General features: G+C 44.0%; 6 protein-coding genes and 1 long non-coding RNA gene across 14 annotated transcripts in view; 2 read left to right on the top strand and 5 right to left on the bottom strand.

Annotated features, from left to right (window-relative positions):
* Positions 1 to 6,702, top strand: part of LOC129604312 (uncharacterized) — a 52,745-nt gene extending 46,043 nt beyond the window's left edge. For all 6 annotated transcript variants that reach the window (XM_055510145.1, XM_055510146.1, XM_055510144.1 and 3 more), the window contains one exon: positions 1 to 6,702. This exon is cut by the window's left edge. In XM_055510145.1, the coding sequence (XP_055366120.1) occupies positions 3,179 to 5,038 (1,860 nt within the window). In that variant the 5' untranslated portion in view covers positions 1 to 3,178 and the 3' untranslated portion in view covers positions 5,039 to 6,702.
* A 27,625-nt stretch (positions 6,703 to 34,327) lies between these two features.
* Positions 34,328 to 35,519, bottom strand: LOC114858713 (trace amine-associated receptor 8a-like). The gene is made up of 2 exons (XM_029156220.2): positions 35,350 to 35,519; positions 34,328 to 35,141 (listed from the first exon to the last, which is right to left on the bottom strand). Exons 1-2 carry the CDS (start codon positions 35,517 to 35,519, stop codon positions 34,328 to 34,330), a joined length of 984 nt encoding a protein of 327 aa, XP_029012053.1.
* Positions 35,520 to 35,980: 461 nt separating this feature from the next.
* Positions 35,981 to 37,262, bottom strand: LOC114858712 (trace amine-associated receptor 7f-like). The gene is made up of 2 exons (XM_029156219.3): positions 37,093 to 37,262; positions 35,981 to 36,886 (listed from the first exon to the last, which is right to left on the bottom strand). Exons 1-2 carry the CDS (start codon positions 37,260 to 37,262, stop codon positions 36,076 to 36,078), a joined length of 981 nt encoding a protein of 326 aa, XP_029012052.1. The 3' UTR covers positions 35,981 to 36,075.
* Positions 37,263 to 37,754: 492 nt separating this feature from the next.
* LOC114858711 (trace amine-associated receptor 7f-like) lies at positions 37,755 to 39,024 on the bottom strand. The gene is made up of 2 exons (XM_029156218.3): positions 38,844 to 39,024; positions 37,755 to 38,593 (listed from the first exon to the last, which is right to left on the bottom strand). Exons 1-2 carry the CDS (start codon positions 39,011 to 39,013, stop codon positions 37,783 to 37,785), a joined length of 981 nt encoding a protein of 326 aa, XP_029012051.1. The 5' UTR covers positions 39,014 to 39,024; the 3' UTR covers positions 37,755 to 37,782.
* A 4,603-nt stretch (positions 39,025 to 43,627) lies between these two features.
* LOC114859172 (trace amine-associated receptor 1-like) lies at positions 43,628 to 51,139 on the top strand. 3 transcript variants are annotated; one of them, XR_005897913.2, is made up of 4 exons: positions 43,628 to 45,383; positions 45,686 to 46,860; positions 50,073 to 50,121; positions 50,239 to 51,139. XR_005897913.2 is itself a non-coding variant. In XM_055510403.1 (3 exons), the coding sequence occupies exon 2, from the start codon at positions 48,623 to 48,625 to the stop codon at positions 49,460 to 49,462; it is 840 nt and encodes a 279-aa protein (XP_055366378.1). In that variant the 5' UTR covers positions 46,885 to 47,676; positions 48,086 to 48,622; the 3' UTR covers positions 49,463 to 50,121; positions 50,239 to 51,139. The 3 variants fall into 3 exon arrangements, 1 of the variants encoding a protein (XP_055366378.1); XR_008695175.1 differs by lacking the exon at positions 50,239 to 51,139 and having other exon boundaries at positions 45,686 to 46,435; positions 46,615 to 46,860; positions 50,073 to 50,220; XM_055510403.1 differs by lacking the exons at positions 43,628 to 45,383; positions 45,686 to 46,860 and adding an exon at positions 46,885 to 47,676 and having other exon boundaries at positions 48,086 to 50,121.
* A 1,791-nt stretch (positions 51,140 to 52,930) lies between these two features.
* Positions 52,931 to 56,457, bottom strand: LOC114859470 (trace amine-associated receptor 9-like). Its single transcript, XM_029157633.3, has 2 exons — positions 54,185 to 56,457; positions 52,931 to 54,000 (listed from the first exon to the last, which is right to left on the bottom strand). The coding sequence occupies exons 1-2, from the start codon at positions 54,400 to 54,402 to the stop codon at positions 53,190 to 53,192; spliced, it is 1,029 nt and encodes a 342-aa protein (XP_029013466.1). The 5' UTR covers positions 54,403 to 56,457; the 3' UTR covers positions 52,931 to 53,189.
* A 7,200-nt stretch (positions 56,458 to 63,657) lies between these two features.
* Positions 63,658 to 67,595, bottom strand: LOC129604380 (uncharacterized). Its single transcript, XR_008695195.1, has 2 exons — positions 65,467 to 67,595; positions 63,658 to 64,539 (listed from the first exon to the last, which is right to left on the bottom strand). It is a non-coding gene; the product is annotated as an uncharacterized LOC129604380 (long non-coding RNA).
* Positions 67,596 to 70,488: the final 2,893 nt, after the last annotated feature.

Below are 70,488 nucleotides of genomic sequence, written 5' to 3'. Positions count from 1 at the left end.
AACCCTATCTCACATCATGATTAGGTTCTGCTTTGCTGGACGCTGTCCTGCTGCCTACAGCTAATGCTGTTTGTAACTGTCCGACTTACATCATCAGTGACAACTTTGTTTCTGCCGACATGCAGCTGCAGACGCTGCTGCGAAGGTTGCTGCCCAACAACCCCTCCCTCTCCTGATCCTCGTTTCCTCTCCTGATCCTTGTTCCCTCTCTCCAACTCTCTCTATCCTTTCCTTCCTCATCTCCCTGTGCTTTAAACATTTTGTACCTCACAGGAACGCAGACTCTGGCTGACGAATGGTTTCACCTGTAGCCATGGAGTCTGGTTTGGGCCTGATGACAAGCTGTGCCGCCCAAACACTTTTTTTCCCCACAATTCAGATTTCCCAACAGTTGAAAACAGGCGACAGGACCATTACACCATCCAACCAGGGGACTGGTGATCGTTAAGGAGTTCAGGAGGAAGCACTGGGACTCCAAACGGTAGCGAGGCCCCTTCCAGGTCCTTCTGACGACCAACACGGCTGTAAAGATCGCAGAGAGAGCGATTTGGATCCACTCCATCCAGGAAGGTCCCGGATCCAACAGACGACCTTCCATCTACATCCCACGGAGAAAACCACCACTGACATAAAGAATTGAGAAGGACGACCCTCGCTGTGCTCACACACGCACTGAGGCGAGGCTGCGTTGACCGTTCAGCTAAAGGTGTGAGCCAAGCGCCGCCTGAAGCTGCGCCGATGAATCACACTATCAGACCATACATCTACACACACGCTCCTGAGAAAACACACACACGAGCAGCCTTGAGTTGCCGACGCTGGACGACGTGTAGACTCTTCACATCACGGGAGTGACAGTGACTCAGACGACATTGGGAGGAAACCTGGCGGTGATAACAAATCCCAAGTGTCTCTGTGATCAGCTGATCACAACCTGAAGAACTCCAACGAACTGGCAATACATCAACACACAGGTTGGAAACAATCTAACGCTACTGTTCAACAGGACGAAGCAGATTGTTACGAGACATCAATTGTGACCTTGTTGTGTTAGACATTTTATGTTACTCTGATTATTGCCTTTATCATATGATGTTTCCTTGTAACTTTACACACTATTTTTGAATGAGAACATTTCACATAATTCACAACACTGAGTTTAAATATCCTAAAGTTGATTTGGTGTTTAATTTGCTCACAATCACTTTATTCACAAGAGTTTTTATCCTTCATCTACAGATGACAGAGGTTATGAGACAAAACGCATCATCATTCTGGTTAAATCCCTGAATCTCCTTTTCGCTCTAGACGCAAATGTACAATTAAAGATCCGAAAGTATGAAATCTATCTTAAGATTATATGATACAGAACCCCACCGGAAACCTATGGCTATCATACATTAATTGTATTTATTACATTACAATTGAATGGCCATAGACACGTTGTTAGCAGAGAAAAGAGACGTTTGTGTTATGTTTGGAAACGCATGTTGTACTTACATCCTGAATAACACTGATTCTAATGGTATTGTGGCGAAGGCGCTCCACGGCCTTCAGAATCTCAGCTAACTCTGGTATAGATTCTTCCTCTTGGAATTGGCTAGACGAAATGTCTGGAAAATGGAAATCTGTTCTCATGTCCGCAGCTGTTTCCTTTATCATTGAGATGGCTGTGATTCTCTTGTTTGGTTTTTGCGTTATCCCACTGGTTAGAGGTCTCATCATGCGTGCGACCCCAGCAACACTCTCGTATCAAATGACACAATGCACTATGTTCAAAAACCCCAACTCTAACTCACTTAATGACTTTGACGATGGTATGGGCTCAATTTCTTCACATGCCGATAGAGAGGTTATTCTTGTATAACTACCCACAAAATCAGCTCCCAACCTTTTGTCCCTAAGTTACTTGCATTTTATATGGAGGTGTATTTTGAATCTTGATGAGTTAATACCCTTATTGTTTCATTTGCATGGATCTTTTATTATTACAGAATGTGATGTTGACAATTTTTATTCTTTTAGTGGTTGATTAATGTGTAATCAAAAGGGGGGAGTGTTATGGGAAAAATTGTCTCTTCCTTATTTCTATGTCTCTTCCTTACCTCTATGTGTGACATTCAGCCTCCACGCCGCTAGAGGCGCTCTTGGGGTTTTGATGTGGGTCTATGGTTGAATTTAATTTCCTGTGTAATTAGTTGACCCACCTGTTTGGTTTGTGTATATAAGGGATGTCTTTTGTTTCACACATTGCTGGTGTGTACCCTCGGTGTAGCTGGATGCTACCCCATTGTTACGTTGAGGAGAGTTTGTGATGCAAAGGAGTTTTGGTTTTGTTTATGTCCTGTCTCACCACGTAAGTTTTGTGAGTGTCTTATGTTTCATGTTTAGGTTTTGCCCGTGTTACGGAGCGTGTTTTGTTTGTGCCTGTTAGACAGTGCTGTACGTAGTTCTTAGTTGTCCTCAGTTTATGTCTTGTGTTCATGTGTAGGTTTCTGCCCGTAGTGTACGGAGCGTTTAGTTTAGTGGGTTTAGGTTGTTTATCGTTTTCCTGCAATGCAGTGATTTTTAGTTCTTCCTTTGTGTTGAACTGAGTCCTGCTGTGCAGTGAGTTTTTGTTGTATTTAAATAAACTGTTAATGTTAATTGTACCTTCTGTGTTTGGGTCGTGCATTTGGGGTCTTCCCTCTCTCGAGTTTCCCTGCGACCTGGTCTGCCAGTTGCGGCCAGGTGTCTGTGTGAGGGATTACACAGAGAGCTGTGTGCTGGAAGCACATCGGCCGTGGTGCCTGAAGCCTCTGCTCAGTGTGAGCGTGATCTCCTCCCGGCTCCGTGAGAGCCGTAGTTCTCCCCGCTTGGAGCGGGTGCTGTCACCGCCTCTCCCCACCGCATTCCCTCTCCTGTCCCAGGGTTCCGTCAAAGCCCCGTCGGTTCGGAACCGACGGGAGGAGTTAGTGGGTTCCCTGTCAAACCCCGCCGGTTCGGAACCGACGGGGCGAGTTCGTAACAGAACACACCAGCCAAACCAGATCCCAGCCGACCCATAGCTTGTTTAGTTCGTGTTTGTTTTAGGTTAGCTAGCCAGCTAAGTGTTTAGTCTGTGTTAGCTTGTCTGTGTTTTGTGTGCGTGCTTTTGTTTCCTGCTCTGTTTTGTTTTGTTTTGCACCGGAGTGTCCCTATGGCTCCGGCTGCTTCAGAGCAGATCAGCCCTCGCTTCTGGGGGCTGTTTTTTGATCATATCGGGGCTGCGTGCACCTCGCCGGCTCCATGGGACCGGCTGTACGGTGTTAACCGATTGGACGATCTAATTGGTGTCGTGCCGCAGTTCCACGCAATTCTGGGAGTTCCGGAATTGGTCACGTGGTTCCCCGCGCTACAGGAGGAGTTGGCTGCCCAGCTGGCCGGACGCTCGCCATCACAGCGGGATCCTGAACTGCGGTCTGGATTTTTGGCAGCGGCCAGAACAGCGGTGGACTATTTTAATTTAGGGGCGCCAACAGACTCTCAGCCGGCAGCGGTTTCTGCCGTAGCTCCGCCCACGGCTCCCGTCACTCAAATGGAGACCGTGCCCGGAGCTGTTTGTCTCTCTCCCTCCGAGGCTCGGAGTATATGGAGGGAGCTGAAGGGACAGTGTGGAACGGTGGATTTTAAACGGACTAAGGAACGTATCTCATCGGAGGTGGATTTTGTTGTGGCTGCTGACAGGACAGAGAACTTTGCAGCAACTTCCTGTTGGCCTGCTGCATCACGAGTCGGCTCACCTGTCCCAGCACCTCGTCTGGCCTACAAGGGTAGAGTGAGGGTGGGTTTGCTTCGTGGGGTTCCAATGGCATCACCGCGTCATGTTCCTGTCGCCAAGCCATGTTCGACCTTGTCCGTTCCTGGTGGTCTGGTGGAGACCACGTCCGTTCCTGGTGGTCCGGTGGAGACCACGTCCGTTCCTGGTGGTCCGGTGGAGACCACGTCCGTTCCTGGTGGTCCGGAGGAGGCCACGGCCGTTCCTGGTGGTCCGGAGGAGTCCACGGCCGTTCCTGGTGGTCCGGTGTCGGCCACGTCTGTTCCCGATGGTGGTCCGGAGGAGGCCACGTCCGTTCCTGGTGGAACGTTGCGTCGCGGTGGTCCAGGGAGGACGCCGCTGGTTCCTGTCTCTAGTCGCGGTGGTCCAGGGAGGACGCCGCTGGTTCCTGTCTCTAGTCGCGGTGGTCCAGGGAGGACGCCGCTGGTTCCTGTCTCTAGTCGCGGTGGTCCAGGGAGGACGCCGCTGGTTCCTGTCTCTCGTCGCGGTGGTCCAAGGAGGACGCCGCTGGTTCCTGTCTCTAGTAGCGGTGGTCCAGGGAGGACGCCGCTGGTTCCTGTTTCTAGTCGCGGTGGTCCAGGGAGGACGCCGCTGGTTCCTGTCTTTCGTCGCGGTGGTCCAGGGAGGACGCCGCTGGTTCCTGTCTCTCGTCGCGGTGGTCCAAGGAGGACGCCGCTGGTTCCTGTCTCTCGTCGTGGTGGTCCAGGGAGGACGCCGCTGGTTCCTGTCTCTCGTCGCGGTGGTCCAGGGAGGACGCCGCTGGTTCCTGTCTCTAGTCGCGGTGGTCCAGGGAGGACGCCGCTGGTTCCTGTCTCTAGTCGTGGTGGTCCAGGGAGGACGCCGCTGGTTCCTGTCTCTAGTCGCGGTGGTCCAGGGAGGACGCCGCTGGTTCCTGTCTCTCGTCGCGGTGGTCCAGGGAGGACGCCGCTGGTCCCTGTTCGTCAACGCGGTGGTCCAAGATGGAAGCCGCTGGTTTCCCTGCACTCTGGCGGTGGTCTGGAGCTGCGTAGTTGTCTCGTGGACTGGTGGCCTCGCCTTCGGCGTCGACAGCTGCTACGGTGGCGCCGTCGGCCGCCACGGGGATCTCAACGTCTGATGGACAGACGGTTTCGGCCCCGTCAAGCCCCTGGAGGGCTCATGTTTCGTCGGCGGCCGCCCAGAGGTCGCACTGTCAGTCTGGGGACAGTCAAACTGCCTACTCCTCTGCAGCAGTGGCTGGAGGAGGTTCGTCGCCCGCCTTGAAAGGCAGTGAACTGTTATAGACATTTGAAGGACTTTCAGAGCACGGAGGTGCCGACTGGCCCCAGCAGGACGCTGGGGAGGAACTGTTTTCTGCCGCTGGGAGTTACCCTACGATAGACTTTGAAATGGGCTCCTGTTTTTTTGGGGAGGGGTTGTGTTGTGCCCGCCTCCTGTGTTTTTCCCCCTCCGCCCACCCGGGTCTGGTGTTTTGTTTTTTTTTGTTGGCGGCTGTCTGGAAGCCAGCCGTTGAGGGGGGGGGTTCTGTGACATTCAGCCTCCACGCCGCTAGAGGCGCTCTTGGGGTTTTGATGTGGGTCTATGGTTGAATTTAATTTCCTGTGTAATTAGTTGACCCACCTGTTTGGTTTGTGTATATAAGGGATGTCTTTTGTTTCACACATTGCTGGTGTGTACCCTCGGTGTAGCTGGATGCTACCCCATTGTTACGTTGAGGAGAGTTTGTGATGCAAAGGAGTTTTGGTTTTTTTTATGTCCTGTCTCACCACGTAAGTTTTGTGAGTGTCTTATGTTTCATGTTTAGGTTTTGCCCGTGTTACGGAGCGTGTTTTGTTTGTGCCTGTTAGACAGTGCTGTACGTAGTTCTTAGTTGTCCTCAGTTTATGTCTTGTGTTCATGTGTAGGTTTCTGCCCGTAGTGTACGGAGCGTTTAGTTTAGTGGGTTTAGGTTGTTTATCGTTTTCCTGCAATGCAGTGATTTTTAGTTCTTCCTTTGTGTTGAACTGAGTCCTGCTGTGCAGTGAGTTTTTGTTGTATTTAAATAAACTGTTAATGTTAATTGTACCTTCTGTGTTTGGGTCGTGCATTTGGGGTCTTCCCTCTCTCGAGTTTCCCTGCGACCTGGTCTGCCAGTTGCGGCCAGGTGTCTGTGTGAGGGATTACACAGAGCTGTGTGCTGGAAGCACGTCGGCCGTGGTGCCTGAAGCCTCCGCTCAGTGTGAGCGCGTTCTCCTCCCGGCTCCGTGAGAGCCGTAGTTCTCCCCGCTTGGAGCGGGTGCTGTCACCCGCCTCTCCCCACCGCATTCCCTCTCCTGTCCCAGGGTTCCGTCAAAGCCCCGTCGGTTCGGAACCGACGGGAGGAGTTAGTGGGTTCCCTGTCAAACCCCGCCGGTTCGGAACCGACGGGGCGAGTTCGTAACACTATGCAGTTATTATATGATTTATGACTTATGTTCTGCAATTAATATCTTATGTTTTGTCTTACTGTATGCATTTGACATTTCACCTACATTGTTCAATGGTTGTCTCTGCCTGATAGACTCTCAACTCTAGCTCCCAAACCCAAGGTCGGCGAGTTGTGTCTCTGTCTGTTGAGACTTGGTGCTCCTTTCTCACAGATAGTTGGACGTCAGCGATGCAGGTGTGAGAATGTAAATATCTTCACACACACTGCAACAGGGAGGAGATGGTGCATGTAATTTGATTGGGTTAGAAAGACATTCCACCCTAGTCGGACAGAGAAGCTAAAAGGCAGAAGCAACTTGAGGATCGGGGGCTCTTTGCATCACACCTTCGTGGTGTGTGCACTGATCTCCCCAGCTGGTTTTTGGTTTGTTGATGTGCACGATCAACATCCATGCTTTTTATTTGCTTTCCCCATTATTTTTATTTTCTTTATTATTTCAATAAATCGCACAAAAGGACAACTCTCTCTCATCTACTTCTTTATGGAAAATTTCCACCACACAGAGAGGTGTGTTTTGGCAAAGAGTAAGCGAAGACCCATTAATTTTAAGAAACCCCCACCAGGCTTGCAGAGATGCTTTTATGCTAATGTTCTGGTAACAACTATGATGTTTGATTTTGGTGCTGATAAAGGGCAGATCTGCAACTTTAATATTTCCACAAAAGGTTTGTTCAATGTCTATCCAGGAGGAGTCTGCTGGCATGGGTTTTATCCATTTGTGGACATGGTTCAGTCTATTAGCAAGAAAATAGTTGTGGAAGTTAGGTAGTTCTAGGCCGCCGCAGCGTCTGGATTTTTGAAGAGTTTTTAAACTAATTCGTGGTGGCTTGGTTTTCCACAAAAACTGTGAGATGTAGGAGTCTAATGTCTTAAACCACGCCTGGGCTGGCTGAGTTGGAATCATTGAAAATATGTAATTAATTTTTGGCAGGATCATCATTTTTATGGTGGCAATTCTTCCCATAAGTGAAATGGGTAGGGACTGCCATCTTTTGAGGTTGGCTTCTATTTGTTTTAATAATAGATTGTAGTTTAGATCAATAAGCTCTGATAGCCTAGACGACAATTCAATGCCCAAGTATTTAATGTTCCCTGAATGGAGTGTGGTAGAGGAGATGTTAGTCACCTTAAGGTTAAGTGGTAGCACTATAGATTTGGTCCAGTTAATAGAGTACTCTGAAAGTCCTGAGAATTCATCTATGAGGCTGATAGTTGTAGGAAGAGACGTCTGTGGCTCCAGGAGAAACAGTAACACATCGTCAGCATATAAACTTATTTTATGATTCACTGATTTGGTCGATATTCCAGTAATTCCTTCATGCTGTCTTATTGCTGCGGCTAGAGGTTCAATAAATATTGCAAATAGTGATGGGGACAGTGGGCAGCCTTGTCCCTCTATGCAGATTAAACCTTGGTGAGATCTGGTTGTTTGTTCTGACTGCAGCGTTTGCTGAGTTGTATAATATTTGGATCCAGTCTATGAATGTTTCCCCAATGCCGAATTTGTGCAGAGTGGCTAAAAGAAACTTCCAGTTTACTCTATCGAAAGCTTTTTCTGCTTCTAAGGAGACGATGGCTGACTCTAGTTTATGGATGGTGACATAATCAATTAAATTAATTAGTCTGTTCATATTGTTTGTTGACTGTCTACCTTTAATGAAGCCTGTTTGATCAGATTGAATTATATATGGAGTGATTTTTTCTAATCTTCTAGCAAGTGCTTTACACACTATTTTTAGATCTACATTTATTAGTGAAATTGGTCTATAACTCGATGGGAGTGTAGGGTCTTTTCCTGGTTTTTGGAGCAGGCTTATGAAGGCAGAATTCATATTTGTGGGTAATGAATGTTGTTGTTTAATTTCAGCTAACATTTTGTAAAAGCTGGGTGCCAGCATGGACCAGAACTCTTTATAAAATTCAGTTGGGAATCCATCTGGTCCTGGAGCTTTTTTATTGGGCATCTCCTGCAGAGCTTCGTGTACAGAGGCAGCCGGTAAAAGTGTCTACCCCCACCGTGTTTGGGTTTCAAATTTGCCGCGTCAGTGCCGGGTTTGTACTGCGGGAGGAGTGTGTTACGTCCTTCTGGCCTGTAGGTGGCGATTGACTCCCACTTTTGGTCCTAAAACATCGTAGTTGCTTACGTCATATAGCCTCTTGTAGAACAACCAACGATCAGGTATTGGGTGGCCTAGTGGTTAACGTGCATGGCCACAACGCTTTTTTTTGTCTGGGGTTCGAGTCTGGGTGGAAGCAGTTTTTTTTATTTTAATTATTGGAAAAACAGCGTCTCATCATCATCATGTGATCACGAGATGACAACGTTGTATTACTTAGTGCATGTATCGCCAAGACCATGAACCGCTGGTCGCGTTATAGTATGAAGTTATGAACGTAAGTAAATTATAGCAAATTATGGCAGTTTAAAACCGAAAATAGGAAGCTGAACGGTGCGCCCTCCCGCGTGCAGCGTTCGATTTGTGGCAGACAAGCTACTGTAACCCTGATTTCTTGCTGTTGGTACGGGCAATTTTCTTTACGTGGAATGCTTCTTTAATGCACCACACGGCAAGACAGTACGGCGCATGTACACTTTTTTCTTTACGCCGCTCTTATCCAACGCGCGTCACCTTTTTCCTGTCCCCCGTCAACAAGGACAGGTAGGAACTAATGTTGATGACAAATAAAATCACAGTAGCTGAAATGTCACGTTTCCCAAACATAAAATAAAAAAAAATAAAAAGGAATACTAACTAAGGTTACACTACTACAATTTTAAAAAGTGAATAAGGATGATCTAGACCAGAGGTCTGCCACCGGTAACACCCACGTTTTAAATGAAAAAAACAAACACTGGGAGCCGCGGAGGGCGGCAATATTATATTATTTGAGAACATTCAACATTTGTTTTTTAATCCAAAGAAGACATAAAAGTCGGGGCTCAGAGATCTAGCCGATGATAAAACATTGTCAAGGCATCGACAAGAACAGCTAACTCGCTTTTCCCTGCTTCAAACAGCTGTTTTAACTGAGAGCAACCCGTGTGGCATCACCGGTCAATCTGTAAACGTATTAATTTTTTTTTGTAAATAAAAATAATGTTTGCCCTGTTCAAACCTGCACTTCCATTCAACAGATGGACATGAAAGAGGGAATAACGAAATAAACAGCTGGTTAACTTTGTGGGAACATGGCTGTAGCTCTGCAATGACTTTATGTGGTACAGGTGAAAGCAGTAATAACGAAATAAACAGCTGGTTAACTTCGTAGGAACACCTTGTAGTAGGAACTGGTATATTTAGAAAACCCAGTAGTCCTAGTGTTAAGGTGTGTGAACTGGGGAGGAGACGGCAGCAGCGACTGAAGAGCGACTGAATAGAGTTGATGTCTTCCCCGCTGACAGGCGCATTCATTTGATAATGCACGTATCTTGGCTGACAGTTCAGTTAAAAACCACACTGAATCTTTATTAAACCGTCCCTGAATAACAAATATGAACTGCAGTTTCTTCCTTGATTATCCATGATTATTATGAAAGAAGCGCAAATCTTCGCCAGTCCAAATTGTGCAATTAATACTGTGTTTACAATAAAGGTAATAAATAATAATATTAGTATTTTCATTTTAAAAAGCACTGCATATTTTAAACGAATGTCGAAGTGCTACAAATAACTTAGACCAGAAAGCTACGATAAATACATACGTTTTTTTTTTGCAGAGTAAACATGTAGAACAAACTACTTGCTGCATTAATGAGTCTTAGACCTGCAGCTGATCACGCCGCCCGATGCTGCCCAGTCTCCCACGGAGCTTTGTCCCGGAGCTGAAGTATTTCTCACCTGCTAATCGAGTAGTAGCAACACATTAGCATGTCTATGCGCCTCTACGAAGGAGGGGGAGGGATGTGTAGATTTCCTTTGCGACTGTGAGCAAACATGAGACAAACAAAAGCTTGGTCGAACTCAGATCCAAGTCATCTGAGTACGAAACACATCACATATCATTCAATCTCGTGTTTCATTTGAGCGGCAGTCTGGAGCTCTCTGCTACGACTGCTGCCCCGCGACCCGTCCACGGATGAGCTTCCATTAAAAATTAAAAGCAGTTTTAGCAGTTTGTTTTTCGTTTTTCTCTAAACGAAAAAAACTGCTTAAAATTCAAGTCTGTGTGTTTTTGTTAAAAAATATTTTTGTTCGGTTTATTGGTTTGTAATGCGGTGCTTTTATTCGGGATAGATAGACGGATGGGAAATCAAAGTTTTGAAACATACACGGGCCGAATAAGTCACATCAGCCACTCATTCAGTGGACACGCACAGTCAAAACAAATTCTCGCTACATCTAGTGCGCCACTCCCCCGTTCCTCTCGTAGCCCGCATTTGCACATCCATACATTTGTGTATTGGTCACTCTCTGTCTGGACACATGACTCCGAAACACGTCACATGTTTGTGTAAGAGATTGATGTCTCCACCAAATTATATGCAGAGGTAACGACAGAACGACTTTTTGTTTTCCGTTTGTCTCTAAACAATAAAACATATTAACTCCAATTCCGTGTCTTTTTGTAAAAAACAAATATTTTTGCCTGTTTTATTGGTTTGTAAGGCGGTGCTTTGATTAAAATCCGTTTGCAGCTCAACGAAAGAGAAACGAAAACGCCGGTGAAAGTGGCTGGATGGACGGATGGGAAATGAAAATGTTGAAACGTACACGGGTCGAATAAGTCTCTCAGCCACTCAGTTACAATGACACGCACAGTCAAAACAAGTCAAACTGCAGTTCTGCAGACACAGAGTAAACGCGTAGGAACAAACATGTTGCTGTAATGCGTCGCTGTAGATCTGCTGATTTCTGGCGTCCTGTCAAAATTACGACCGACAACAGCTGTAAAACAAATTCCTATGATTATTACGGTTATTTACGTAAAATCTACGACTATTGGAAAACATTCATTAACAAGTTGTGGAAGTTTAAAACCTAAATAAGCGGCTGTAGTCGCAGATGGACTGCGCTCTACGTCTTTACTTGCGCATTCAAATTATATTAAATAAACCGCGACGCATAATCATGGTATTATGTGAAGTCAATGTGTTGTATCGGATGTTAGAGCGGTGGGTGTGTACATATTTTTAAGAGACGCCTTCTATTTAAAGACACGAAAAAGCTGAGGAGAATAAAAACAAGAATGTGTTGCTGCTGTGGCGCTGCCTGTTTTAAACCACACAGAACAATTATAACTTCGCAGTGAACAGAAAATAACTAAGCCATCAACAAGTTGTTGCCCTTCACACTCCCCATGTTTGAGCACACAACAGATACTTAATAGTAAAATAGGTCTGGTGTAATATATGTGTGTTACAGGTAGAAATGAACAGTAGGACCTCAGTTACGCTGTAGTGCTTTGGAGGCTTCTAATCAACGCTGCGCCACCTGGTGGTGAAAATGAGACTAGCGTCCTGATTTTTTTCAGCCGGCTGCAGGATTAAAAATCTTTAGTCAGCGACGCACTCGCTGCGCCGTGGCGACGCGGCGGTACTGCAGTAAAAACCCTAGTCACTTTGAACCGCTGCCACTGTAGTTCTGCCAAAGATAACAATGAGTCTAGAGTTGTAGATTGTTCTTCATTTAGCTTTGGCAGTTCTAGTTTATTCAGAAACGCCTCTATGGCTGAGGTGGGTGGATCTATGTAGGACGTATATAACTCTTGGTAAAAGTTTTTAAAGGTATCATTTATTTCATGGGGATCACGAGTAATGTTGCCTTCCTTATTAGTTATTGAATGGATGATTTGTCTCTCTTTATTATTTTTTAATTGGTTAGCTAGAAATTTACCACATTTATTGATGAATTTAGTGATGAATATGAAATAATTCTACCGCGCATAACTGCCTTCCCAGTCTCCCAAAGAACACAGGGTGAGATTTCCGGTGTATCGTTGATGTCTATAAGGGTTTTCCATTCTCTCCTGACATAACTGATGAAGTCTTGATCATTGAGTAATGATGTATTAAACCTCCAATTCCTGGTTGATGGTGTGGCTGTCTTAATCAACGAAATGGACATTGGTGCATGATCACTGATTGTGATAGAGTGAATATTGGTGTCAGAGACATCTTGTAAGACTGAGTTATTTACTAAAATATAATCTATACGGGAGTGAGAGTGGTGAACTGGTGAGAAAAAGGTATATACCCTGGATGTAGGATGAAGAGAACGCCATGTGTCACAGAGACCAAAGTCATCCATGTACTGTTTTAAGGTCTGTACTGATTGCCAGTTCCTGTTGTTCACAGCTTTGCTTAGCCTGTCCAACTCTGGGTTAAATACTAAATTAAAGTCCCCTCCTACTTTAAGTTTGGAACCAGAGTGAGCAGACAGTGATGTGAAGAAGCTGTGAAAGAAAGAGGGGTCGTCAGCATTAGGGCCATACACATTAGCTATGCAATATTCAATGTTTCCTATCAAGATATTAATGATTATATATCTCCCTTCTGGATCTACAATGGTATCGTTATGCGTAAAGTTAATCTTTTTATTTATCAGGATGGCGACCCCTCTTTGTTTAGAATTGTAACCGGCTAAGTAAGCATGTGGGAACTCTGCTGATGCCAGAGTGTAATTTATAATTTTGGGAATATGAGTTTCCTGTAGTAAAACAATGTCTGCTTGTAGGGTTTTCAAATGGTTAAATATTTTAAATCGTTTCGCCTTCTTATTGATTCCACGTACATTCCAAGTGACAATCTTCAGTGGTGTCATATCTTACCTGACTGCTGTGGATCACTAGTCTTGTGTGTATGTAGTGTGACAGACTTTAGGTGTGTGGCTAACCTTAAGTACCTGTGTATTCTGAGTTGTGTGCTATCTATGTATGTGCACGTGTTTCCCCTGTGCAGTAGATGTTTGTGTGTGGCTGCTGGAGGGCTACATAGCTGGCTGACTACGTGGGAGAAGAATAGAGAAAAGGATGTAGACAGTGTGGAGTGAAAGTAGGTGAAGGAAAAAGAGTAAAGGGAAGGAAAATTAAAGTGAAAGGAAAGTGCGTGATTACGTATGGTGAGCGCTTTGCAAAGTGAGTGAGTGAGTGACATTAGAATGACAATAAACATTTATATGAAACATCTGCGAGAGAACGAGTTTGAATACTGGATGTAAAGTTATAACACATAGTTGCATTGCATCTATTATTTTTTTTAACAAACCTTATACATTAAACCATTGTTTTTACATACCACCTGCTAGTAGAGCCACGGAGTTGCTTCCCGGTCCCGGTAGAGCTCTCCGTTGACGTACAGTTTGTCGACGCTGATGGCAGCCTTCTGCCATGAACCTCTTACGAATGGGGAACAGTCGGCGGCGGCGGTCGAGGATCTCCTTGGGGAACTGGTCGTTGACGCTGTAGTCGGTTCCCTTCAGCTGTCTGCCCAGGCTCTTAACCAGTTCCTTCGCCTTAAAGTCATGAAACTTGGCAACGATGGGTCGGGGGCGCTGGCCATCCGGTCGTCTTCCTCCGAGTCTATGCGAACGGTGGAACGCCATCTTGTCGACAACTTCCGCTGGAATCTTCATCTGTTGTTTAATGAAGTTTTTAATTGTGGTTTCCGTGTTTTCCTCTGCCTGTTCTGGAATCCCCGAGAACACCAGGTTGTCCCTCATGCTGCGGGCCTGCAGATCGATGATACCTTCTTTTATTTTTTTATTTTCGGCCGCTAGCTGAGCCACATCCTCCGTCAGGGACTGCACCGTTCCTTTCAGGGCCTCGTTCTCGGTGGCGAGAGAAATCACCTGCTGCTGGCTAAATTCCAGGGAGTCGCGGAGGGCCATAAACTCTTTGTGGAGGAGTTCCACTAGCGCCAGACGTGCGTCGAAGCTTGATATTTTTTTCTCGATTGACTCCAGGATGTCCGTGATGTTTTTATCCGCCGAGCTAGCTCCAGGTGACTCAGGTGCGTCAGACGGACGGGAACGCTTGTTGGGAGCCGTCTCCTTTTTCCCCATTACCAGACGCTCGAAGCACTCGTCGATATACTCGAAACTTTCTTCGGTGTTATCCAGAATGGTAGGGTGGTTGATTATTTTCCGTAAAATAAGGTAGTTATTTATTTAAATTGGCGGATAGTTTGTCGCGCTGTTGTTTACTACCGGTGTCGCGCCGCCTTGTTGAATTTCTCGTGCTGTTCTCGCAGAGTCTCGCGTTCTCTCACAGCATCGCGTCCTCTCACAGTGTTCTTTTTGCGCCAGATGTAACGGGATGCATTGCTCCCAAAAATATCTTCTCCCTCTCCCTCTTCTCTTTCTCCCAGAATATTAGGCCTTGATATTCCTTTTAGTCAACAGTGACTTTCTGCTCGGAACTCTTCCATGGATGCCAATTTCGCCTAGTTTCTTTCTATTGGTGGAGTCATGAACATTCACATTAACTGTGGCAAGTAAGTCTTGCAGTTGTTTAGACGTGGTTCTTAGATCATTTCTGACTTGTGCAGCTAGTGTGTGTCGTGCTCTCGGAGTTAGTTTGGTAGTTTGGCCATTCTTGGAAGGGTCACCACTGTGTCATGCCTTCTCCATTTATGGATAATGACAGTGCTGTGCTAGAGTCCCAAAGATTTACCAATGGCTTTGCCTTTTCCAGACTGAGACATCTCTACAATCGTCTTTCTTGTTTGCTCTTAAAGCTGAACTGAAACGCAGCATGATGATGTGTGTTCAGTATGGCCTACCTCGCCTTATCAGACAATGTAAGGGGTGTTCATATTTGAAAAGTCTGTCAGCAATCAGGCCTGGGTGTGGCCATGAAATTGAACTCTGCTTCCCCTAATAGCAAGATTGATTTGACCTTTTAACAAGGGGGCCATTACTTTTTTACAGAGGATCATGTGGGTGTGGATAGGAAAAATAAAATTACAACAAGACAACTTGGGTTATCTTTGTCTAATGTTTGAATTTGTTTGAAGATCTGAAAAGGTTAAGTTGGACAAAGGTGCTTTTGCACAGCATTGTGGTACCCCATTTTTCAGTTTTTTTTTTATTTTTAATAAATATTTTTTCTCTCATTGTCATTACATTGTATTGTATGAAGAAATTGTATGAGGAAATAAATGAATTTAATCAATTTTGGAATGAGGCTGTGAAATAAAAAAATGTGGAAAAAGTGAAGCGCTATGAATACTTTATAAGCTTTATAAATTTCAGTTGTTTTTTTTTTACAAAAAACAGAAGGTATGTTAAATTTTTAAAATCACTAAAATACAAAACATTATTTAGCAACCCTTCCCCTCCCAAATGTCCACAGCTTTTTGGCCATCTTTCAGCTTTCATCCCCCCCGATCAGCTCATTGTGCATAGCAACAACAACATCCACCACCTTTTCAGAAGGTTTTATAAATTTTAGATGATGATGTTGATCTTCTCTTCAGAGGCCGTTAGCCCCCCATTTTTCCAGTACCTTTAAAACAGCGGCATCAAAGTGGCTGTTCATGACACACTTTTTTGCACTGTACAGTACATGATCTGACTGGCCACCGCTTATTCCCTAATGCGGGGTCACGGGGGTGCTGGAGCCTAACCCAGCTGACTATGGGCGAGAGGCAGGGTACACAGGGTATATAAAAACATGGAAGCCATGAGAAACAATACCCACCATGGAAACGAAGGTTGGAGGCAAAAATCAAGGAAGCTCGGAGGGAAGTGAGCCAAATGACAGAGGCCCAGAGAGGTGCAATGAAAAGACCGATGCCCAAGAGGTACAGCCAGATGACCATACCTGAGGCACTCGAAAGCAAAGGCTACAAGCCTTGGCCAGCCGCCTAAAGAGATACACCAGAGATAACGAAGCCAGACGAATAAACCGGCTGTTCGCAACACAACCTGCGAAAGTGTACTCTTAATGGCAGGGTAATAACAACAGAGCAGACCCACCAAGGCTGCAACTGAACAGGAATAGGGTCCTTGGGCAAGACCCTTCAAGCTACCGCCTACCTCATATCATGAGAGACAATGAATCACATGAGATACCGGCTCAGACGTCGACCTCTAACAAGGTCTGCCTCAGGTGTTGGGGAACCAGAGCACCTTGGCGAGAAGTGGGCTACTGGAACAAGAAAGAAATGGCTGAGATGCGAGAACAAGGCTCTGCTGGAATGCTACTACGCAAGTAACCCTAGTCAGAGGGGCTACATGCAAAGAATGTGCGGTGAATGGGAACAGAGAAACCCACATTCAAGGCTAACGGCGAAGCAACTAGTAGCTCAGTGTTCCAACATCCACAAACGGCAACTGCTATCACAACTTGAGATAGACGAGATACAACACAAATGCTACGGCAAGGGGGAGCCAGGACGCCAGGTCAGAGGCTGAGCAAGGCAGCGACTGACCTGAAAGATAAGATCATGCCGAGATTGAACAGGCAACCCCGAACCCCACTACAATGGCTAAGTGAAGTACCATCAGAAAGTCTCATGGAAGATGTGAATGCAGCATTGAGAGCGATCCCTACCATAACAATCACAGATACCAATGAGCTGATATACGCTTCAGCATCAGTGATCCTAGAGGTGCTTGGCAACCATGGAAGCCATGAGAAACAATACCCACCATGGAAACGAAGGTTGGAGGCAAAAATCAAGGCAGCTCGGAGGGAAGTGAGCCAAATGACAGAGGCCCAGAGAGGTGCAATGAAAAGACGGATGCCCAAGAGGTACAGCCAGATGACCATACCTGAAGCACTCGAAACTGCCAAGCAAAGGCTACAAGCCTTGGCCAGCCGCCTAAAGAGATACACCAGAGATAACAAAGCCAGACGAATAAACCGGCTGTTCGCAACACAACCTGCGAAAGTGTACTCTCAATGGCAGGGTAATAACAACAGAGCAGACCCACCAAGGCTGCAAACTTAACAGTACTGGAAAGGCATATGGGAGAAGGAGGCATCGCACAACAACGATGCACAGTGGCTGGTGGATCTGAGAGAAGATCACAGCAACCTCCCTGAACAAAATCCAGTGACTATCACAGTGGCAGACATCCAACAAAGAGTCTCAGGTATGAAAATCTGGACAGCACCTGGCCCTGACATGATCCACGCCTACTGGCTAAAGAAGCTCACTGCAATCCATGAGCGCCTGGCAGCACAAATGAACCAGCTGCTAAGGGATGGGACTCACCCTGAATGGCTAACCAAAGGGCGAACGATCCTGATAATGAAGGATCCCTCAAAGGGTACAGTCCCATCCAACTACCGGCCAATAACCTGCCTCTCCACAACATGGAAGCTCATGTCAGGAATCATCGCAGCTAAGATAAGTGGGCACATGGGTCAATACATGAGCGAAGCACAAAAGGGCATTGGTAAGGACACCAGAGGAGCCAAACACCAACTCCTGGTAGACAGAACAGTCGCCCAAGACTGCAGAGTGCGACACACCAACCTGTGCACAGCCTGGATCGACTACAAGAAAGCCTATGACTCAATGCCACACACATGGATCACTGAATGCTTGGAGCTGTACAACATCGATAGGACTCTAAGGGCCTTCATTGCAAACTCGATGAGGTTGTGGAGAACCACCCTTGAAGCAAATGGAAAGCCACTTGCCCAAGTATCCATCAAATGTGGCATATACCAAGGAGATGCACTGTCCCCACTGCTGTTCTGCATAGGTCTGAACCCCCTCAGCCAAATAATAAACAAGACTGGCTATGGATACCGACTCCGGAACGGGGCCACCATAAGTCACCTCCTCTACATGGATGACATCAAGCTGTACGCTAAGAATGAGCGAGACATTGACTCGCTGATCCACACCACCAGGATCTACAGCTCAGACATCGGGATGTCATTCGGGCTCGAGAAATGTGGGAGGATGGTGACAAAGAGAGGCAAGGTAATCCACACAGAAGGGGTCTCACTCCCAGAAGGAACAATAGCAGAAATTGAGGACAATTACAAGTACCTTGGAATACCACAGGCGAACGGCAACCTTGAACAGGCAACAAGGAATGCGGCAACAGCCAAATACCTCCAACGAGTAAGGCAAGTCCTAAGAAGCCAGCTCAATGGTAAGAACAAATCCCGGGCAATAAACTGCTACGCCCTGCCAGTGATCATATACCCTGCGGGAATAATAAGGTGGCCAAAGGAATAGATACAGACCACAGATGTTAAGACACGAAAGCTCCTCACCATGCATGGAGGATTCCACCCCAAATCCAGCACCCTGAGACTGTACGCTAGCCGCAAGGAAGAAGGCCGAGGACTAGTGAGCGTGAGAGCCACTATCCGAGATGAAACATGCAAGATCCATAAGTACATCAAGGATAAGGCCCCGACAGATGACGTGCTGAGTGAATGTCTCTGGCAGTGGAGAACAGAGGATGAGATGCTGGAAGAGGCACCATCATGGGAGGACAAGCCCTTACACGGGATGTACCACCGGAACATAACTGAAGTTCCTACCAATGGCTTGAAAGGGCTGGGCTGAAGGACAGCACAGAGGCACTCATCCTGACTGCACAGGAGCAGGCCCTGAGCACCAGAGCCATAGAAACCCAGATCTACCACACCAGACAAGACCCAAGGTGTAGACTGTGCAAAGAGGCCCTGAGACAATCCAGCACATAACTGCAGGGTGTAAGATGCTGGCAGGGAAAGCATACATGGAACGCCATAACCAAGTGGCTGGCATAGTATACAGGAACATCTGCGCAGAGTATGGATTGGAAACCCCAAGGTCAAAGTGTGAAACATCTCCCAAGGTGGTACGGAATGAGTGAGCCAAGATCCTGTGGGACTTCCAGATACAGACTGACAGAATGGAAATGGCGAACCAACCAGACATTGTGGTGGTGGACAAAGAACAGAGGAAAGCCGTAGTGGTGGAAGTGGCAATACCAAGCGATGGCAACATCAGGAAAAAGGAACATGAGAAACTAGAGAAATACCAAGGGCTCAGAGAAGAGGACCTGAGCTTGGAAAGTGGATGAGACCACCCCCGGAGGGTGAGAAGGGAGTTTTTATATGTATATTATAGGATCCAGCCCCCCCTCGTGACCCTGCATGGGAATAAGCGGTAGAAAATGGATGGATGGATGGATGGATGGATGGATGGATGGATGGATGGATGGATGGATGGATGTTCTGGTAGCTCAATAGGAGGAGTGTTGGACTTTGAAGAAGCTTGTCTGCATTTCAATCCCCCCCTTAAACTCAATTTATCTGGTCTTACAACGTAGAGCCTATCACCATGTCAGTTTTCTTTATTGTAAAAAAATAAAGTTCAATCTCATATTTGAAGCATTTTGACATTTATCAGCAGTAACAGCAGTAAATATGTTTTAACGCATAAAGCACAAATAGTTGTTGCAGCATTTTTAAATTTTCATCAGTGGATTCTGCATCAATGTCATTTTGAAGAATTGTTTCACTTGAATTTAAAAGATATAAAAGTAACTGGCAATGACATGTTTACATTTTTATATTATATATGGCGTAACAATTTCATCTCCTTAATTTTATTTGAATAAGGGTTTCTTTTAATGAGCCTCTCCTCATTGATGTAAAAGTTCCAGATAGTGTGTGGCTGAGTCAGGTTCACGCGATGAAGGCCAGATTTGTAAGAACGTTTTTACAAACCTTTAAACCAAAAACTAACAGCAGATCCTTGAAACGCTCTGTTGTCGCTGCAGCTGACTGGGACTGAAGACTGAAGTTAATAAATCATTTTAGAATACACACATTGACTAAAAACTGTATTCGAAATACATAAAAGCAGCACTGTGTCAAAAAAAAAAATAGAAAAGGTTTGATCTGTCTACAAAATGTTTTCCTGACAAGAGTTTTGCTTAAGTATCTTAAGTGTAACAATAATTTTGATAGATTTTCTGAACCAGGGGTAGAAAAATACATATATCATAGGGTTTAGAGAGGAGTTCAGCAATAACAGAGAATTGGTAAAGGTGTTAGTAGACGAAGACATCATGAGGTCATAACCAGAGAGAGACACACAAAAATAGGGAAGGAAACAAAAAAGGAACACAACAACAACTACACCCAGAGTCCTGGCTGCTTTCAGCTCTGACCTCTGAACTGACATAATCATTGAATGCTGCAGTTTAACAGCTGCAACGTGGGAGCGCATGGAACGAGCCTGAGACACAGCCACCACAAACACCCTCACGTACAAAAAAATTATGACTGAGATGGGGATGATGAAACCTAACATAATATGAACAGGTCCGTTAATGTTAATCCCACATTCTCCATAGCAGGATTTAAACCTGCCCGGTTGCTTCAGGTTGTCGTATAAAATCACAAAGCTATAAAAACCACAGTACAGCCAACATAACAAAACACAGACCTGAACTCTCCTTTGACTGATTTTGTTTGGGTAACACAGAGGGTCACATATAGCCACATAACGGTCAACTGATATTAGCACCATGTTTGCTATGGAGGAACAAATGGTGTTGAAGGCTAACAAGAAAAACACAGCACAAGGCAGGTCACCCAGGAGCCAGCAGGGACTTGTTAAGAGCATTTGAAACGGCACAACAATGAGACCAACGAGAAAATCAGAGACAGCCAGAGAGAGGAGGAGGAGGTTGGTGGGAGTGTGGAGCTGCCTGGAGGGAGAGAACAGCATCGCTGTCAATATTGTAAAAATAGTCACCAGAGAATATCATAAATATCTCAATCAATACAGCAACATATCAGCTTAGATATCATCCCTGCCTGAAATGGGAGATAGAGACGATGACCAGCAGGTTGAGAACCACAATGAGCAGAGAGATGCAGGACAGAATATAAATGAGAAGGCTCTCGGAGTTAGAGCCCACATGTTTCTTGCATGAGGTGTTGATGAGCTGTGGGAAGCAGAGTTCAGATTCCTCAGTTTCCATTATTAGACAGTCATTAAGCAGAAGACGTCTGAAGACGTGTGCTTTATCGCCCCCCCTTCTTCTTCTCTACTGCCTCCTAGTTTTTCCTTTCTCTCTCTCTCTCTGAGTAAAGCAGCATGTGAGAGCTGCGGACAGAGCGTTTTCGCTCAAATTGAGTTTTTCAATTACTTATTTTGTTCATGGGGCGTTTTTGGCGAAGGTTTGGTTTTTGGTTAGGTGAGTACATATCAACGATAGGGGGAGGTATGCAGGTGCAAACGAGGAGAAGAAATACTTGGTAAAAATTATTAGTTCACTTTTTCATTCACTTTTTAGTGAAATGTCTTCTGCTATTGTAAACTGGGCAAAGAGTGAGGCTTTAGCTGTTGGAAGATGGCAGCGGTGTCTTCCCAGCCTTCCCAGGGTCTTATGTGGAAGAAAGTGGGTTATATCTGGGTGTGTTTTTGGGTGATGATGACCATGTCAGAAGAGACTGGGAAGGTGTGGTGGAAAATGTAGGAGGAAGGCTACAGAAGTGGGGGTCGCTCCCACAGATGTCCTATAGAGGAAGAACTATTGTTATTAATAACCTTGTAGCCAGTGGACTGTGGCATCGTTTGGCCTGTATGGACCACTCTGCAGATCTTCTGAAAAAACTGCAGACCATGTTATGGGAAAAATTGTTTTTTTTTTATTCTATGCCGATATTATATGATTTATGACTTGATGATGGTTTGCAAATAATATCTTATGTTTTGTCTTATTTCTGTTTTATGTATTTGACATTTCACCTAGATTGTTCAGTGGTTGTCTCTGCCTGATAGACTCTAGATTCTAGCTCCCAAACCCAAGGCCGGAGAGTTGTGTCTCTCTGTCTGTTGAGACTTAGTGCTCCTTCCTCTCCGACAGCCAGATGCCAGTGATGCAGGTGTGAAAATGTAAACATCTCCACACACACGGCGACAGGGATGAGATGCTGCATGTAGTCTGATTGGGCTACACAGACGTTCCAACATAGTCAGACAGAGAGGTTAAAAAGCAGAAGCAACTTGAGGATCGTGGGCTCTTTGCATCACACCTTCGTGGTGTTTGCACTGATCTCCCCAGCTGGTTTTTGGTTTGTTGATAAGCACGATCAACATCAATGTTTTTGATTTGCTTTCTCCATTATTTTTATTTTCCTTTATTTTTATAATAAGACAACTTTCTCATCTGCTTGTTTATGGGAAATTTCCACCATAACCATAATGATAAAAATCTTCTGGGATCAGCTTCTAAAGATGCCACAGTCTGTCCTCTTTCGCCTTAAAGACCAATGAGGTCTAAGGGGTAGTCCAGCTGCAAAGCAGAGTCCTTGCCTTCAGGCTACAGTTTGCGCAATGACTTTTGACTGAACCAGATGATGTTGTCTGGAGACCTGTGGCCAGGACTGAACCCTGACACTGCACTGTTTTTACTGGACTCTAATGTTCTTAATGTGTTGATTTTCTTATGTTTTATCAAAGTGTTCTTAGATCCTGGAGGTCAGTGGCATAGACTGGAACCCTCAGTCTCACTACACTGGCTTATGGCTAGAGATGGGAAGTTTGATTCTTTTAACTGACTCGTATCTTTAATTTCGAGCAGTAACGGGGACAAATCGTTTCGAGTCATTTGTTCATTTTATTCGTTTACAGTGTACAGCAGGCAACACTTTAGAAAGCTATGTTTGTAAACCAGAGTTCCTATGGGGTGCTGAATGTAAAAAGAGCACCTATAACTAGTTTTCTCACATTTAACTAAATGACACAACATGTTTTCTCACATTTAGTTAAATGTGCAAAAGTCTAAATGTAAATGTTAAATCTAAACGTTAAATGTTAAATGTAAATGTAAATGTTAAACGATCGAACTGAATATTTAAGTAGGCCACCCCCTTGTTATGGTTCCTGGGGCCGTTTTGTATTTCCCGTTTTGTTTTGTTGGACTGTTTAGGTTTCTTGTCTTAATGTTTTTGTTCCGGGGTCACTCCTGGTCACATGAACCCGCAGCCGACTTCTATCACGTAATCAATCAGGGTATAAAGGCTCTGGCACTCACCTCCCTCCCTTGCCAGATTGTTGCGAGTGTTACTCCTCTTTTCAGCATTGTTTTTGATTAAGCCTGCCTGTGTACCTGACCGTCGCCTGTTCTTGATTACCCGTTTACCATGTCTTACCTGTACTGCCGTGAGTAACCTGTGTTGATCCAGCCTGTCTGACCGCCGCTCTGCTTACCCCTTTTGTACCGACGCCGACTGCCTGCCTGTGTATCGACCTCTGCCTGTTGTACGATTTTGGAACTTGCCTTGACCATTAAAACTGACGATACGTACCTTCTGGTGTCCGAAGCTGTGCATGTGGGTCCGTCGTATCAAACAGCCTGACCCCCTATGATCCTAGATCAGTGACGTGGACTCAAACACCTCAAACAGTGACTCTGGATTGGTGGATGACAATACTGGAGAGAAACCTGAAGCCGGGTTTGCGCGCACTGTTTGAGGTTTTTGAATTTGCGTCTCTGATCTGAGACCAGCACTATTTGAGGGTAGGTGTGGAGTCTACTTGCACATTCATGAATATTCAGTCTTGCGCTCAGTAATCATTTAACATTTACATTTAGACTTTTGCACATTTAACTAAATGTGAGAAAACATGTTGTGTCATTTAGTTAATTGTGAGAAAACTAGTTATAGGTGCTCTTTTTACATTCCGCACCCCAAGTTCCCAGGGTTATGCAGTGGTGAATCTGTTAATAGTAAAATGTTCTAAAAATGATACTGATTTGTTCCATGCATGTGTAATTGAGGTAATTTTCAAAATGCTCACATTAATAAAAGTAAGAAACACATGCACTATCTTGACAGCAACAGTTGCTGTCAGACCATGCATCAGTGCATCGGCATTCATTGTTCCCACATTGGCACTTAATTACAGACAGACACAGCAAAATATAAGCTGCAGCTAAAGATCCCATCCTTTTTCTAAACCGCTTATTCCCTAATGCGGGGTCACGGGGGTGACCAGCTGACTATGGGCGAGAGGCAGGGTACACCCTGGACAGGTCGCCAGTCCATCGCAGGGCAACACATAGACAGACAACCATTCACACACACACATCTACAGTACGGGCAATGGAGAGAGTCCAATCAACCTAATGCACGTCTTTGGACTGTGGGAGGAAGCTGGAGAACCCGGAGAGAACCCACGCAAACACGGGGAGAATATGCAAACACGGGGAGAACGTGCAAACTCCACACTCCGCACCAGGGCCGCCTCCGGGAATCGAACCCAGAACCTTCTTGCTGTGATGCAACAGTGCTACCCACCATGCCAGGCTGCATATTGGCAACCATTAGTATTACCCTATTCTATATTTACACAATGTGCAACAACTTTCCTGTGCAAAATTTGTGCAAACTGGTACAAGACTTATATTCTTTACTGTGCAATAACCCTCCCAATTACCTCATACTAGATAGTGCGTTGTACTGTGCCAACACGAACTGTTCTGTCGTTTTATTCTCTCTAATCTGTACTTGCTGTTGTGTGAGGTAATTTCCCCACTGTGGGACTATGAAAGATTTTTCCTATTTTACTGGCCCTGGAGTACAACTGTCACAGCATCTGGCTGATTTAAAGGGAGGATTTTACCATTTATACTGTTATTCGGATATAGTAAGGCACCAGGTGGTTGCTGACTCAGTCACTCCCGTACTGCGCTGTGTAACGGTCGAGGGTCAATACGGTGACATTATCACAAAGACGTTTATTCCTCCGCGTTGCCTGCAGGCGTTTAGGAGGCCAGCCTACCTTATGGTACAGTCGTAGCACTTCAAAGCGACCACCTTTTTTACTGCAGTACGGTTGCGTTGCCACTGCACAACGGGTGCGCCCCAGACTGAGGATTTTTTAATCCTGCACCAAGCTGAACGACAATATAGGTATATTAACATAAAATAGAAATCTATTTTTTCATCAATCTGTGTTATAAATGTTTTTTATACGTATCTCTGTACTTGTCTTCTGGTTTGTTGGTCATGAAGAAAAAATACAAAACAAACTGTATTTTCGTTTCTCTTGATATGAGCGACAAACGGAATTCAAGTGTTGTTGTTTTTTAGACACAAGGCACGGAGTTGGACTTAAAGTTGATTTTTTTTGTTTAGAGAAAAAAGCAGAGAATGAAAAAATAAGTCGTTCTCTCGTTATATCAGCTTTTAAGTTGGTGCAGAAACCAAGCTCTCTGCTTTGATTAAATGCTGTTTGTCACTTTTATAAAGAGAAACGAGAAAACGGTCCATGTACGTTCTAACAGTCTGATTTCCTCCTCCAGAATAAAAGCTGGTAAAACGAGAAAACGAGTCGTTTTAGAATGTTTTAGAACTGGAGGACCTGGGGTGTGTTCCAGAAATCAGGGTTGATTAACCCAGAACCTGCTTACCCTGAGTATGTCGATTCCAAAATACCTGATAAGAGTTAGGTAAATCTACCTCCTGTCGGTAAACCAGAGTTAACGCACGTGCACGGCGTATATATATAAAGACATATACATGAGGATTTGATTTCGCCATCTCTAGCCTATACAGGCCGTCGGTCGGATCACCTACCAGAAACTAGGCAACTTAACACGCTAACTCTACCACAACTAACTGGGTATCCACTTTATGCTTGTACCTAACTGCTATGATCCACAAAAAACAAAACAAACCAACAAATACAAAACCATTGCGTTTAATGGGGTTTAAACTCACGACTGTCAATCTCACTTCCCTCACCATGCCACTCCTCTGCTTTGCACCATGCCCATTCCCTCTCCTTCCCTCAGTGAAGTCCTGGCAATCAGTCCAATTCAGCACACCTGTGCTTCCCCTCTGCCTCCCTTCAAAGACTCCCGCAGCCCTTCACTTGGGCTGGGTCACTGTCACCTCATCCTCCATGCTGTTCATGTCCTGTCAGTTGTGGAATTGGACTTTTTTGTTTTTCTATGGACTCTTAGCAGTACAAGGTTCCTGAACTCTTGTGTTTTGAGTGTGTTTATTTGCCTTTGTTGTCATTTTTGTCCCCCTGATTTAGCTCTGTTTTTGTTTAGCCTTGTTGAGTCGGGTTGCCCATGTTAGCCACGTACTGTATCACGCTGCATTTAAGAAGTGCAGTGGCACCTCTCACCTTCTGCTTAGCCACATTTGTTCATGGCTTGCCATAGCTCATGTTGGGCCTTAGTAGTTAACATAATTTTGCGATTCATTATTCTGTTCATTTATGGTTTTTGTTCTCCTAGTTTCTCCTTCATTTCTTTGAAGGAGTCTTTTGTGTCAAATTTTTAATTTAAGAGACTGTTTTTTTGTAATCTATAGAATGGTTGAAGTGTGCTTTTGTATGCGTTTCCCCAGTTTTCAATGCCACAGTCTAAGTATGGTAAAATTACTGCACAATGTCACAGTCTGAGGTTTTGTCACGCATTTCCCGTTTTACTTTGTAGTATTTCTAGTTTCTGTTCTGTCATGCCTTTTGTCACATGATCACCCAGCTGTTGTTGTTGTTGTTGTTGTTTGTCATTAGTTCAGTATATAGGCACCAGTACTTTCCTTTTGTTCCCTGCCAGATCATGAGTTTTGTTCTGTTCCAGCATTCCTTATTCCTGCCTGCTTGTTATCGTTCTGCCTGTCTGACCACGTTGAGGATTTGGATTATCCCTACTGGTCCCGTAGCCTGAGCCTGTACATGTTTTGATCAGTTCATCTGTTTTTGACCAACCGTCTGCCTTTACTCATACTGATGACGTGTTGCCCAACAATTCCCATAATATGGACTCATTCATGTCCATTTGTAATCAATGGAGCCATAAGGCCTCTACTACTGAGAGTGTCTAAAAACTAAAATAGACTTGATTTGGACAATACCAGTGCAGGTTTTAGTGTTTTTTTGAAAGATTTGAATTTTATTCTGTGCAGGCTGGACAGAAATAATCATCTTCTGTGTTGGGTCTTCTAACACAGAGCCAATGAAGCCCTTTAGAGCAGTTTGTGCAGTCAATCTAAAGATGGAAAAAGAAATAGGTAATACAATTAATAAAAGGAAGCACATTCCACATGAACAGCATTTTAATAGCTGTTTTTACCCAATTGTCCACAACATCGTCAGAGGTGTGTCTTTCCCCACAGAAATGGCAGAGATCCTTAAGATGATCTAATCATAAGTAATTTAAAGTAAAGTAAGAGTAGCCAACAATTTTAGTAAGTATTCCGTACATCGCTTATACGGATACCTGAGCTCTCAATTAGCTTTGTGGCCATTTCTAGTCGCAGCTGATCAAGGGCATATTTATTGACCTCAAAGTCAGTCTGCTGACCCAACAGCAATTGTTCTGCAATCTTAAATTTAAATGTCACTGCATTCATATTCCAGTTTTAAATGGAGCATATAAACAAGCTCATCATCTTACTTTGCACTCAACACGATGTTGAGTCTTGCTGACGGGGATGGGAGACAGTGTGACATGTCCATCTTGATATGTGGAGGCTTTTTTTTTGTAAAAAGCCCTAAAAAAATCATTGTTTTACACACAGTTTATTTTTTTACAATGCCAGAAATTATTGATAGATAAAGAATTAGCCTTTTTGTCTTTGCAGTGTTTTATTTGTCTTGCTGTGGCTCCAAAGGCATCGAAAAACACAGCTTGGCGTTGACTTGGATACTGTATATTGCCTTTTAAAGAATACATGTTTAAAAGGGACATGTCTTAAGAGCAAATATATTTAGCTGAACTGCATTAAAATACATTACTTACCACGAGGGCCCAGTGTCTGTCCTTGCAGAAAACCACAATCAGGATGTCCCACTCAGACACGTCAAGCTGCAGATAAATATTTGATTGTAGCGAAGTGTAACATTTATATAACAACCTTTAACAATAACTACTGGCCGTACAGTACCCTCCTCATTTCTGTTGATGAGTCATTCCAAATTGTAGTCATTTGAAATGTGTCAATGACCTTTACGTTCTCTTTTGTCTTGGCCAGCAGCCAAAGCTAAGTATTGACAATCTAGGAAATCTAGGAAAAAATAAATAAAAAGGTAACTAAAAGGTACATTGTTATTCAAAAAGGTCAAGGACCAACCAAACTTGCGTCACTTTCCAATCAATTTTGTGGTGCCACGCTACGGAGATCTTCGGTGAAAATATTATAGAGGCCCCAGTTTAGCCCACAAAATCTCCACTTTGTTGGATTGGCACAGTTTTTTTCACCAAAATTTTGCTGTGACTCTTTCTTCTGGCTCTGTAAAGTGGACATTCTGGTTCACATTTGCAATGCATTTGAATGTGTCTGTACAAAGCCTGACTATTTTCCCTTCATTGTGTTATTTTGAAAGGACCCAGCATGTCGCTCTTCACTTTGCCACCTTTTACGCTGTTCTTTTCTAATGGTTTTCTTCAGGACCATATCTCAAACCTTTTTAAAGTGGTCTTCAAAACCTGTGACCAGTTTCCTCCTGACAATTTTTTTTTTACATTTTTTTCTCATTTTTATAGGTTAAGCCTTGAGAGAGCAGCCCTTGAAACAGTCACTCCTCCTGTACCAAGCACTCAACCTTTTCTGTGGTCAACTGCAACAGTAAAACCTATTGAAACTAACTTGTTGGTTTGGGCTCCATTTAACCAATTAAGAGCTTCTGGACAACAGACAAATTGAGCTTCTTACCTCATACTCCTCTGCAGCCTCAGATGGATATCTTGCTTCCCTGCCAAACATTTAATAAGGAATGTGTTGTGTTGTTGGCGTTTTTTTGTGTCCTTAATGCAAACATTGTACTTTGCAGATGGTGGTCCCATTTCTTGGGTTTGTGTCTGGCAAGCTTGTTAAGGGACCTGAACAGTGTCATTACAAAAAACAGGAAAAAAGTTACTGAAGTCATTTGTCTAAGTTTTTTTTCTATGTCAGCAAATGTAAAGGTATTTCACACACCTCTGCATGGTGCCATTTGGTTGTTCAACCAGTCTGTTTTTTGAGGGTGATAGGGAGCAAAGAAGCTTCTTTGAATTCCCAGAGCTGCGCATAGTCATTGATTTTGATAATAACTTTGGGAATTAGTATTAGTGTTTGCAGTTCAGTTGACCCACGCAATGTTGAATGCACAGTTTTACCTGAATATTTAAGTAGACTCTACCCTCTATGATCCTAGATCCGTGACGCTGTTTGAGGGTAGGGGTGGAGTCTACTTGCACATTCATGAATATTCAGTCCTACCTCAGTAGGGTGCTTGAGGGTTTGTGGGGGTTTTTGGTTTGCCCAACCAGTCTACATGTGCTTTGTGCATCTAGGGAAGGCATTCGACCGCGTCCCTCGTGACATCCTGTGGAGGGTGCTCCGGGAGTATGAAGTCCAGGGCCCTTTGCTAAGGGCTGTTCGGTCTCTGTACAACCGGAGCAGAAGCTTGGTTCGCATTGCCAGCAATAAGTCAAACCTGTTCCCGATGCATGTTGGACTTCGGCAGGGCTGCCCTTTGTCACCGGTTCTGTTCATTATTTTTATGGACAGAATTTCTAGGCGCAGCCAGGGGCCGGAGGGGGTCTTGTTTGGCGACCACAGGACAGCATCTCTGCTTTTTGCAGATGACGTTGTCCTGTTGGCTTCATCAGGCCAGGACCTCCAGCGTGCGCTGGTGCAGTTTGCAGCTGAGTGTGAAGCGGCTGGGATGAGAATCAGTTCCTCCAAATCTGAGGCCATGGTTCTCGACCGGAAAAAGGTGGTTTGCTCTCTCCAGGTTGGAGAAGAGTTCCTGCCCCAAGTGGAGGGGTTTAAGTATCTTGGGGTCTTGTTCACGAGTGAGGGAAGGAAGGAGCGTGAGTTTGACAGACGGATTGGTGCGGCGGCTGCAGTAATGCGGTCGGTGTATCGGTCCGTCGTGGTGTAGAGGGAGCTGAGCCAAAAGGCTAAGCTCTCAATTTACCGGTCAATCTACGTTCCTACCCTCACCTATGGTCATGAGCTTTGGGTAATGACCGAAAGGGCAAGGTCACGGATACATGCGGCTGAAATGAGCTTCCTCCGCAGGGTGGCTGGGCGCTCCCTTAGAGATAAGGTGAGGAGCTCTGTCAACCGGGAGGAGCTCGGAATAGAGTCGCTGCCTCTCCACATTGAGAGGAGCCAGTTGAGGTGGCTCGGGCATCTAGTTCGGATGCCTCCTGGACGCCTCCCTGGGGAGGTGTTCCGGGCATGTCCAGTAGTAGGCCCCGAGGAAGACCCAGGACTCGCTAGAGAGACTACATCTCTCGGCTGGCCTGGAAACGTCTTGAGGTCCCACCGGAAGAGCTGGAGGAAGTGTCCGGGGAGAGGGAAGTCTGGAACTCTCTGCTCAGACCGATGCCCCCGCGACCTGGCCCCGGATAAGCGGATGAAAATGGATGGATGGATGGATGGAGTTAAATGTGAGAAAACAAGTTAGCGCCTTTTCCTTCAGACTGGCCCAGGTAAATTGACAGTTTATATAAGGAAAATATGTCATGTATGGCTATACACAGGTTGGTTAAGATACTAGGAAATTACGTTTTTGTCTTTTTTTTTTTTTGCTAAGTTACCCATTTGCGAATGTCTCTTTCCATCCCAGGCCAGTAGTACTCTTGGATCCCTGCATTGTGTGGTTTATCCACACCACAATGACCACCAATTGCACTGCACTGAAACTCTACAAAAATATAATTTGCCTCCTTGGCTGTAAGGACAACTTTTGCAAGGTGTTCCAATTTGTCCTGTCTTCTTCTACACATAGAATGTAGAACACCATCTACAGTCATGGCCAAAACTTTTGAGAATGACACAAATATTAGTTTTCACAAAGTTTGCTGCTAAACTCATTTTAGGTCTTTGTTTTAGTTGTTTCTTTGATGTACTGAAATGTAACATTCTGGAGTATATGCAAATTGCTGTTAAAAAAAACTTAAGCAGCAACTTTTCTTGTTTCCAATATTTATGTAATTCTCAACTTTTGGCCACGACTGTAAACATAAAGCAAATCAATTTTACATGTCACTATAATAGGACAAATTGTACTATGACAATGTATGCAATCCAGCAATATTACCTACTCTACAGGATAAGATTGGAGGATCTTCTCGACGCTATATGATAGTGCTTTGTAAAGCCCTCAGGAAACTGGTTATGTGTCCTGAAATCCAAGATTTCCTTTACACGTTTGGTATTCATTTTGACTTTCTGTTTTTTTTTCTAAATCTATGTATCTATATGTATCTTTATCTATCTCTAGCTCTATATCTATGTATATCTATAACTTTAAATGTTGTGTCTGTCAGTCAATTTCTGTCTATAGCTCTTTTGATTGCAAATATTCTCCTTATCTCTACCACAATGTAAGCCGCTTCAGGTTAATTTTATTTAGTCTTGGGGGCCTATTCGGCAAATGACCCATAGCTTGTGATTCTCCAGCATTAAGATGCAAGTTGTGGTTAGAATTTAGTAAAGTAGTTTCACCTGTGTTAAAGTGGTTCATTTGTGTCCTGCACAGTGGCTGGTGGATCTGAGGGAAGACCACAGCAACCTCCCTGAACAGAATCCAGTGACTATCACAGTGGCAGACATCCAACAAAGAGTCTCAGGTATGAAAAACTCGACAGCACCTGGCCCTGACATGATCCACGCCTACTGGCTAAGAAGCTCACTGCCATCCATGAGCGCCTGGTAGCACAAATGAACCAGCTGCTAAGGGATGGGACCCACCCTGAATGGCTAACCGAAGGGCGAACAATCCTGATAATGAAGGATCCCTCAAAGGGTGCAGTCCCATCCAACTACCAGCCAATAACCTGTCTCTCCGCAACATGGAAGCTCATGTCAGGCATCATTGCAGCTAAGATAAGCAGGCACATGGGTCAATACATGAGCGAAGCACAGAAGGGCATTGGTAAGGATACCAGAAGAGCCAAACACCAACTCCTGGTTGACAGAACAGTCGCCCAAGACTGCAGAGTGCGACACACCAACCTGTGCACAGCCTGGATCGACTACAAGAAAGCCTATGACTTAATGCCACACACATGGATCACTGAATACGTGGAGCTGTACAACATCAACAGAACTCTAAGGGCCTTCATTGCAAACTCGATGAGGTTGTGGAGAACCACCCTTGAAGCCAATGGAAAGCCACTTGCCCAAGTATCCATCAAATGTGGCATATGCCAAGGAGATGCACTGTCTCCACTGTTGTTCTGCATAGGTCTGAACCCCCTCAGCCAAATAATAAACAAGACTGGTTATGGATACCGACTCCGGAACGGGGACAACGTAAGTCACCTCCTCTACATGGATGACATTAAGCTGTACGCCAAGAGTGAGCAAGACATCGACTTGCTGATCCACACCACCAGGATCTACAGCTCGGAGATCAAGATGTCATTAGGGCTCGAGAAATGTGGGAGGATGGTGACAAAGAGAGGCAAGGTAATCCACACAGAAGGGGTCTCACTCCCAGGAGGAACAATAGCAGACATTGAGGACAATTACAAGTACCTTGGAATACCAGAGGCGAACAGCAAACTTGAACAGGCAACAAGGAATGCGGCAACAGCCAAATACCTCCAACGAGTAAGGCAAGTCCTAAGAAGCCAGCTTAATGGCAAGAACAAATCCCAGGCAATAAACAGCTACTCCCTGCCAGTGATCAGATACCCTGCAGGAATAATAAGGTGGCCAAAGGAACACCCCATGCGGGTGGTCTCATCAATTTTTCCAAGCTCGAGTCCTTTACCAGAGGCCAGGAAGCTTGAGGGTTCTGCACAGTATCCTTGCTGTTCCTAGGATTGCACTTTTCTGGACTGATAGATAGATCTTAAAAAATGCTAATATGCTTTGTCTATGTCTCCCTCTTCATAAGCTGATTCCCAGTCCTCTTTAAACCGGGAAAGAAATTTAGTTGTTTTCTATATTTGCAGTGATTAATTAAAAACAATGGTAGATAATCACTATTATCATTTATAAGTAGTCCACTAGTCATTTTGCCATCAGTATAATTGGTAAATATATTGTCAATTATTTTTGCACGTTGGGTTGTTATTTTACTTGGCTTTGTAAATTTTGGCTATAAACTGCATCTATATAATTTGTTAATAAACCCATCTGTTCCTTTGTGCTTATTATGATTTAACAGATCTATAAGTTACCACATATGAACATTAATTTTTGACTTGTTAAATAATTTTTTTCCATCCAGTCATTTTTCAATGCTGGCTTCAGGTGCCCTGTTCCAACAGATGGTTGAGCACCTTTAACATTTTCTCCACTCTCGTATATTGCAGGTTTTTATCTATGTACAAGTCCACACCACCTGCCTTCTTTGTTTCTTTGTTTATACATTTCAAATCGTAACCATTAATCCCCCTTACATCGTTAATCCACGTTTCAGAAAGAGCAATTGTGTTAAGAGTATGTTAGACTACCCAGATAGTGTTTTATACTGTGAAAATTTGCATATAGACTCCTGATATTAAAGTATATTAATGATATTTTCTTTCAGTCTTGACATAGCTGTTAAACTGCTCATCTGTGTTTTTAATCCTCTGCACTTTAATTCAGGTTTTAGTGCATTGAAATTAGTCTTTGCATTATTACAATATTCAATTTATTTATATATTTATTTATTTATATAAATAAAACAATATAAGACGTAAGGGCCATCCAAGCCTTAAATGAGATGCAAGACGTGTGCTGACAAGAACAATAATATTGTTTATGTACAGGTTAGATGTTACAATGCTTAGTTTCTTGAAGTGTCACCCGAGGCCTCGGTTTGACTGCGTGGACGCTTCTTTCATGAGGTGTTGAGCAGTAGAAAGCACAGTTCAGCTTCCTCCAGTATCTTCATCACCAGAGAAGCTGTTCAACACTAGCAGCTCTCTGTCATACTGTTCATTTATCTGTCTCCTCTATACCCTCACATGATGCCACATTTGTCCTTCACTTTAGTGTAAATGTTTTAGTATTATGTCTGATGCAAGTTCTGAAATTATTAACTTGCAGTGACACTACTCTTTCTTCTTTTTCTTATTTTGAATCTGTCATGATTAATATTTTTTTTCACCTTCGCTTACGTTATACTTCACCACAAGGCAAAAATAACATAAGTATTTGTTAAACTTCATAGACCCGAAATGGTTCACATTGACTTTTTTATAGTCAACAGTTTATTTCAGTACTTTGGTGTAACAGGAACGAGACTTTAGTATCTGAAGGGTAAAAATAAGTTTGATACATTTTCTGAACCAGGGATACACAAAGGTGTAAATCACAGGATTCAGACACGAGTTAAATATCACGAGAATAAACATGACAATGTTTGTTGAAGAACTTGTCATGAGGTTATAGCCAGACAAAGAGATGCCGTAATATGGACAGTAACACATAAGAAATACAACAACAACTACACCCAGAGTCCTGGCTGCTTTCAGCTCTGACCTCTGAACAGTCACAGTCAGTGAACGCTGCAGTTTAACAGCTGCAACGTGGGAGCGCATGGAACGAGCCTGAGACACAGCCACCACAAACACCCTCACATACAGGATGATGATGGCTGAGATGGGAATGATGAACCTTATCACTAGATCAACAGTTCCATTTACAGTAATCACACATTCTCCATAACAGGAGTTAAACCTCCCTAATTGCCTCAGGTTATCACATAAAAACAGAAGGTTATAGAGAACAGAGAAAGCCCAACAAAGGAGAATTAGACCCTTAACTGTCTTTTGAGTGAGCTTGGTGGGGTAGCGTAAAGGGTCACAGACAGCCACGTAACGGTCCACTGATATGAGAACCATGTTACCTGCGGTGGCTGGAACACTAATGACAGGTAGGAAAGAGCACAGCACACACGCCAGATCACCCAGGAGCCAACAGGGTTCAATTAAAAGAATATGAGATGGCACCACAAGGAGACCAACGAGTAAATCTGAGACAGCCAGAGAGAGGAGGAGGAGGTTGGTGGGAGTGTGGAGCTGCCTGGAGGGAGAAACAGCATTATTTAATATTATAAACAATTACAACAACAGTGTAAGCAGGATATCTTTTTTATCTAGAACTAAGATCCTAAGATATTTTCAAAAAAATGTGGCAGTTTTCTTATGAACAAAGGGATCCTTGAACCACAAGGATGTAACTGGGTATCACTGCAACAATATATAACCAGAACTAAGACATTTGTTTGTGCCTGAAGTGGGAGATGGAGATGATGACCAGCAGGTTGAGAACCACAGTGATCAGAGAAAAGCAGGGCATCAGTGTATAGATGAGCAAGGCCTCGGTTTGACTGCGTGGGCGCTTCCTGCATGAGGTGTTGAGTTGTGGAAAGCACAGTTCAGCTTCCTCCAGTGTCTCCATCACCAGAGAAGTTGCTAGACACTAGCAGCTTTCTGTCATACTGTTCATTTATGTGTCTCTGCTCCCTCCTCCCTTACTCGTTGTCTCCTAGACACCCTCAGATGATGCCTTATCTGTCATTCACTTCAGTGTAACAGGTATATTGTTATGTATAATGGAGGTACTGAAATTATTGAGTTGTAGAGTTGTAGTGACACTGCTGTGTCTTGTTTTGCTTCTTTTAAATCTGTCATGATTTAGATTTTTTCATTTTGTTTCTCTGAGCTTTAATTTAGCTTTTGCTGCATTTAAGTCAGTCTGTGAATCATTATACTGTAAGAAATCAAGGCCATCCGAGCCTTAAATGAGATGTGAGACTTGTGCTGACAAGAACAATAACATTGTTTATGTAGCAGTCAAATGTTACAATCTTTAGTTTCTTGAAGTGTCATCAAGCTTATGTGAAACTTCACAGCAACCCCTCACTAAGGTGACAATAAAATAAGCGCATGTTGAAACTTTATAGACAAGAACTGGTTCACATTGCTGTTTTTATAATCACATATACAGTAGTTTATTACAGTACTTTGGCATGACAGGAACGAGACTTCAGTATCTGAAGGGTAAAAGTCAGTTTGATACATTTTCTGAACCAGGGATACACAAAGACGTAAATTACAGGGTTCAGACAGGAGTTAAATACTACCATATTAAACATAAGAATATTAACTGAAGAACCAGTGACAAAGTGGGAGCCAAAAAGAGAAACACCAAAATATGGACAATAACACATGAGAAACACAGCAACAACCACACCCAGAGTCCTGGCTGCTTTCAGCTCTGACCTCTGAACAGTCACAGTCAGTGAACGCTGCAGTTTAACAGCTGCAACGTGGGAGCGCATGGAACGAGCCTGAGACACAGCCACAACAAACACCCTCACATACAGGATGATGATGGCTGAGATGGGAATAATAAATCTCATCACTAGATCAACAGTACCATTTATAGTAATCACACATTCTCCATAGCAGGAGTTAAATTTGCCTGTTTGCCTCAGGTTATCAAATAAAAACAAAAGGTTATAGAGAACAGAGTAAACCCAACACAGGAGAATTAGACCTTTAACTGTTTTTTGAGTGAATTTGGTGGGGTAACGTAAAGGGTCACAAACGGCCACATAACGGTCGATTGATATGAGAACCATGTTACCTGCGGTGGCAGGAACACTAATAAAAGGTAAGAATGAACACAGCACACATGCCAGGTCACCCAGGAGCCAACAGGGTTCAATTAAAAGTATCTGAAAAGGCACCACGAGGAGACCAACGAGGAAATCAGACACAGCCAGAGAGAGGAGGAGGAGGTTGGTGGGAGTGTGGAGCTGCCTGGAGGGAGAGAACAGCATTATGTAATGTTACAAACATTTACAACATTATAACAGAAATAACAGCTTCAACTGATTATTTCTTTTGTAGAACACAGTTCAAAAGATAATTTTAAATAACTGTAATATTTTGCCTATAAACAAAGGGCTCCTAAAACTACAGGGATGAAACTTAGTCAACAATAGGGCTAGGAAATTTGTTTGTGCCTGAAGTGGGAGATGGAGATGATGACCAGCAAGTTGAGAACCACAGTGAGCAGAGAAAAACAGGGCAGCAGGGAGTAGATGAGCAAGGCCTCTGACTGACTGCGTGGGCGCTTCTCGCATGAGGCGTTGAGTTGTGGAAAGCACAGTTCAGCTTCCTCCAGTGTCTCCATCACCAGAGAAGCTGCTAAACACTAACAGCTTTCTGTCATACTGTTCATTTATGTGTCTCTGCTCCCTCCTCCCTCACCTGTTGTATCCTAGACACCCTCACATGATGTCAATTCTGTCCTTCACTTCAGTGTAAGTTTTTGGATGATCCAATTTCTAAAATTATTATGTTTTGCAGCGACATTACTCCGTCTTATTTTGCCGTTGAATCTGTCATCATTCAATTTGGTTTTCCTCTGAGCTTTAATTCAGCTTTTCGTGCATTCAATTCAGTCTTTGAATCATTACAATATAAGAAATTAGGACCATCCATGCCTTAAATGATATGTGAGACGCGTGCTGATAATTACAATAACATTGTTTTTGCAGAGGTGAAATGTTACAATATTTAGATTCTTGATGTATCACGTAAGCTTACTTCAAGCTTCACAGCAACTCTTCACTATGGTGATATAAGTATATGTTTAAGTTTATAGACAGGAACTGGTTCACATTCATGTCTTTATTGTTACAAATAGTTTATTACAGTACTTTGGCCTGAAAGGAAAGAGGCTTTAGGATCTGAAGGGTGACAATTAGTTTGACAGATTTTCTAAACCATGGATAAAAAAAGGCGTAAATCACAGGATTCAAACTGGAGTTAAGTATCACAAGAATAAACATAACAATGTTAACTGAAGAACCCATCTTCAGGCTGTAGCCAGACAGCGAGATGCCATAATATGGACAGTAACACATGAGAAACACAGCAACAACCACACCCAGAGTCCTGGCTGCTTTTAGCTCTGACCTCTGAACAGTCACAGTCAGTGAACGCTGCAGTTTAACAGCTGTAACGTGGGAACGCATGGAACGAGCCTGAGACACAGCCACCACAAACACCCTCACATACAGGATGATGATGGCTGAGATGGGGATGATGAACCTTATGACTAGATCAACAGTTCCATTAACAGTAATCACACATTGTCCATAGCAGGAGTTAAACCCACCTGGTTGCCTCAGGTTATCAAATAAAAACAGAAAGTTATAGAGAACAGAGTAAACCCAACACAGAAGAATTAGACCTTTAACTGTCTTTTGAGTCAGTTTGGTGGGGTAACGTAAAGGGTCACAGACGGCCACGTAACGGTCGATTGATATAAGAACCATGTTACCTGCGGTGGCAGGAACACTAATAAAAGGTAAGAAAGAACACAGCACACATGCCAGGTCACCCAGGAGCCAACAGGGTTCAGCTAAAATCATCTCAAACGGCACCACAAATAGACCAACAAGAAAATCAGAGACAGCCAGAGAGAGGAGGAGGAGGTTGGTGGGAGTGTGGAGCTGCCTGGAGGGAAAGAACAACATTATATATAATGTTAAAAACAATTACAACAATTTTGTTACAAAAAATAACATCTATAATAAGACGTTTTTTTTCTAGACCTCAGTTAAAAATAAAAATATTTTAACCTGTTGACACTACACAAATGTATACAAACTACATAAATGTGGTATTTTATATAAGGAGTCCCTAAACCACAATGATGTAACTGAGTCTCATTACTGCAATATAGAGCTAGGACATTTATCAGTGCCTGAAGTGGGAGATGGAGACAATGACCAACAGGTTGAGAACCACAGTGATCAGAGAAAAGCAAGGCATCAGGGTGTAGATGACAATGGCTTCAGTCTGACTGCGTGGGCGCTTCCTGCATGAGGTGTTGAGCTGTGGAAAGCACAGTTCAGCTTCCTCCAGTGTCTCCATCACCAGAGAGGCTGCTGAACACTAACAGCTTTCTGTCATACTGTTCATTTATGTGTCTCTGCTCCCTCCTCCCTCACCCGTTGTCTCCTAGACACCCTCACATGATGCCACATCTGTTCTTCACTTCAGTGTAACAGTTGTTTTAATTTTGGATGATGTCAATACAGGGCTGGAGTGGCTATCTTTTTTCGGAACAAAAAACAATAACTGTGGAAAGCACAATTCATCTACCTGCAGAGTCTCCATCACCAGCAGCTTTCTGTTATACTCTTAATTTATGTGTCCTTCCTCCCTGTCACTAGGTCAGCCTCACATGAAGATGTGCAAGAACTATGATAGATGTGCAAGAACAGTGCAAGAAATTCAACAAGGCGGCGCGCAACCGGCAGTAAACAACAGCTTAATAAACTATCCGCCAATAAATATATAAATTGCTATTTCATCCTAAGAAAAACAGTCAACCATCTTACCATTCTGGATAACACCGAAGAAAGTTTTGAGTACATTGAAACCAAGTTTCATGACTTTAACCAGAAGGAACTAGTTAAGAGGCAGACAGCCGAAGGGAACTGACTACAGAGCCAACAATCAGTTCCCCAAGGAGATCCTCGTGTGATGCCACAGACTGTTCCCCATCTGTAAGTTCATGTCGGAAGGCTGCAGGGCTGTCATCTGCGTTGACAAACTGTACGTCAACGGAGAGCTCTACCAGGACCAGAAAGCAACTCTGTGGCTGTACTGCAGGTGGTATGTAACAAAAATGGTTTAATATTAAAAAGTGAAGAAAATAATAGATGCAAAGGTAACTGTTATAACGTTACATCCAACAACATTTCAGTTAAATGTTTGTCGTTTTAATGTCTCACTTCACAGTTTGCAAAGTGCTCATCAAGCTTGAATCACTCACTTTCCTTCCACTTTAATTTTCCTTTCCTTTCCTCTTTTTCTATCACCTACTTTTATCCCACACTGTGTACATCCCTCTCTTCTCTATTCTGCCCTCCAGCAGCCACACATAAACATCTACTACACAGACAAAACATGTGCAGACACATGGACAACACACAAATCAGACGTCACACGTAAGGTCTGTCACACTTTATACACGCAAGATTGGTGATCCACAGCAGTCAGGTAAGTTATGACACCACTGAAGATTGTCACTAAGAAGGAGAAACTATTTAAAATATTTAACCATTTTACACTCTGGCACCACCAGAGTTCACACTTGCTGCTCCAATCAGGTTCCAAACTTATAGTAGGAGGGGACTTTCATTTAGTATTTAACCCAGAGTTGGACAGGCTAAGCAAAGCCTTAGCAACAGGAACTGTATACTACAGTATACATCGTTAATCAATGATCAAGAGTTCATCAGCTATCTGAGGAGAGAATGGGCAACCTTTATGGAAAACAACAATACACCGGGAACCTCACCTTGTGTTCTCTGGGAGACTGGGAAGGCAAGTTATGCGTGGTAAAATAATTTCATATTCATCACACAAAAAAGGACATGCTATTTGAATTAGAATTGAAGCAAAAAATAAAATCTCTCAATCCCTGATTAAATATGCTGCCTCTCCAACCAATGATGTCCTTGAAGACCTAAGATATCTAAAGCTAAAACTAAAAATATAATTGATCGCAAAACTCAAGTTTCAGATAGATCAGTTACGCTGAGATAACTTTGACCACGCTAACAAGTGTGGTAAATTTCTAGCCAACCAATTAAAAAATAAAGAAAAACAAATCATCCATTCAATAACTAATAAGAAAGAGAACATCACTCATGATACCAATGAAATAAATTATACCTTTGAAAACCTTTACCAAGAGTTATATACGTACCAAATAGATCCCTCCACCTCAGCCATAGAGGAGTTTCTGAATAAATTAGAACTGCCAAAATCAAAGGAAGAACAAAGAGATGCCAAATAAAAAAGCTCCAGGACCAGATGGATTCTCAACTAAATTTAATAAGGAGTTCTGGTCCATGCTGGCACCCAGTTTTTAGAAAATGGTAGCTGAAGTTAAACAACAGCATTCATTGCCCGCAAATATGAATTTCAGCCTTCATAAGCCTGCTCTAAAAACCAGGAAAATATGCTACTTTTTCATCAAGTTACAGACCAATTTCACTAATAAATGTAGATTTAAAAATAGTGTGTAAAGCACTTGCTAGAAGATTAGAAGAAATCGCTCCATCTATAATTCACTCTGATCAAATAGGCTTCATTAAAGGTAGACAGTCAACAAACAATATGAACAGATTAATCAACTTAATTGATTATGTCACCACCTATAAACTAAAGTCAATCAACATCTCCTTAGTTGCAGAATAAGCTTTCGACAGAGTGAACTGGAATTTTTTATTAGCCACTGCATAAATTCGGCATTGGGAAGTAATTTATAGACTGGATCCAAATACTATACAGCTCAGCAAACTCAGAACAAATAACCAGATCTTACCAAGGCTTCTGCATAGAGGGACCAGACAGGGCTGCCCACCTTCTCCATCACTTTTTGCAATATTTATTGAACCTCTAGCTGCAGCAATAAGACAGCATGAAGGAATTACTGGAATATCAACCAAATCAGCATATCATAAAATAAGTTTATATGTTGACGATGTGTTACTGTTTCTCCTGGAGCCACAGACGTCTCTTGCTACAACTATCAGCCTTATGGATCAAATCTCAGCTCTTTCAGAATACTCAATTAACTGAACAAAACATATAGTGTTACCACTTAACCTTAAGGTGAATAACATCTCTTCTACCACACTCCACTCAGGGAACATTAAATACTTGGGCATTGAATTGTCCTCTAGGCTTACAGAGCTTATTGATCTAAACTATCCAATCCATTATTTAAACAAATAGAAACCAACCTCAAAAGATTGCAGTCCTTACCCATTTCACTTATGGGAAGAAATAATGGTCCTGCCAAAAATTTATTACATATTCTCAATGTTTCCGTCTCAGCCAGGCCAGGTGTGGTTTAAGACATTAGACTCATACATCTCAGTTTTTGTGGAAAACCAAGCCACCACAAATAAGTTTCAAAAAATCCAAACGCTGCAGCGGCCTAGAACCATTATTTTATTGCCAACAGTCTGAACTATGTCCACAAATAGACAAAACCCAGTCCAACAGACTCCTCATGGTTAGACATTGAACAAACATTTGGTGGGAAATTTAATGTTGCAGATCTACCATTTATCAGCACCAAAATCAAACACCATAGTTGCTACCAGAGCATTAGCATAAGAGCATCTTTAAGAGCCTGGTGGGATTTTCTTAAAATTACTGGATCTTTGCTTACTCTTTGCCAAAACACACCTCTCTGGAACAATCTAGACATCATACAAAACCAAAAGGCAATACACCTTCCAATTTGGCATATCAAAGAAGATAACACACCTGAAACATGTTTTCACAAGAGACAAGTTGAAGGATTAGTGTCCCGATATGAAATTACTAGTGCCAATTTCAAGATTATAAACAACTAATTAACTTAATGTAACTAACTACCTAATGCAAAAATCCAGATGCAACCACCACGAGCAATAGAATGATTTCTAGACATCTCAGGGAAAAGGACATTATCACAAATCTATATTTTAACTTCCAATGTTGATGACACAGTGAGCCTTACAATCTCTAAATGGGAAGCTGATCTGGACCACACAACTAATCACACGTTCTGGAAAAATATATGTTCTAATTTAGTTCAAATCACAAAAATACAAATTTACAACTAATAAAATATAAAATTCTTCATAGAACACATTATACAGTACAAAGGATGTTCCAAATGGGTCTCAAAAACTTGAATATGTGCCCTCATTGTACAGATAACACAGCAGACAGATTTCTACATCCATTCTGGTCATGTTCACCTGTGTAGCAATTTTGGCAAGGAGTATGCAAACACCTGTTAACCTGATTAAGCGCATTCCTACAACAAATGCAAGACAGCACTCCCGAGAGTGAAAAAGATAAATGGACCCCTAAAAGAGCAACTCTTAATCCACAAAGTTACTATGTTTGACAGAAACCTGTCCTACCAGCAGCCCTCTATACTGTAAATGGGCAGCAAAATTGAGCCATGGACCTTGCCATGTCTCAACGGGGGGGGGGATGGTACAGATAATGAACTAATTTACAAAATATTCTAAATATTTTTTACTTGATGCATCACATGCAGTAAACATAACCCTTAAGATTCCTCTACTCGCTACATAAACTCACCCACTGCATCAGTGGTTTATGTAAAAATCTACTCTGCAATATTCATGCAAATTCTATGCAATACTTATATAGTTATACAATATGCAATAACTCTTCTGCGCAACATTTGTGCAAACCTTTGCAATGTTTATATTTATAAAACCGGCAGCACGGTGGTGCGGTGGGTAGCACTGTTGCCTCACAGCAAGAAGGTTCTGGGTTCGATTCCCGGAGGCGGCCCTGGTGTGGGGCCCTCTGTGTGGGGTTTGTACGTTCTCCCCGTGTTTGCGTGGGTTCTCTCCGGGTTCTCCGGCTTTCTCCCACAGTCCAAAGACGTGCATTACGTTGATTGGCTTCTCTCCATTGTGTGAATGAGTTGTCTGTCTATGTGTTGCCCTGCGATGGACTGGTGACCCGTCCAGGGTGTGCCCTGCCTCTCGCCCGTAGCCAGCTGGGATAGGCTCCAGCACCCCCGTGACCCCGCACTAGGGAGTAAGCGGTTAAGAAAATGGATGGATGGATATTTATAAAACCCTTTCAATGCCTTCCATACAGTATGTCAAAGACAACAGGTACAATACCGAGTAGTATTGTCCGTGAGAAAAAAAAACAACACCGGGGGGGAGGGGAAAAATCTGTCTACAAAGGGTCCGTAGCATTTAGAGCACTGGTCGTCTCAACAGCAGTGAAGGAACCAGCGGCACCCTCTCTCACTTAGGGGGACATTCTCATAAGGAGATACTATAAGGGGACACTTTCCAGACACAGGAGTTGCACTAACTGCCCTTATACTGTTGATTGATGCTAAGCCACTCCCTAATCTGATTGAGGATGAGGAGAGACCTCCTGACCAGTATCACACTAACTCGTGGCATTGTTAAATGAAGACAGAGCACTCGTAATTTTACTGGTACTTTAGTGTGTTTCTTATTATGATAGCCCTCATTTCATGGGGACCCTCCCACAGTCTGATATCAACTATGACTGTGGGTACACAATCCATGTGCATCTTCCACCCAATTGGCTAGGTCATTGTGCCCCTGTTTATGTTTCAAATGGCTCCTACGTGATAACACCTTAGGGGATTACTTTCAGTTGACAGCTACGGAAGCGAGAGATCAGTCTGAAGGAACGTGATCGGATCTGGGATCAGACGTTCTCATGGACAAAAAGCTCTGGACTACAGGCCAGAAGTGGCACTATCGCTATTTCCATGGTTGGGTTTAGGAAAAATCATGCATCATCAAGAGTTAAAACCATAAATTGCTGCATGACCTAACAGGCAATCCATGACCTACAGCACATATCCATATGCGGGTGGCTGACGTAATGAAGGACAAATCCTGGTTTGATTGTTGTTTGGTGTTGATTGGCACATGGACTGACATCCTGATGAAGATCTTTGGACCGGTTCTCGTGATCCTCTTGGTTCTGATGCTGATTGTGTTGTGCGTAATTTCTTGTTCGAGGGTCATGATCATCAGGCTGGTGAATCAAGGCCTTCTCAGGGTGTATGCAGTCATCCACCCTTTTACAATACATTACAATATACACCTTTGAACCTTGATAACTGTGAAGAGAAACCTCGACAATGTTGAAGAAAATACACGCTAAGCTGTAAATATTGTGCTTCGGTGCTTTTGACCCCCCATTTGTTTTATGACGACTGCATTGAAAATTGAAAGACGTTGTGCTGTTCTGATTTATACATGATTGTTTAAGGAATATTTCAATGTTAAAAAGGAGGGAAATGTTGGAAGAATACTGCATTTAAATATAAATATTTCCCAAGTACTGTGTCACTATGCAGCTCCCAGAATTGAATACATATTGTGGGCTGAATTCTTGTCTTGTCTTCAGTGAGAGAAAGTTGCCTTTGCTGTAAACTGCTCACTCCTGAAAAGGTCCCAACTGATTGTGTCTGCTTTATTTAATATTTACAAAGGGAATTCACAATTTCCTTAAGAGTAAGCCACTATCTTTCTTTACAGAAGAAGACGACAACACAACACAGACCTCAATAGAGCAAGAATAGCCTCAGTTCTTTCGGTAGTGGAATCCAAGCACATTTGTTTGTTCCAGAGTCTAACCCTGAAGGAAGTTGCTGAAGTCATTACACTTCGACTGGTGCATCTCACTGGTAATGTCGCATTTACTTCAATTTATTTTATTTATATATTTTGCAAAGTGAGTAGTAGTTGCTAATGCTAACGCTGTTTTGTCTTGGTTGTGCTGCTGCTCTGACATAATTTTATTTAAAAATTGTACACTATAGTCAGAACAATCACTGCATGGCATACCTAGAAACAAACAAACATTGGTTCAAATTATGCATTGACCTGATGTATTTTTACTGCTTTTAGCAATGTTTTTTAGAAATGTTTTTTCATCATTCTTGATTAACCTGACAGTAATATGTCTGTGTATCTCAAATTGTTGTAGGTATCTAGCCTACAGAGGCTAGTGAGCTGGTGTCAAGGATTCCTTGGGTGAAGAATCTGAGTTGTCATCTCTTCATGCATGGGTTGTAGATCAAGGCAGTTTCTTTATGGATAAAACACTCACTGTATGTTTGATCCACCGCCCCTGTAGCCACTCGAAGGCCGTCAGCCATCAGCTTTACTCTACACAGATGTGTGGTTACAGCAGCCCACAACAGCATATTTCAAAGGCTTGGTCGCCTGGCTGTAGCTGTTAGCATAGCAAGCTATTAGATTGCCTCACACATGTGGGTTACTACATTTTAAACAGATAAACTAACATATTAAGACATCATATAAGTATAAATCATGTACTTACTTCAGTAAGTGGATGACGGACTGTAAGAACAGATCCTTTATTATTAGGAGCCATGAAGCAAACCCAGCATTGTAGCACACTCCTTCCCGAAGCAGTCCAAGGTGAAACGAAATCCACAAACATACAAATGCTGAGGCAAGGTTTCCGGCGCTGGTCTGTTGAAAATAAAAGTAACCCACAAGATCCTCAATTGTTAATCTGTGGTAGGTTAAATAGGTTTTGGTGTATATTAAAACACCCAACAAAGGAGCAGTTTTTATGAGAGGACCCTGCCATGTTCGTCTGTTCACAGTGAGTCAGAGGAGGATAATGGCGGAAGTCCAGTTTTGGTTCAGTATCAGGGGGCTGGTGGTCCAGATTTTGCTGGGAGGAGTCCCTCAACTTGTGAGAAAGGTGAGAGGGTTTCACCAAACTTGCTTTGACCCAATTGGAGAAATGCGCAAAATGTGAAAAAAGGAGGAAACCGTGCTCAGTGTGTGTAAACGTGACCCATAGTCATAGGAACGCTCCAGAATGTCTAAAAAGTGGATTTTGCATGATCTGTCCCCTTTAAGGTATTGTTTGTTTTCTAGAACTCAGTTCAAACCTCAAATCCTGCGCCCCCGACGACAGGGTGGGGGCCTGCTGTATTTAGTGTAATGGAAGGATTATGGACCAGAGCGTCAATCGTGGGTTCTGGCCCATCAGGTCTTCCAGGAAGGAAGGAAGAACCTTCAAGGAACCTTTGTTGGCCATTAGGAGGCATCCGTTGGAGGGGGGCTCTGTTGTGAATTGCACCTCCCACCGCTAGGAAGGAGGGGCTCCTGCATCCACCTTCAGTAGGTGTTCGTATTTGTCACCTTGATTACATTGACATTTAAACCACATTGTGCTTATTGTTATCTGCTAATGTGTCGTTCCCTGTTTGAGTTGTGTCCATGCTTTTCCATACCTTGGACTTCTAGCCTTTGACATCCACAGTTGTATCTTTGTCTGTGCTGGACAGGATTACCCCTCACAAGCAGGTGTCATTATGTTGATTGAGTTTGACAATTTGGTGTTGTCGTGGAGGAAGAGCTTAGGCAGGTAAACAGGAAATAGGAAGCATGTGTTGAGTGTAGTTGAGTTCAGGATTGCTGCAGATGAATCCAGCTCCATCCCTTGCTGTTGCTTGTGAAAATCATTGAGTATTTTATGTTACAAGAGCATCTCAGAAACCATTAGGCACAGTTAGCAGTGAAGAACTTTTAATTATTAGCAGATGCCTTGTTTTACATTTTATGTGAACACATTTAACTCACTGTTGCTCATGTTATAAGACTTGTAAGGCACACCGGATTATAAGGCGCACTACCGGCTTTTGAGAAAACTAAAGGCTTTTAGGTGCGCTTTATAGTGTGGAAAATAAGGTACTTCAAAAATATACAGTAAATTTCTGTATACAATATATATACAATGTGTTATGTCATCAAAATATCCCATGATGCACTAGAAACTAGTTTTACTGAAAAAAACAAATCTATAGTATTATACTATGTGATTATAGGTAAACAACTGTGTATTCCCACCTCCCCTGCTTTTCTCTGGTCACTGTGGTTCTAAAACCTGCTGGACTTCTCCCACTTTAGGCACAAACAAATGTCTTAGTTCTGTTAGTTTATGGTTGTAGTAAAGCCCTCACTGTACTCTAACTAACATGACTGTAATACGTGATTTGAAGCAATTTCTTCTGACTGACTGTTCAGAGGTCAGCCAGGACTCTGGGTGCGGTTGTTGCTGTGTTTCTCATGTGTAATTGTCTCTTTTATGGCATCTTTTTCTCTAGCAACCACTAAATCATTGGCTCTTCAACTAACATAGTTATGTTTATTCTGGTGATATTTAACTCTTGTCTTCACCCTGTGATTCATGCCTTTTTCCATCTGTGGTTTATTAAATATTAAGGCTTCGATGGTCTTAATTCCTGAGCTCTGTCTTAGAAAGAATTTGTTAAATGTACCAAAAGCTGAACTAAAGCCAAGATGAAGAAAATGAAAAAAAGACAGGAAATTAGTATCCCTGCAGCTCAATATTATAATTTAAAAACTTTCATCAGTCAAATTCAAAAATAAAATCTTACAATGACGTTAAGGACGAATGTCACATCATGTGAGGGTGTCAAGGAGACAATGGGTGAGGGAGGAGGGAGCAGAGACACATAAATGAACAGTATGACAGAAAGCTGTTAGTGTTCAGCAGCCTCTCTGGTGATGGAGACACTGGAGGAAGCTAAACTGTGCTTTCCACAACTCAACACCTCATGCAAGAAGCGCCCACGCAGTCAGTCAGAGGCCTTGCTCATCTACACCCTGCTGCCCTGCTTTTCTCTGCTCACTACTGTTCTCAACCTTCTCGTCATCGTCTCCATCTCCCACTTTAGGCACAGACAAATATCCTAGTTCTGGTTATATATTGTTGATATTCAGTTAAATCCTTGAGAACCCATTTGTTCATAAGCAAGTTGCCACATTTATGTATTTAAATATATATATTGAGGTCTAGAAAAAAATAATCCTGTTATGGCTGCTATTTATGTTACACTGTTGTTTGTAATATTAAATAATGCTGTTCTCTCCCTCCAGGCAGCTCCACACTCCCACCAACCTCCTCCTCCTCTCTCTGGCTGTCTCCGATTTCCTAGTTGGTCTCCTTGTAGTGCCATTTCAGATTCTTTTAGCTGAACCCTGTTGGTTCCTGGGTGATCTGGCATGTGTTTTGTGTGCTATTGTACCTTTCTTTAGTGTTCCAGCCACCGCAGTTAACATGGTTCTGATATCAGTGGACCGTTACATCGCCGTATGTGACCCCCTGCGTTACTCCACCACAATCACTCAAAAGACAGTTAAAGGACTTATTCTACTGTGTTGGGTTTTTGCTATTCTCTACAACCTTTTGTTTTTACTTGACAACCTGAGGCAACTAGGCAGGTTTAATTCCTGTTATGGACAATGTGTGATTACTGTAAATTTAACTGTTGAACTAATAATGAGGTTCATCGTTCCCATTTCAGCCATCATCACCCTGTATGTGAGGGTGTTTGTGGTGGCTGTGTCTCAGGCTCGTTCCATGCGCTCCCACGTTGCAGCTGTGAAACTGCAGCGTTCACTGACAGTGACTGTTCAGAGGTCAGAGCTGAAAGCAGCCAGGACTCTGGGTGTAGTTGTTGCTGTTTTTCTCATATGTTACTGTCCATATTACTTCTTTCTCTTTATGTCTCTCTCTGGTTACCAGTTTGTCGTCGGTTCTTCACTTACCATTTCTATGTTTTTTCTGGTGATATTTAACTCCTGTCTGAACCCTGTAATTTATGCCTTTTTCTATCCGTGGTTTAGAAAATGTGTCAAACTGATTGTTACCCTTCAAATACTGAAGTCTCGCTCCTGTCAGGCCAAAGTACTGTAATAAAGTATTTGTGATTTTGTAGACATGGATGTAAACTAGTTCCTGTCTTACTGTTAACATACACTGTTAGACATTTCTATAATTTCAACAGCTTTTTTCACTATATCACAGAATATAATACTGTAAATTGCTTTTTCAGTATATAGCTGTAGTTTCCAGTGCATCATGGGATGTTGTTATGATATCACACACTGTCTGCAGCGAATGACAATATATATATTTTTTTTAATTACAGCGCACCACTGTATCTACTTTTGACCGGTAACAGATGTGTTTTCATTAATTAAACATATATAATAATTTCCACACCTGAATGGAAAGTAATGACACCTGCCGTTGGGCTTAATATTGATGAGGATAATTTTTTCAAGACAGCAAAGGTGAATATATAAAGATACACATGTATTAGTCACAGCTGACGAGCAATATAAGCCAGCATTTATTCCTGAAGACTCACATGCACCGAAATCACACACCTTCGGTATCACAGAAACTAAATGAATAAAATAAGTGGCAACCATAAATACACTGTTAAAGGAGGGTTGATAACTTTTCTTTGCTGTGCACTAATGTTAATGCAGTATTAACGTTGACCTTTTTATTGTTATAGTTTGTGCAAGAACCTTTGGTTTGGAAATGATTTCCAGGCGTTTGGAAAGGTAACTCCTAAATAAACAGTAATCAATGCAGTATTTGTATTTTCCTTTCGTGATTTCAGGCATAAATAAATGTAATGCCTCCATATTGGCTCAGTTAAGTATCTTTGTATTGTACAGTATGTAGGTGGCCTACAACATTCAAGCAAAAGGTTATTCAGCAGTGCAAGACTCTGCCCTCCCTAGCTGACCTTGAAGTGCTGATCCAATGTGCAGAAGCCACCTCACAGGAAGAGTACATGGATGACACTCTTGTGTATTTTTTTTAAATTGTAAATTATTATGTATCAGTCATGTTTTTGATGTCTATTGTCTATGTCTATTGATGAAGGGTGGGGCAGTGATCTCTCCTCAATTATCCTTCTCCTTCATGTGATTCCTCCTTCCGCCCAAGACTGTAAAAGACTAGGCAGAATGTCCCATCCCAAGCAAAGAAGCAACTTCCATCTTGTGTTCAAGATTTGTACTGTAGCTTACAGTATATACTGATGGCAAATGTTTCAGAATGAATGTGAAGTGTAAAAAGTTTATTACTTTTAAAGATTTTTTTTCTATTAAACTAGTCAGATTCAAATACACCTTCACACTGTACCGTTTATTAAGGATACCATTTTACAGTTTTTGTGGCAAAAGATTTTTAATTTAGCTTCAATAAAAAAATGTTTTGGATCAAAGTATTTAATATTTGCTTTTTTTTCTACATCCTTGGAGTGGAACAAGTATCAAAGAACACGTTGATTCTCTGCACAAAGTTCCTTCCACAAGTTTGTCATCATTCTGGACAAGCATGTTATACTGTGCAAATCAATCAGTTCGTGAGAGCCCACTTGTTGCAGAGATTAGGGCAAGGCTGTTAAATTAATAATAATTAAGGTTTACAGAAAATACTGTGTCTTGAGGCTTTTGTTTATTTTTTATTTTTTATACAGTATAACTGTGAAAATGTTATTTGAACAAACCAAAACCTGGTGGGTTAATTTTGTTTATGCTTTTAATAAAATGGAGACATGGACACGTTAAAGTTGTTTTTATTAATTTAACCAAACTTCAATATTAATTCACATATTAAGTAGTGTCAAAAATAAACAACACTGTTAGTGTTTGTTTCCTCATGGAGTAAAACCTGAATAACTCTTATAACACAGCCTCAGTAAAAAATATTCAATATGTATACAATATAAAGCTTCATATATTGTCATATAAAATCTATATTACTGGTGATCTAATGTCATTATTTGTTATTCCTAGGTTCTGGGAAGTAACCCAATCACTCTGTCTTTCTAGCCCCCTCCCACAGAGCTTGTCTTTGTCACGATCTGTGCTAGTTCCGCTTTTATTTTGAAGGACTTCCTGTGCATGTCTCATCTCAGCTGTTTTCTCCTTCATGACAGGTGTCGTGCCCAAAAGTGACTGTAAACCAGAAATTGATTTCCGCGCGCGGGAGCGCTCACCGCCTCGTTAAGGCGTTTAGCTCGGTTTGTGTAGGACTACAGCTGCTCTTTTCGGTTTCAAACGGCCATAACTTGTAAATATTATCCGCTACACGTTTTCTAGTGGACGTAGTGGCGCCACGTGTTTTAGAATTTGTGTAAACGAAGGAAACAATCATCGTAATTCTCTTTACAGCGATCGTAGATCGTGACTGTTTAACTCTATGACATGACGCTAGGACTCAGATCTACGACCCAATGTTGCTGCAACATGTTTGTTCTTCACATTTTGTGTCTGATTAAAACTGCACGAGTGACCACCGAGTTTTTTCACCACCTTTAACTTCCTGTATGGAACCAGTTAAACCAGTAAGATGCTTTCATGTTGCCAAAACGTGATTATTAGAGCCAAAGCTTTTGGTCAGAAGCTTAATTATGTCTTATTTTAAATACGCTGAGCTCTGCTTTGTTATATTTACAGATGTAAAACACCAAGACCAGTAGAACCAGTAGCATGCTGGTTTTATGTTGCCACGAAGTGATTAAAGCCAATATCTGTTTACTGAAGGCTTCTTTCTCCCTTATTTTAAGTTCATGGAGCTCTGCTGGATTATAATAAAAGATTTAATGAGCATCCAGTACATCTAATCACTTTCTACACCTGTCTGAGACAACTTAAACCAGTAAGTATGCTGTGTTCAAGTTGTCAAAAAGTGGTTACAGCCAATATCGTTTGATAAGAAGCTTATTTCTGGCTCAGTTTTATCTTTATCAAACTCTTCTTGGTTATATTAACAGGTTTAATGAGCATCCAGCTCACTTGGCCGCTGTCTGTACCTGTCTGAGACCAGTACATCCAGTAAACGTTGCCAAAAAGTGATTCATGTAAATATCTTTTAACAAGAAGCTTATTTCTGCCTTGTTTTAAGTCAGTGGAGCTCATCTTGTTCATATTAACACATTCAAATTAACTAACAAATACAGTATTATATAGTCAATGTAGGCATTACAGTAACAATTACTAACAGTGTAGGTTAATCCGGCCACATGTGTGCTTCTTGCAGGAGGTATTGAATTATAGAAACCGCAGTTTTTTTTTACTGCAGTGTTTCCATCACCAGCAGTTTTTTGTTATACTGTTCATTTATTTGTCTTGCATCCCTTCTCCCTCACCTGTTGTCTCCTAGACACCCTCACATGATGCCATCCTTCACTTGAGTGTAACAGATTTTCTTTTGGGGGGGTAACGCAAGTATAGAAATTATTATATTAATGAGTTGCACTGATATTAAATGTGTCTGGTTTTACTTATTTTAAATCTGTCCTGATTGAGTGTTTCTCCAAATTTCTTACTCTAAGCTTTATTTCAGGGTTTGGTGCATATAAATCAAATCTGGTACAAATTTAGAAATTAGGGCCCTCCAACCCTTACTGTAACTGAGATGTGAGACGTGCTGAGAAGAACAATAACTGTTTGTGAGAAGAATAATTTTTATAAGCTATAAAATTACTTAAAATAGTGTCATCCAAGCTTACTTTAGGCTTCACAGCAACACTGAGACGATAATAATAAAAGCATATGGTAAACTTTATAGATAGGAACTGCTTCCCATTAATGTCTTTAAGGTCACAAATAGTTTATTACAGTACTTTGGTCTGACAGGAGCGAGGATTCAGTATCTGAAGCGTAACAATCAGTTTGACAGATTTTCTGAACCACGGATACACAAAGGCGTAAATCACAGGATTCAGACAGGAGTTAAATATCACCAGAATAAACATTGCAATGTTAACTGAAGAACCAATGACAAAGTTGTAGCCAGAGAGAGAAACACCATAATATGGACAGTAACACATGAGAAACACAGCAATGACAATACCCAGAGTCCTGGCTGCTTTTAGCTCTGACCTCTGAACAGTCTCAGTTAGTGAACGCTGCAGTTTAACAGCTGCAACGTGGGAGCGCATGGAACGAGCCTGAGACACAGCCACTACAAACACCCTCACATACAGGATAATGATGGCTGAGATTGGTATAATGAACCTTATCACTAGATCAGCAGTTCCGTTTACACTAATCACACATTCTCCATAGCAGGAGTTAAACCTGCCTGGTTGCCTCAGGTTATCAAATAAAAACAGAAGGTCGTAGAGAACAGAGAAAATCCAGCACAGGAGAATAAGGACTTTAACTGTCTTTTGAGTGAGTTTAGTGGGGTAACGCAAAGGATCACAGACAGCCACGTAGCGGTCCACTGATATCAGCACCATGTTACCTGCGGTGGCAGGAACGCTAAAGAAAGGTAGAATAGCGCACACAACACATGCCAGGTCACCCAAGAACCAACAGGGTTCAATTAAAAGAATCTGAAACGGCACCACGAGGACACCAACTAGGAAATCAGAGACAGCCAGAGAGAGGAGGAGTAGGTTGGTGGGAGTGTGAAGCTGCCTGCAGGGAGAGAACAGCAATATTTAACATTGCAGACAATTACGAAAACAGTGTCAGAGAAATAGCAGCTTTAACAGGATGGTTTTAAATGAATGTTGCATTCTGTTTATGAACAATGGAAATCACAGTATATCAGAGTATTATTGCAACAATATGTAACCAGAACTAAGACATTTGTTTGTGCCTGAAGTGGGAGATGGAGATGATGACCAACAGGTTGAGAACCACAGTGAGCAGAGAAAAGCAGGGCAATAGGGAGTAGATGAGCAAGGCCTCGGTCTGACTGCGTGGGCGCTTCTTGCAGGAGGTGTTAAAAAGCTGTGGAAAGCATAGTTCAGCTTCCTCCATTGTCTCCGTCACCAGAGAGAAAGAGAAAGTTGAACACCTGTAGCTTTCTGTCATATTGTTTTTTTATTGTCTCTCCTCCCCTCCTCCCTCACCAATTGTCTCTTGGACACCAATATTCCTCCTTTCTCACACAATGTCACACACAATGCAATGTTTGTTGTTTTTTTTTCTTGGGAGGATGATGCAAGTTCTAAAATTAGTTTGTGCTTCATGTTACTACATTGTCCCTATAACAATTGTTATGGGGACATAATTGTATGACTTTGCAGAAAGATGTAAAATATATTACCATTCTTACAAACATTTTTATTGCACGCTGGAAATAAAAACCCATAGACCCTCAACACTAGGGGGAGGTGACCTCAACACTATCAAGTTTCAGATACTGTAATGTATGGATAGTCTAATGGGAAAATGTGTGCCTTTGTGCTTTTTCTTCAGTCAACATGTGCTGGTTAGGTGCAATACTGAACATTCTTACACAAACAACTAATCTCTTGCGCCCTGTCATACATCAGGTTTAAAACATCTTATGGTCTGTTTGACTGACTAATTGTTTATGGTATATGTCTGTCTTTTACACCCCGGTCTCTGGGTCCCTCCGATCTGATTCCTCAACAGACCCAAGGCCATAAAACGCAATGCATCTTGTCTTCGAAGCTTGATGTTTCTTCCTTTCTGATAACAAGATACCGATGATGCAGAAGTGAGAAAATAAACATTCTTACTCACAGCGAGATAAGGTGGCACGAACAATTTGATTGGCCCAGAGAGACATCCCACCGGGGCCAGAGAAAAGGGTTAAAAGGCAGAGATGACTTGAGGATTGTGGGCTCTTTGCATTACACCATTGTGGTGTATGCACTTACCTCCCTAGCCCGTTCTTGGTTTGTTGATGTGCACAATCAACATCTCTGTGTCAGGTTTTGGGTTTATTTCTGGTTTTATTTTGGTATTTCCATCTCTAGTCTGCCTGTTACCGATTACTGTTTAACTAACGCCGAGATTGCCTAGCCCTTGTCTGCCCTGTCACCGAGCCTGCATGTTGCTGACCCTCGCCTGTCCATTAACTCCGATCTGCCTGATCCACTGGTACCGTATTCCGATCTCTCTGTTACCAACCTGTGTTTGTCTGACCGCCGTTATTAGTCTGTCCCTTGCCTGAAGATTGTGCCAGTGATCTCCAGCCTGCTATTCTGTACCCTGCACAATAAACGCTATTTTTATTGGAATCATTTGGACTCTGTGCCGTGCATGTGGGTCCGCTCTGTCAAGACCGTTGCCATGCCTGACACTATGTTTTTTATTTGTTTTCCCCATTATTTTTATTTTATTTTATTTTATAATAAATCACACAATAGACAACTCTCTCATCTGCCTCTTTATGGAAAATTTCCACCACAATAGAGAATATGACCTCTCTACTGTTAGAAACGTCAAGACCTATTTTACGTTTTAGTTTAGTGAAAGCAACTAAAACTTCTGTGCTAGGAACAGTCTGGCCATTACGAACAATATTTTCAAACATAATGGTGTCCATCAGTAGTCATGTCATCTGACATTATGTTACCGACCATATGTTTTGGACACTTGGCTGAAGAAAGGAACTGAGCTGTCAACTCACTACTTGGTGGTGAGTAGGATCTGCTAGCAGGGAAGAAGACGGAGACTTAGCAGGCCAAAACATATTGTGAGGGTCTGTTGGGAACGTCTGGCTGGACTCTCTGTTAGAGGGATCTTTAACTAACATCTTAAAGTTTGGTGTCTGTGTGGGCACCTGCGGATCCAACCATCCTGCCTGTATCAAGTCCCTGGTCCAACCATCCTGCCTGTGCTCTGTTGTTGCTTGTTGTTGTTGCTGTGCTTTTCTCTCTCTCTATTCTCTCACCCCAACCGGTCGAGGCAGATGGCCACCCACATCCAGCCTGGTTCTGCTGGAGGTTTCTTCCTCGTTAGAGAGGGAGTTTTTCCTCTCCACTGTTGCTGTAAAATTAAATGCTTGCTGTATGTGGGATTTGTGGGGTTTAGTTGTGTGAGGTTTTAAACCTTACTTTGTAAAGTGCCTTGAGATAACTTTGTTGTGATTTGGCACTATATAAATAAAATTGAATTTAATTGAATAAAATTAAATTGAATTGAATTGAATTGAAATAAATACTTGGACATTGAATTGTCGTATAGGCTATCAGAGCTTATTGATCTAAACTACAATCCATTAATAAAACAAATAGAAGCCAACCTCAAAAGATGGCAGTCCTTACCCATTTCACTTATGGGAAGAATTGCCACCATAAAAATGATGATCCTGCCAAAAATTAATTACATCTCAATGATTCCAACTCAGCCAGCCCAGGTGTGGTTTAAGACATTAGACTCCTACATCTCACAGTTTTTGTGGAAAACCAAGCCCTCACAAATTAGTTTAAAAACTCTTCAAAAATCCAGACGCTGCGGCATCCTAGAACTACCTAAATTCCACCAATATTTTCTTGCCAATAGACTGAACCATGTCCACAAATGGATAAAACCCATGCCAGCAGACTCCTCCTGGATAGACATTGAACAAACATTTTGTGGAAATAAAGTTGCAGATCTGCCCTTTATCAGCACCAAAATCAAACATCATAGTTGTTACCAGAGCATTAGCATAAAAGCATCTCTGCAAGCCTGGTGGGATTTGCTTAAAATTAATGGGTCTTCGCTTACTTTTTGCCAAAACACACCTCTCTGGAACAATCCAGACATCATACAAAACAAAAAGGCAATACACTTTCTAACTTGGCATATCTAAGGGATAACACATCTGAAACATGTTTTCACAAGTGACAAGTTTACCTCTTTTGAAGAATTAGTGTCCCACTATGAAATCACTAGTGCCAATTTCTTACCAACAACTAAAGTCAATACCCTGCGGCGGGGGTGTGGTGGCTGCTGAGACCGGCGGTCCTGTGCCGGAGTAGGGCCATTTTGAGGGTTGGCGTGTGCCTGTCTCCGGGGAGCGGAGGCAGGCCTCCCTGCCGGTGTGCGGGGGGCAGACCCGGAGGTGGAGACCTGGGTGACCTGTGTCCGGGAGAGTCCCTCCGGGGGTGCCTGCCTGCGCCCGGAGGGGTGTCTCTCCTGGGGCGCTGCCCCTGCTCGGGTGGGGCGCTGCCTGCCCTAGCGGTCCGACGTCCTCCGGTAACTGCTCGGGCCTGTTGGGGGGGGGGGTTGGCGGACTACTTGGGCTCCGACCTTCATTGGGCCCTGGGCGGAGGTTGGCCCTCAATGCACAACCGCAGAGTATGTGTGTAGGTTTGAGTGTAGCACTACACAAGAAGGGTGAGGATGGCTCTGTCTGTGCTGCGTGTGGTGCCTGGGCAGTAGTACTGCAGTCCCTGGGTCTCTGCTGTCTCTTCCTGGCTGGGGGTTGTGGGGGGTAGTGGGATGGGTAGCAGAGCCAGTCGGGAACCTGGCTCTGCGGACCCTGGTGCTCTGCTTCCCAACTTAATTTCTCCACATTCATCCACTTAGGTCTGCAAGGGGCGTCCTGCTGATGGAGGGACCGGGGCTACCAGGAAGTGGTTCCGGACCTCGTAAGTGGGATGCTCTACAGTTTTAATTGCAATAGTCATACACACTCATCCAGGAATATGGGGGCTCCCTCCGGGGGTGCCAATGGACGAAGCCTTCACATTGATGGCTCTGTCTGCTGGACCCCTCAGGGAATTGGCGATCTCCCAAAGTTCCTCATAATTAGCCACATACACATACATTTAGGGCCGGGGGTGGGCTCCTTCACTGGGGCCTGGGGCTGAGGCCAGTTGTGGCCTCGCCCACTGGCCCTGGTGGAGAGATCACCACCCAGTTTTAACTGCAAAAAGACATTTAGGGTGGGTGGGGGGGGCACTGTCCGGGGGACACACCGTCAGCCAGCGGTCGTGCTCCTGGAGGTGTCACCCACCTTCAGTGCACTTTAGTTTTACACACTCACGTCCAAGCTGGGTTGCAGGGTTCTGGGGTGCCTTTTCCGCTGCCCTCTGCTTCTCCCGGGTTGGGGGAGTTGGGCGGGGCTCGGGAGGGTGGGTGCGAGAATGTATATGAGTGCATGGGTTCACGTATGATTGACTAGTTTATGGTGTGTGTGTGTGTGTGTGTGTGTGTGTGTGTGTGTGTTGATGTGACGTGTGGGTGGGTGTATGCGTCTGTGTTTGTGTGAGTTTGTATGCGTGTGGTTGCGGTTGGAGTGTGAGGGGTCCGGTTTTCCGCCCGGGGTACGATGATCGTCTGCCTGGGTGGTCTCTTTTCTGCTGACCCCCACCAATTGCTGGCCTTGTGCTGCAGGCCCGGTGTGGTGCCAGGGGATGAGGTCGGGCCGATGGGGTCGGCCCCGCTTTGCTCGTGTAGGGGTGGTGCACTGGGGGTGGGCCCCACTCTGGGCGCGGTGGCATCTCTCCGGCGGGCTCCCTACGGACCGTGGGTCCTCAGGCTCCACTTTTTCAGGGAGTGTTTGCCCCTGGTTCTCATGAGGCGGACAGCGTTGACCCACGGTGGCCCACTCCGACCTCTGGTGCTGTCTCTGTGGCTGCTGCGGCTCTGCCTGGGGGGCTCTGTGTGGGCGGCTTGGGTTGCAACACCTGCCCTCCTGGAACTGAAGGTGCGTGGGCTCCCTGGCTGCTAGGATTCTTTCTTCTGCTTGTTGGATGGACGTAGCTCCTCACATCACCCTGGCTTCCACAAGTGGCATTGTTCATGCACCAACGTCTGCCTCACCCTTTGGGTGAATAATGTTAAGCTACAGCTCTACTAACCTTGTAGTGGGACACTCAACACCTGAGCTAAGTATTACTGATACTTATCACTACCAATATCAATAATGTGTGAATATGGAAATTGTGGTGTTGTGTGTCATGACTATTATTAAGTAGTATGGGATATGTATAACAATGCATATGTGTATGTATATGATATGTATATGTTTGTATAAGTATGTGCACATACCTTAACACTATTATAGGTATTAGTATTAATCCACAGTACAGTTGTTTAGTTATGAATGTGTTAGCCTAAGGTACATCCCTGCTTATTTATTTTGCACCGTTGTGGTCACCTTTTTTTTTTTTTTTTTTTTGTTCTGTCCAGCAGTTTAACACGCAGCATATATTACGCTGAATGCCACATTGTGATGGACAGCTTTGCTTTAACAAGAGGGGTATATATAAAATATATATACTCTTCTTGATTAATGGTTTATTTAGCTAATCCTAAATATGTGTGATGTTGCTGTGATGGTGGACAGATTAAGTTTCTGCTTTGGGGTATGTGTGCGGTAGGGTGGGTGGTTGGTGGGGGTGCAACCAGGTGCTAAAACCAAGCAAATCTGTTAAGTAAACAATCGGTGCAAAATAAATAGGCAGGGATTGTCATAATTCATGTTTCTTAGTCCCTTTTTCACTCATGCCCGGTTTTATTTTGTCACCACTTCCTGTTTAGCACCTTACCCAGTTAACCTAGCTTTACTTCTGGTCCTTGTTAACATCACCTGCATGTCTTCAGTAATTAGTCTTCTGGCATTTAAGCACCACCTCTCACCCAGTACCTTGCCAGATTGTCTATGTTGTATCTGACTAGCATTCCAGCATTCCTTGTACTCTTGCCTTTCTTGTTTGATCCTGTTTGCTATCGACCCTGCCTCTTGCCTAATCTATGACAGTCCTGTGCCATAAGTTGACCTTCGCCTGTACTCTGACCTCGCCTGTGCCTACTCCTTGTTGGATCTTGCTTGCTGCCACAACGTATATGACCTCTGCCTGCCTGACCTTGTTTATTAAACTTCTGATCTTAACTGAACCGACGCTGTGCATTTGGGTCCTTCCCACCACCACACCGGGCCCGCAGCACAAGGCCAGCAATTTGTGGGGGTCAGCAGAAAAGAGACCACCCAGGTATCCAGGTACCCCCGGCGGAAAACTGGACCCCCCACACCCCACCGCACCACACGCATACAGACTCACCCAGACACAGCGACTGTGCGGTGGGGACAGATGCAGGTTGATTGGCAGGGGCAGATGCAGGCGGTGGTTCTGAGGCCGACATAGCCAGTGGCTCTTTGGCTGGCGTGGATGGCGGCTCCGGGAAAACTATGACCTCATACAGACCAGTGATCCACCGCTTCCTGAAGGAGGTCTCCACTGACACACGGGTCGGTTGTTGCAGCAGCAGTGTTTAGGAAGTGTGCCAGTGGGAACACGACTGGAAGCGAGCAATGGAGGCGGATCCGTTTGAACATGACGATGAAAATGCCAACAATAAAGGTGGGGGTGTCGTCTGGGAAACATGAGGACTCCTCAGACGGAGGAGAGACTGGAAATGGAGCTTGAGCAAGGCATGGCTGAACTGGAGCTGGAGCCTGAGTGAGACCTGGCTGAGCTGGAGCTGGAGCCTGGGCGAGACATGGCTGAGCTGGGATACAAAGAAATATGAATCAAAGAATTTAAACAAGAATTACAAAAAATAAAAATAAAAAAAATAAAAAGGACCTCAATAAGATGACAAAATATAAGTCAGCCTTGTGAGTGACATATGATTTTCATAAGAAAATCATATTTACTCTAACAACGACACCCAGAGTGATGTGACCTGTTCAGGGGGGATTGGGTGTCGTTACTTCTAGCTGAGAATTACAGTAAGATGATGCACTCTAATATGGAACAAGATCTATAAGTGTGATTTGTGCTGTTGTCTGTGCTGTTGTCTGTGTTGTGGTCATGTTTGCCAGCTGTTCTTTTTTAAACCTTCATAAATCAAACGCGTTTTCCAAACATCATCTGCCTGAACATTATTACTACCACCATTATTTATAATAATTGCATCAACTGATGGTACATTTGCTGTGGCTACTTGTACTTAATCAACAGAGTGAGAGGTAACTGGTGCAAATAGTGGTGTCACATTTTCTCTAGGCTTGTAATGTAGCACCACAGTAAACTCATACAACATCATCATCAACATCTTTTGAGCCAATAATTATACTGCTGTCTTCTGAATCTAACATCAGGCTCTTCCTCCCACTTTCAGCCATATTGATCTCCCTAGTGTAAGTCACATGTCCATTTCCACTATATCGCAGCTTCCACAGTTAACAGCAATGGCCTCTAGGCACCAGCACCAGGTGTTTCACCAGCAGTTCTCATTGCTCCAGTAAGTTTTAGGATGAGCTCCTAGCCGACCAAAAATCTGTAACAGACCTCATGTGTGAGGGCTCTATATAGATTTATTTGTTGTTTACAGCACCTGTAAATTACAATAGGCGTATGAGACGTGTGACAATTCTGTGTTCTCATCCTTCGCTTCAGTCAGACTAAAGTAGAGGACAAACGACAAATCGTCTGCCACCTTTATGGTGAAAAACTATACTACTGCCCTGACCACATATTCACTTAGTTGACACCACAAGGTATTCTTTTACATACCTATACAACGTGGCCACACGGTACGGTGCATCACACACTACCTTAACATACTACAGTATGAAAAAATGATGCCTGTTTTTGAATACCTGGCATCACTGGTTGGAGTCACGAATAGGAGCATACCTACATTTAGAAGGATGACTTGAAGTCTCATTTAACTTCAATACAATGATGTCCTGTCATCTCCAGAAGTTCTCTGATAACTCTGCCATTGTAGGACATATCCAGGGTGGTGACGTAAGAGTACCAGGGAGTGGTGGACAGCTCTGTGGACTGGTGTGGACAGAACCACCCTCCAAGAAAGAGGTAGAGATTGTGACTGAGTACAAATACCTGGGAGTGTACTTGGACAATAAACTGCACTGGAAAAAGGACTTATCACAAAAAGCTACAAGAAGGCTCAGAGCAGGATATACTTCCTGAGGAGGCTCGGGTCCTTTAACGTCTGCAGCACCATGCTGAGAATGTTTTAAAAGTCAGTGTTTTACACTGTGGTCTGCTGGGGCAACAGCATGTATGTAGCAGACAGTAACAGACTGGACAAACTGATCAGGAGGGCGGGTTCTGTTCCATTCTGTTCTGTTCTGTTCACAGTGTGCTGGCTGGACAGAGGAGCACCTTCAGCTAGAGTGTGATCAGTATTAGGTGCTCCACAGAACGCCACCAGAGATCCTTCCTACCGTTGGCCATCAGCCTGTACAACTCTTCCTTTCTGTGTAAGGGTTGATCTTCATCCGAGCAATAACATGTATAATAAAACTTTAGCTAGTAATTAGATGTGAATGTGTGGAAATGTGTTAGCATTTTTATTTTTGATCTCCTTACCTTCTTGTGTGTGCCTCTAACTGTGACAGCAATCAATGTGTGCAAAATAGTTTCCCTTTTTCTTAAATCTTGAATAAAGTCATCTAGGATTTCCGGAAAAAAAGAACACATATAATTTTATCTAACTTGTATAAGGTTTTAACAAAAGAGTGTCATCATTTCTTTGTCATCAAACTGGATTTGAGTGACTGATTAGTAACAATAACTTCATATAGCTTTTTTTACTGCTAAAATAATTGTTATTTCTAACTTGATAGTTAAATAATTGGTGACATTCATTCAGTGCTGATATATCTGAAAACTGTTACTGTACCGTACCTGTATAGTATGAAGTCTTGTTAAAACCTTTATACTATAAAGGTGTACCTTGCAACTTTCACAGTGCGTGAACTTGAAAGTTTCAAATGAAATATTGTATATTTCAAAATTCTGTCTCAAGCAACACAATATTTGCAATCTTTTATTTAAACAATTTTATATTGTGTAATACCCGGATCTGTGTGGCTTTAATAGGAAAAAATTAATTAAATTTACATTCACTGTATTTAACTTAATATGTTTATTTGATATATTATTTATTATTTAGTAAAACATTGAATTAAAGTAATGGGAATATAGTATTACAGTACAGTTAACCTAGGTGTTACAGTAACAATTACTAATAGGGTAGGTCAGCACCTCGGTCTGAATGCGTGGGCGTTTCTTGCATCAGGTGTTGAGTTGTGGAAAGCAGAGATCATATTCCTGCAGTGTCTCCATCACCAGCAGCTTTCTGTCATACTCTTCATTTGTGTCTCTCCTCCCTCACCTGTCTCTAAGTCACCTACACTCTGATACCACATGCTAAAGTGATACTAAATGTGTCTCCAGTTTAGTCATTCAGGTTTTTTTCCTATTTTCTTTCTCTAAGCTTTAGTCCAGCTTTTGGTGTATTCACTTTAGTCTTTAAATTAGAATCTAAAAATTAAGGCTATCCAAGCCTCAATTGAGATGTGAGACATATGCTGACAAGAACAATAACACATGACAAGATCAATTTATATAACATATATAATTACCTAAAATATCTTAGGTCACATTCATGTCTTTATCATCACAAATAGTTTACTACAGTACTTTGGTCTGACAGGAACGAGGCTTCAGTATCTGAAGGGTAACAATCAGTTTGACACATTTTCTAAACCACGGGTAGACAAAGGCATAAATTACAGGATTCAGACAGGAGTTAAATATTACCACAAAAAACATAACAATGTTAACTGAAGAACCAATGACAAAGTGGTAGCCAGAGAGAGAAACACCATAATATGGACAGTAACACATGAGAAACACAGCAATGACAATACCCAGAGTCCTGGCTGCTTTCAGCTCTGACCTTTGAACAGTCTCAGTCAGTGAACGCTGCAGTTTAACAGCTGTAACATGGGAGCGCATGGAACGAGCCTGAGACACAGCCACCACAAACACCCTCGCATACAGGATGATGATGGATGAGATGGGGACAATGAACCTTAACACTATTTCACAGGTTAAATTTACAGTAATTACACATTGTCCATAGCAGGAGTTAAACTTGCCTAGATGAGTCACGTTTTCAAATAAAAACAGAAGGTTGTAGAGAACAGAGAACACCCAACACAGGAGAATAAGGACTTTAACTGTCTTTTGTGTGAGCTTTGTGGGGTAACGTAAAGGGTCACAGACGGCCACGTAACGGTCAACTGATATTAGAATCATGTTACCTGCGGTGGCAGGAACACTAATAAAAGGTAGAACAGCACATACGACACATAACAGGTCACCCAAGAACCAGCAGGGTTCAACTAAGAGAATTTGAAATGGCACTGCAAAGAGACCAACGATGAAATCAGACACAGCCAGAGAGAGGAGGAGGAGGTTGGTGGGAGTGTGGAGCTGCCTGGACGGAGAGAACAGCATTATTTAATATTACAGACAATTACAACAAGAAAGTTACAGAAATAACAGCTTTAACAGGATGTTTTTTCAGACCTCAGTTCCATATACATTTTAAATAAATGTGGCATTTTGCTTATGAACAAATTGCTCAGTGGCACAAGGATGTTACTGAGTATTATTGCAACAAAATATGACCAGAACTAAGACATTTGTTTGTGCCTGAAGTGGGAGATGGAGATGATGACCAACAAGTTGAGAACCACAGTGAGCAGAGAAAAGCTGGGCAGCAGGGAGTAGATGAGCAAGGCCTCAGTTTGACTGCGTATGCGCTTCTTGCATGAAATGTTAAAAAGCTGTGGAAAGCACAGTTCAGCTTCCTCCAGTGTATCCATCACTTGAGTAGTGGAGAAGCAGCTAAACACCTGTAGCTTTCTGTCATATTGTTTCTTTATGTGTCTCTTCTCCCCTCCTTCCTTAGCAGTTATCTCCCAGACACCAATATTCCTCCTCCCACACACAATGTCACACTCACACACTCAATGCAATGTATGTTTTTTTGTCAGGAAGGGTGATGCAAGTTTTTTAAATTATTATAGGGTGTATCACGTTACTACACTGACTTTCAATGCACAATCTTTATGGTGAAATAATGTTATCACTTTGTGGGAAAATGTTAAAAAAATATTAATATTCTCATTAACATTTTTATTTCTGTATAGGGGCTTGGGCTGAAAAGACAATCCCATCAGACCCTTAACACTAGGGGGAGGTGACCTCTACTTAAGTAGGAGTCAAAAGACAAGGTCAAATTGCAAACCTTAAGACAGGCCCCTATGGTGCACTTGCTGCCTTAAAAAAACAGGCAAAGACGGGTTGTGATAGTACAGCAGGTTGCAAGTGACCTGTAAAAAATGCATTGCTGTATTACCTGCTGGAGGTACAATAGTGAACCTTGATGATCTGTACACCGACTTTACTGCAGTCACAATGATCCCTCTGTCAAACTCACGCATCTTCCTTCCCTCACTCATGAAAAAGACCCCAAGATACTTGAACTCCTCCACTTGGGGCAGCTGCAAAGTGAGCACGAGGGCATCAGTTTGGACCCAAAAGCACAGCACAGAGACGGACTAAAATTTAACGTGTTTGATACTTTTAATAGTCACACAGGCACTGATCGTTACACGGGTAGCAACACTGGAGCATAGGCAAGTAGCACTAACAATCTGGCCACTGGCTATGATCAAAGGTGATGCCTAAATATCCGGTCGAATGAGTAAAAAGCAACAGTTTTGCGAGTCACATGACAGAATAGTAAAGTTACACAGAAACAGACAAACAAGAACTAAACATGAAGTCGTAAAAATGAAACAGAAACTAGACAGAGACATGGTTAGGAGGCAGGATTCATGCCACAAATGCACAGAACACATGTAGACTGGTTGGGCAAATTCCCACAATCTCTCATGCAGTGAGTCCCCTGCCTCTTCTTCCTCAGCAGAAGGCTATCAGAGGGATTGAGGAGATGCTAAAAGTACTCCTTCCAGCATTCAATAACATCCTCTGTCAAGGTCAACAGTTGCCCACCTCAACTGAAAACAGAGTTGGTGAAGAGCTGCTTCGTCCTCCTGAGGCGTCAAACAATTTGCCATAATCTCCTTGAGGCTGAACAATAGTCCTCCTCCATGGCGTACCAGAAGTCCTCCTAGGCCAGAGCAAGGGCACACTAGGCCAGTTGGTCAGCTACCTCAAGTCTTAGAGGTCATCCAGGCCTAATAGGACCCCTTCTTCAGCTTGATGGCATCCCTTAACTTTGTTTGGGGGTTACCACCAAGACAGTCACCGGAGACAAACACCGGCCATGAACGAATGCCTATGTTGACAATGAAAGTGGACCACTGATCCACTCAGACTTAATGTCTCCAATGTCCTTTGGGAACTGGTTGATTTGAAGGTGTGAGATCCCTTTGACTAACTGCACAATAGACTTTTAGGGTGGGCGGGGCACTGTCTGAGGGGCACACCGTCAGCCAGTGGTCGTGCTCATGGAGGTGTCCCCCACTTTCAGTGCACTCCAGTTCCACACACTCATGTTCAAGCTGGGTTGCAGGGTTCTGAGGTGCCTTTTCCGCTGCCCTCTGCTTCTTCCGAGTTGGGGTGGGTGGGCAGTGCTCGGGAGGCGCTGCGGTCTCTGCCTGGGGCCACATGGGCGGCAGGCCGGAGACCTACCCTCCCAATGAATCAGAATAAGTGAATGGTTTCGGTGGGAGAATGTATCCCAGCGTGCATGGCTTCACGTATTGTTGACTACTTCTCTGTGAGAGAGTTTGTTGTGTTGATGGATGTGGGTGTGTGTCTGTGTGAGTACGTATGTGTGTGGTGCTGTTGGTTTGTTGGGGGTCCCGGTTTCTTTACTATTAAGTTTTTACTAGTATGTGTTGTGTGCTCAAATGTGGGAAGTATGAAGGGCAACAACTTGTTGATGGCTTAGCTATTTTCTGTGTATATGTTTCTATGTTGTATGTTTTCCAATAGTCGTAGATTTTACGTCAATAACCGTAATAATCATAGGAATTTGTTTTACAGCAGTTGTTGATCATAACTTTGAAAGGACGCCAGAACTCAGCAGATCTACGCGTTTACTCTGTGTCTGCAGAACTGCAGTTTGACTTGTTTTGACTGCGCGTCTCATTGTAACTGAGTGGCTGAGAGCACTCTTAATCAGCCCGTGTATGTTTCAACATTTTCATTTCCCAACGGTCCATCCAGCCACTTTCACCGGTGTTTTCGTTTCTCTTGCAATGAGCGGCAAACAGATTTTAATCAAAGCACCGCCTTACAAACCAATAAACCAGGCAAAAATATTAGTTTTTTACAAAAAGACACGAAATTGGAGTTAATAAAAATGGAAATCACAAAGTCGTTCTCTCGTTACCTCTGCTTATAATTTGTTTTGGTCTCAAAAGTTACACAAACACGTGACGCGTTTCGGAGTCATGTGTCCAGACAGAGAGTGACCAATACACAAATGTATGGATGTGCAAATGCAGGCTACGAGAGGAATGTGTCAGGGCTCGGGCAGGCAGACGGCGAACCCACATGCACAGCACGGAGGCGATATTATAATCAACAAAAGGGTTTATTCTTAAAGGCACGGTCAGACGGTCCAGGTCATACACGAAAAGGCTCGGCGAAAGTACAGACAGGGAACAGGCAAAAACTCACGGTAAGTAGATAATCCAGGGTCGGGCAGGATACACGATACAGACAGGAACAAGACACGAGAAACACGAACACTCAGGGAACTCAACTCAACAATCTGGCAGGGAACTAAGGACACAGGTGGTGGTTAAATACACAGTGACTTGATGACTAACAGAGTGCAGGTGTGGGTAATGAGCAGGGACAGCTGTGACAAGACAAGAAACCGGAAGTAAAGCTAAAACAGGAACAGAAACCAGGAGACTACCAAAATAAAACAGGAAACAACTAGAAACACAAAGCCAGATCATGACAGTACCCCCCCCCCCTATGGCGCCTTCCACGGCGCCTACGGAAGCCCCCCCCCCAAACCAGGGCGGGCGGAGGGTGGTCCCAGGCGGAGGGACCGAATCCCTACCCCTCAAGGTACATGAGCAGGGTGGGTGGAGGGAGGACCGGGGGAGGGCCAAAACAATAGTCCACAACAAAGTCCACGAACAGGGAAGACACGAAGTTCAGGGATTCCCTCACGGAGGGTGATGGCGTGGCGAGACCCTGCCCAGCAGCCGCTGAGCCAGGGTGGCACTCTTAGTGCCCTTGGGCTGGACCGATGTCCCCGGGGACCACCCCGAATGGCAACGTCCTCCGGGCGGACGCTGATCCGAAGGGCTGAGGAGTCGAGGCGGGCGTCGCCGCAGGAGGCAGCGCCATCCGGGCAGCAGGAGGCGCCGAGGGCAAGGCCACCAGTCCGGCGGCCGAGACAAGGACGAGGCAGGGACCAGCGGCGTCCTCCTTGGACCACCGCGACGAGAGGCGGGAACCAGCGGCGTCCTCCTTGGACCACCGCGACGAGAGACGGGAACCAGCGGCGTCCTCCTTGGACCACCGCGACGAGAGCCGGGAACCAGCGGCGTCCTCCTTGGACCACCGCGACGAGAAACAGGAACCGATGCAGGTGCGGCCGGAGCCGGGCCGCCAGGAACCGATGCAGGTGCGGCCGGAGCCGGGCCGCCAGGAACCGATGCAGGTGCGGCCGGAGCCGGGCCGCCAGGAACCGATGCAGGTGCGGCCGGAGCCGGGCCGCCAGGAACCGATGCAGGTGCGGCCGGAGCCGGGCCGCCAGGAACCGATGCTGGTGCGGCCGGAGCCGGGACGGGCGCGACCCCCTCCTGGAGGTCCGCCGGGACTACGGCGGGAGCGACCCCCTCCTGGAGGTCGGCAGGAACTACGGCGGGAGCGACCCCCTCCTGGAGGTCGGCAGGAACTACGACGGGAGCGACCCCCTCCTGGAGGTCGGCAGGAACTACGGCGGGAGCGACCCCCTCCTGGAGGTCGGCAGGAACTACGGCGGGAGCGACCCCCTCCTGGAGGTCGGCAGGAACTACGGCGGGAGCGACCCCCTCCTGGAGGTCGGCAGGAACTGCGACGGGCGCGACCCCCTCCTGGGGGTCCGCCGGGACTGCGACGGGCGCGACCCCCTCCTGGGGGTCCGCCGGGACTGCGACGGGCGCGACCCCCTCCTGGGGGTCCGCCGGGACTGCGACGGGCGCGACCCCCTCCTGGGGATCCGCCGGAACTGCGGCTGGCGCGACCTCCTCCTGGAGGCGCGCAGGAACTGCGGCTGGCGCGACCTCCTCCTGGAGGCGCGCAGGAACTGCGGCTGGCGCGACCTCCTCCTGGAGGCGCGCAGGAACTGCGGCTGGCGCGACCTCCTCCTGGAGGCGCGCAGGAACTGCGGCTGGCGCGACCTCCTCCTGGAGGCGCGCAGGAACTGCGGCTGGCGCGACCTCCTCCTGGAGGCGCGCAGGAACTGCGGCTGGCGCGACCTCCTCCTGGAGGCGCGCAGGAACTGCGGCTGGCGCGACCTCCTCCTGGAGGCGCGCAGGAACTGCGGCTGACGCGACCTCCTCCTGGAGGCGCGCAGGAACTGCGGCTGACGCGACCTCCTCCTGGAGGTGCGCAGGAACTGCGGCTGACGCGACCTCCTCCTGGAGGTGCGCAGGAACTACGGCTAGCGCGACCTCCTCCTGGAGGTGCGCAGGAACTGCCACTGGCGCGACCTCCTCCTGGAGGTGCGCAGGAACTGCAGGTGCTACCTCCTCCTGGAGGCCGGCGGGCGCTGCAGCTCCAAGGGTGACGGGGACTGGAACGACCGCTACAGGGCCGACAGGAACGGGGTCAGAGACAGGGGTGACCTCTACTTGGCCTACGGGAACGCCCTCAACTTGGCCTACGGGAACGCCCTCTACTTGGCCTACGGGAACGCCCTCTACTTGGCCTACGGGAGCGCCCTCAACTTGGTCGACAGGGACAGGAGCTGGAACGACCTCAACTTGGTCGACAGGGACAGGAACTGGAACGACCTCAACTTGGTCGACAGGGACAGGAACTGGAACGACCTCAACATGGCCGACAGGAACAGGAACTGGAACGACCTCAACTTGGTCGACAGGGACAGGAACTGGAACGACCTCAACATGGCCGACAGGAACAGGAACTGGAACGACCTCAACTTGGTCGACAGGGACAGGAACTGGAACGACCTCAACATGGCCGACAGGAACAGGAACTGGAACGACCTCAACTTGGTCGACAAGAACTGGAACGACCTCAACATGGCCGACAGGAACTGGAACGACCTCAACATGGCCGACAGGAACTGGAACGACCTCAACATGGCCGACAGGAACTGGAACGACCTCAACATGGCCGACAGGAACTGGAACGACCGCAACATGGCCGACAGGAA

This window comes from Betta splendens, chromosome 7 (genome assembly GCF_900634795.4).
Source record: "Betta splendens chromosome 7, fBetSpl5.4, whole genome shotgun sequence".
In the NCBI taxonomy this organism is placed as follows: domain Eukaryota; kingdom Metazoa; phylum Chordata; class Actinopteri; order Anabantiformes; family Osphronemidae; genus Betta; species Betta splendens.
The sequence above is the reverse complement of the archived record's forward strand: the minus strand, read 5'-3'. Positions and strand labels throughout refer to the sequence as shown.

Excerpts from the sequence above, each read along its gene's own strand:
- LOC114858711 (XM_029156218.3), bottom strand. The coding sequence starts at position 39,013 with ATGGAGACACTGGAGGAAGCTGAACTGTGCTTTCCACAGCTCAACACC. Across the intron at positions 38,594-38,843 it reads GTCTCCATCTCCCACTTCAG|GCAGCTCCACACTCCCACCA; the intron begins GCACTGATAAAT and ends CTTTCCCTCCAG.
- LOC114858712 (XM_029156219.3), bottom strand. The coding sequence starts at position 37,262 with ATGGAGACACTGGAGGAAGCTGAACTGTGCTTTCCACAACTCAACGCC. Across the intron at positions 36,887-37,092 it reads ATCTCCATCTCCCACTTCAG|GCAGCTCCACACTCCCACCA; the intron begins GCACAAACAAAT and ends CTCTCCCTCCAG.
- LOC114859470 (XM_029157633.3), bottom strand. The coding sequence starts at position 54,402 with ATGACAGAAAGCTACAGGTGTTCAACTTTCTCTTTCTCTCTGGTGACG. Across the intron at positions 54,001-54,184 it reads ATCTCCATCTCCCACTTCAG|GCAGCTTCACACTCCCACCA; the intron begins GCACAAACAAAT and ends CTCTCCCTGCAG.
- LOC114859172 (XM_055510403.1), top strand. The coding sequence starts at position 48,623 with ATGCTGTTCTCTCCCTCCAGGCAGCTCCACACTCCCACCAACCTCCTC.
- LOC114858713 (XM_029156220.2), bottom strand. The coding sequence starts at position 35,519 with ATGGAGACACTGGAGGAAGCTGAACTGTGCTTTCCACAACTCAACACC. Across the intron at positions 35,142-35,349 it reads ATCTCCATCTCCCACTTCAG|GCAGCTCCACACTCCCACCA; the intron begins GCACAAACAAAT and ends TTCTCCCTCCAG.